Here is a 72,089-nt window from a genome sequence, read left to right on the forward strand (position 1 = left end):
ACTTTAGACCAACACCATAGAAATAGAAAGTATCATAAGAGATTGTTATGAACAACTATATGACCATAAAATTGGCAATGTAAAAGAAATGGACAAAATCCTAGAAGTGTACAGTCTCCCAAGACTGAACTAGGAAGAAACAGAAAATACAAAAAGAACAATTACCATTAATGAAGTTGAATCAGTAATAATAATATGAAAAACTACCAATAAACAAGAGCCCAGGATCAGATTGCTTTACAGGTGAATTCTGCCAAATCTTTAGAGAAAAGTTAACATCTATCCTCCTCAAGCTATTTCAAAAAGTTGCAGAAGAAGAAATGTGTCTGAACTTGTTCAATGATGCCAATATCACCCTGATAACAAAATCAAAGATGTCATAAGAAAATAAAATTATAGGCCAATATTGCTGATGAATATAAGTGCAAAAATTGACAAAACATTAGCAAACCAAATGCAACAGTATAGTAAAAGGATCATTCACCATGATCAAATGGGATTTATCCCAGAGATGGTTCAATATTTGCAAATCAATCAATGTGATACACCATATTAATATAATGAAGAGTGAAAACTGTATAATCATCTCCATATATGCAGAAAAAGCTTTTGACAAAATTCAACATCCATTTATGATAAAAACTCTCCACAAAGTGGGAATAAAAGAAATGTAACTCAACATAATAAAGGTCACATATGATAAACCCACAACTAACACCATACTCAATGGTGAAAAGGAAAAATATTTCCTCTAAGATCAGGAACAAGACAAATATGCCACAGTGACCACTTTTATTCAACATAGTATTGGAATCCTAGCTACAGCAATTAGACAAAAAAAAAAAGAAAATAAATCCAAATTGGAAAGAAAGAAGTAAAACTGTAACTGCAGATTACATGATATTATATGTAGAAAATCCTAAAAATGTCACTAAAAATTTCTAGAGTGCATCATTAAATTTAGTAATGTTGCAGGATACATTTTTTCATTTTATTTTATTTTATTATTCTTAACTGGAATCTTTCTGAGTTAAAACATGTTTATTTTAGAAACATTTCTAAATTTTCTAACATGTTTCCCCATAATGCAGAATACAAAATTAACATACAGAAATCTATTGCATGCCTATGTGCTAACAATAAACTACAAAAAGGAGAAATTAAGAAAACAATCCCATTTACAATCATATCAAAAAATAAAATAAAATAACAATGAATAATGCTATCTAAGGGTGGTAAGGACTAGTACTCAGAAAACTAGTAGACACTGTTCAAAGTAATTGAAGACAATACAAATAGATATAAAGATACATTGTGTTCATGGATTGGAAGATTTAATATTGTTAAAATGACCCTGGTGCACAAGTCAATCTACAGATTCAATGCAATCACTATCAAAATACCAATGGCATTTTTTTTTGCAGAACTAGAACAAAGAACTTAAAATTTGTATAGGAATGCAAAATACTCTGATATGAGCCAAAACAATCTTGAGAAAGAACAGAGCTGGATGTATCAGGCTTTCTGACTTCAGACTACAGTATAAAGCTACAGTAATCAAAACAGTATTATACTGGCACAAAAACAGGCACATAGATCAATTGAACAGAATAGACAGCCTAGAAATAAACTCAAACACTTATGAACAGTTAATCTACTACAAAGAAGGCAAGAATATACAATGGAAGAAAGATAAGCTCTTCAATAATTGCTGCTGGGAAACAGAACTGCTACATGTAGAATAATAAATTAAAACATTTTCTCATACCATATACAAAAATCAATTCAAAATGGATTAAAAACTTAAATGTAAGACCTGAAACCATAAAAATCCTCAAAAATATAGAGAAATTATTTGATATAAATAGTAGCAATACTTTTCTTGGATCTGTTTCCTAAGACAAGGGAATCAAAAGCAAAAATTAGCAAATTGGACCTAATTAAACTTAAAAGCTCTCACACAGCTAAAGAAAAAAACATTGGCAAAATGAAAATTCAACATACTGAACAGTAGAAAATATTTGCAAATCATATGACCAATATAGGGTAAATATCCAAGATATATGAATGGCTTATACAACTCAATATCAAAAAAATAACATGATTAAAAATTAGGCAGAGAACATGAGAAGACATTTTTCCAAAGAAAACATACAGATGGCCTACAGGCATATGAAAAGATGCTCAACATATTTAATCATCAGAGAACTGCAAATTAAAACCACAATGCACCTCACACCTGTCAAAATAGCTGTTACCAGAAAGACAACAAGTGACAAATGTTGGTAAGAAAGTGAAAAAAATAGTGAACACTCATACAGTATTGGTGGGAATGCAAATTGGTGCAACTCCTGAGGGAAATAGTATGGCATTTTTCTCTAAAACCAAGAATAGAGCTACCATATAATCCAGGGTTTCACTCTTGGGTATATATCCAAAGAAAATGAAAACACTAATTTGAAAAGATACATGCACCCCAGTGCTCATAGGAACATTATTTACAATTTCCAAGCTATGTAAGCAAACTGGGTGTCCATCAACAGATGAATGGATAAAGAAGATGTTATAGATATATACTCACACAAAATGGAATACTACACAGCCATAAGAAAGAATGAAATTTTGTCTTTTGCAACAACATGGATAGACCTGAGGGGTGAAGAAGTCAGACAGAGAAATAAATATACTGTATGTTATCACTTATATGTGGGATATAAAAAATAAAATGAACTTGTGAATATAACAACAGCAAAAAAAAGACTCACAGATACAGAGAACAAACTAGCAGTTACCAGTGGGGAGAGGGAAAAGGAAAGGCAAGTTAGGGGTAGGGATTTAAGAGATATAATCTCTATGCATAAAAATAAATAAGCTACAAAGATATATTGTACAGCACAGAGAACACAGTCAATATTTTATAATAGCTATGAATGGAGTATAATATATAAAAATTTGGATCACTGTTGTACATGTGAAATATAATATTTTAAACCAACTATACTTCAATTAAAAAGTAAAATAATAAAACATTCTTAACTTAGAACAAAACAGTAGAGGAAATAAAAGACCAAAATTTGCTTCTTTGAACATATCATCAATACTGGCAAACTTTTATCTAGACTGACCAAGGAAAAAAAAAAAAGAGAGAGAGAGAGATGAATCAGAGTACTAAAATCAGAAATAAAAAAGGATATATTTGTATCGTCTTGCATCAAGTTAAAAAAATTATGAGGGAATATTCTGAACAATGATATGCCAACAAATTAGATAACTTAGATAAAGTAGGCAATTTCCTAGAAAGACACAGACTACTAACATTAACTCAAGAAGAACTAGAACATCTAAATAGAATTGTAACAAGTAAGAGATTAAATTATTAATTTTAAAACTTCTCAAAAAGAAAATTGCTGATCAATATTGCTTCATGGGTTTATTTTATCAAACATTTAAGGGAGAACTAATAAAAATTCTTCACAAAGTCTTCCACACCATAAAAGAGAAGAGAGAACTTCCTAACTCATTCGATGAGGCTAGTGTTCTCATTTGGGTGGCCTTAATTTATTTTCACACTCGTCTCTTATGTCAGTGTCATTTCCATGTCACCATATGAGACATTCAATATCCCTCAGAGATCCCCTAACATACAAACCCCCTAAACCTACTTCTCCCTTTACTGAATACATTGTTACCTAACTATTCTTATACCTGTGAATTCATTGTCATCTAAATCTTTTACCTGTATGTGAAAAAGATTTCTTTATTTTCCTTTTTTTAAATAGACTTTATTTTTTCAGAGCAGTTTCAGGTTCAGAGCAGAACTGAGTAGAAAATGCAGAGTTCCCACATAGCCCTCCCCACCCACACTTATATACTCCCCTACCCTCAACATCCCTCATCAGCGTGGCATATATCAATGGTACAATCAATGAACCAATATGGACACATTATTATCAACCAAAGTCCATAGTTTGCATTAGGGTTCACTCTTGATATTGTACATTTTATGGGCTTTGACAAATGCATAATAACATGCAGCCACCACTATAGTATCATACTGAATAATTTCATCACTATAAAAATCCCCTGTGCTCCATCTATTCATCCCTCTCTCACTTCCTCTCCCCAGGCACCTGGAAATCATGATCTTTTTACTGTTTCTGTAGCTGTTCCTTTTCCAGAATGTCATTTGGTTGGAATCATACAGTTTGTAGCCTTTTCAGACTTGCTTCTTTCATTTAGTAATGTGTCTTTTAAGTTTCTTCCATGTCTTTCATGGCTTGATACCTCATTTTTTTACACTGCACATATATTTTTTAAATTTACATAGATGTACTGTTCATAATTTCTAAGAATGTTTAGAGCCTCAGCTTTTTAAATTTACATAGTTATAAAAGGAATAAAGCCAACCACAAAATAAGAATTAATTTAAAATATACATACACCTGACTCTTAACAACAATATTATTTATAATTGCCAATATATGGAAGCATCCTAAGTGCACATCAATAGTCGAATATATAATGAAGATGCAGCACACGTGTATGTAATGGAATGCAGCTCACCCATAAGAAAGAATATTTTGTCATTTGTAGCCCTTCATTCATTATTTTTTCATTTCAAAAACCAGAATTTTATAAACAGCATAAACATTTCCATTTTATCAAAAACAACAAAATACCTAGAAATAAACTTAATCAAGGGGTTTACCTATACACTGAAAGCTGAAATGACACAAAGAAATGGAAAGATTTCTTGTGCTCTTGGATTGGAAGAATCAACACTATCAGAATGGCCACACTACCTAAAGCAATCCACAGATCCAATGCAACGCCCATCAAAATACTCACAACATTCCTCACAGAACTAGAACAAACAATTCCAGAATTTATAAGGAACCACAAAAGACCCCGAACAGCCAAAGTGATCTTTTGTGGTCATTTTTTTTTAATTTTCTCTTTCTTCTTTTCATTCTCTTTTCTTATGGTTTGATGACAAGAGAAGGTCCTTTAACATTTGTTGTAAAGCTGGCTTGGTGGTGCTGAAATCTTTTAGCTTTTGTTTATCTGTGAAGCTTTTTATTTCTCCATCAAGTCTAAACAAGAGCCTTGCTGGATACAGTATTCTTGGTTGTAAGTTTCCCACTTGCATCACTTTAAATATATTGTGCCACTCCCTTCTGGCCTGTAGAGTGTCTGCTGAAAAATCAGCTGATAATCTTATGTGAGTTCCCTTGTGTGTTATTTGTTGCTTTTCTCTTGCTAATTGTAATATTTTCTTTTTATCCTTAATTTTTGTTAATTTGATGACTATGTGCCTTTGTGTGTTCTTCTCTGGGTTGATCCTGTGTGGTACTCTCTGCATTTCCTGGACATGGGTGAGTACTTCCTTTCCCAAGTTGAGGAAGTTTTTGGTTATTATCTCTCCAAAAATTTTCTCAGATCCTTTCTTTCTCTCTTTTCTTTCTGGGACCCCTATAATGCAAATATTAGAGCACTTCATGTTGTCCCAGTGTTCTTTTAAATTATCCTCATTTCTTTTTATTTTTTTTTTCTGTTTTCTGTTTTGAAGTAGTGATTTCCACTAATCTGTCTGCTAGCTCACTGATCTATTCTGCCTCATTTAGTCTACTAGTTCCTTCTAGTGTATTGTTCATTTCAGTGATTTTATTCTTCAACTCTATTTAGGTATTCTTTATATTTTCCAACTCTTAAGTAAAAACTTCACTCTGTGCATCTGTACTCATCTTGAGTTCTCTGAACATCTTGACCGTCATTACTTTAAATTCTTTCTCATATAAATTGCCTATCTCCTCATCACTTATTTCTTCTTCTGGGAATTTATCTTGTGCCTTGGTCTGGGAGAATATCCTTTGCCATCTCATATTGTCCATCTTTCTATGTGTTTGTGTATTCCTTCCACAGGCTTTGGGATTTTTGTTTTCTTATTTCTAGTATCTGCTCCTGGTAGATGAGGCTGGACTACAGGCTTATGCAGGATTCTTGGCAGGAGGAGTCAGTGCCTGTCCAGTGCTGGGTGAAACTTGGTCCTGGAACTCTGGTGGGTAGGGCCATGTCTAGAAGCATTTGTAGCTTAGGAAGTCTGCCTATTGTTGTGTCTGTGTTCAAACCCTGTATGATATTTGGCTTGAGGCTTCCCTACAGGCTGCTGGATGGGGCTAGATCTTGGTTCCAATGATCCAATCAAGATGTCAGCCTCCAGGAAAGCTCATGTAGATGAACACTCCCAGATTGTCTGCCACCAACTTTTATGTCCCCTGGGTGAGCCACAGCTGTCTCCTACATCCCCAGAAGACCCTCCAAATCTGGCAGACAGTCCTGGGCCAGGTTCCCATAAAATCAGTGCCTCGGCCCTTGGATCTGGTTCACACGAGATTCTATGTACACTTCCCAAGCAAATGGAGTCTCCATTTCCCCCAGTCCAGTGGGGCTTCCAGCACCAATCCCCACTGGCCTTTAAAACCAGATGTCCTGTGGTCTCCTTCTCTTCCCAATGCTGGAACCCAGGCTAGGGAGCCTGACATAGGGCTTAGAGCTCTCACTTCTGTGGAAGGGCCTTTGCAACTTAACTATTTTTCAACTTGTGGGTCACCCACCCAGAGGTTGTGGGGCCAAATTATATCATGAACACACCCCTCCAACCATCCTGCTGTGGTTCCCTCTTTATGTTTCCAGTTTCAGAAGATCTTTTTTTCTAGGTTCATCTTTTTGCTCATGGTTGTTTAGCATTCAGTTGTGGACTTGCTGTAGTCATGAGAAGTGAGCTTGTGGTCCTACCATTCCACCATCTTAACCGGAAAATCCAGATTTCTTAATGGATCTGTCTGCCTCTAGGTACTCCTCTCTCTTTTAAATTCTTCACACCGATATTAGACCTGTGATCACACCCTCCACCCACCCAAATGTCTCTGATCACATTACTATTGCACCCAGAATATTACTATGGATCCCCATTCTGGATGGGATAAAAGCCATACTCTTTGTAGTAGTGTGCAAGATATTGAGTTGCTCATCCTTGCCTACTTTTCTAATCAAGCCCGACCACATCTCTTTCTAGCAAATAAACAGTAGTTTCTGGAACATAACAAGTGTTTCTCATTCATTCATGCTTTTCCTCATGGTGTCCCCATTTACCTCGAATATCCTCCAGCCCCAACATCCATTCCAGTTAATATGTCAGGATTAACTTTGAGCCTCACTTCTTTCAGGAATCATCTCCCAAATTGCCTTCTCCAATTGATGCATTTGGTGCCCTTCATCTGCACTCTTACTTTACTTCATGTATTTCTATAGCCTTTCAAACTGTATTGCAGTTTAATTGGTTTCTTTATTTTCCCCACTAGACTGTGAGCTTCTTGATAATAGAATCTCTATTATCTATTTCTCCTTCTTCTATTACCTAGCACAGTGTCTGTCACAAAGTAAAGCTTCAATAAAATATTTATTGAATAAATTGAGCAAGTGATTAGATGAATGAATGTCACCCACACCCTGATAGTAATGAAACTCATGGATTAGTGCTCCCATACCAGAATAAAAAACATTTTTTGAAGAGTAATAATGTGTAGCCAGTTACAATTCCAGGCATCAATCATGTCTCCACAAGGCAGTAAACAATTACCTGTCAGAGATTCCAGACCACAAAGAAATGCTTCATCCACCTAATCCACACACAAATTCCAGGCTATATTAATGTTCCCATGAAGAATTAGATTTTTTCTCTCAAGTAATATTTCAAAATGTAAAAATATAATGAGTGACCTACATGCATTCTCATTTTATAAATTTGGAGACTGAGGTTATTAGACATTGAAAAAGTTTTCTCTAAAGTCATGCTGTAGCTCATTAGTAGCAGAGCCAACAACAAAGCAAGCCTCTAGTTTCATACTCCTGTGTGGTTTTCATGACATCATGACCTTACAGCCGGCTCTAATGATGTCCTCAACCACACAGTCCCCAGACTAAAGATGTCTCTACAGACAAAAGTGTTACAAGGTAAGAATATTTTTATGACAAACCTCACAGGCCGCAGTAACCACACTGACATATCTATTCTTAAAGGGACAGTGATTTTATCCTGAAAGAGCACCCAGATACCCCCAATTTTTTCAGATCACAGGAGTATTTACAGTGAGCCAGTTATAAAAGTGACTAAAGATCCTTTAAATCCTTCATTTGCAGATAGAGAAAATGAGGCCCTAATCATCAGGGAAATTCAATAAGACATCATCACATTCCCATTAAAATGGTTATTATCAAAAAAGCAAGAAGTAATGAATGTTGGAGAAAATGCAGAGAAAAGGAAATCCTTGTGCACTGTTGGTGGTAATATAAATTGGTGCAGACACTGTGGAAAACAGTATGGAGATTCCTGAAAAAATAAAAAAAGAAGACCATATGATCCAGTAATTTCACTTCTAGATATTTATCAGAATAAAATAAAAACATTAACTCAAAAAGATATATGCATCCCCATATTTATTGCAGTCTTAGTTACAATAGGCAAGACATGGAAACAACTTAAGTGCCCATCAATTGATGAATAGATAAAGAAAATAAGGTATACACATACACGCACAAATATACACACACACAATAGAATACTCTTCAGCCATAAGGAGGAGGACATTTCTGGCCTTTCTGACAGTATGGATGGACTTTGTGGGTATCATTATGCTAAATGAAATTAGTCAGAAAGGGAAAAACAAATGTTGTATGATCTCACTTATATTTGGAACCTAAAAATAATTAACTAAGAGAAACAGAGAACATATTTTTGTTTACCAGAGTCAGGGTTTGAGGGGAGGGAAATAGGTGAAGGAGATCAAAAGTTACAATCTTCCTGTTATAAGAAAAATAATTTCTAGGGGTGCAATGTACAGCATGGTAACTGTAGTTAACAATATTATATTGTATATTTGAAAATTGCTAACAGATCTTAAAAGCTCTCATCACAGGAAAAAATGTGTAACTATGTGAGGTGATGGACGTTAACTAAATTTATTGTGGTAATCACTTTGGTATATATACTTATACCAAATTGTTATGTTATACATCTTAAACTAACATAATGCTATATATAAATTATATCTCAATTAAACTGAAAAGCATATATAACAAAGCTACAGTAATCAAAACAGTATCTCACTGGCATAAAGACAGTCATCTAGACCCATGGAAAGAAATAGAGAGCCCAGAAATAAACTCAATGGGGAAAAGACAGTCTCTTCAAAAAATGCTACTGGGAAAACTGGATATACAAATGCAAAAGAAGGAAATTGGACCCTTAAGTTACACCATACACAAAAAAGAAACTTAAAATAGATTAAAAACTAAAATTTAAGACTTGGAATTCTAAAATTCCTACAAGAAAATATTGGGGTAAATCTTCATGACATTGATCTTGGCAATGATCTCTTGGATGTTGCACCAACAAAAACATGAGTACCAAAAACAAAAATAGACAAATGATTAGGACTGTATCAAACTAAAGTGCTTCTGTACAGAAAAGGAAAAATAAAGTGAAAAGCTAACCTCGGGAATGGGAGAAAGCACCACAAACCTTATATCTGATAAGGGGTTAGTATCCAAAATATATAAGGAACTTATACAATTAAATAGCATAAAAGCCAAAGAGCCCAATTTAAAAATAGGCAAAGGATTTGAATGGACATTTATCCAAAGAATATATGCAAATAGCTAAGAAGCATATGAAAAAATGCTCAACATCACTAATGACCAAGAAAATAGAAATAAAAACCACAGTAAGTTATCACCTACACCTGTTAGGATAGCTGTTATCAAAACAAAACAAAATAAAACAGAAGATAAGGGTTGTCAAGTATATGGATAATTTGAACACTTGCAACTTCTTTATGCAAATGCAAGTGATAAAGTAACTATGGAAAACAGTATGGAGATTTCTCAAAAACTGAAAAATAGAACTACCATATTATCCAGTAATCTCACTTCTGGGTATATATCCAAAAGTATTGAAATCTGGATCTCAAAGAGATATTTGCATTCCCATGTTCACTGCTACATTAGTCACAAGAGGCAAGATATGGAATCAATCTGTGTTCATTGACAGATGAACAAATTAAAAATATTGTTATCAGTTTTGAATTATAATCAGTCTTTGAAAAGAAAGAAATTCTATTTACAACACAGATGAACCTGGAAAATGTTATGCTAAGTGAAAGAAGTCCATCACAGAAGGACAAATAATGCATGATGCCACTTACATAAAGTATACATAATAGTCAAACACATAGAAGCAGAGCGTAGAAATGCAGTTGCCAGGAACTGAGGAAAAGGGAAAGGAGGAGTTGCTACTCAGCAAGTATAAATTTTTAAGTTATGCAAGATGATTAAGTTCTACAGATCTGATATAAAACATTGTGCCTATAGTTAACAATATTGTATTGTGTACTTAAAATTTTATGAACAGAATATACTTTGTGTTAACTGTTTTTATCACAATAAAGAAAAAAGTTATGTAAGAGAAAAGGCAGCAATTTTAAATTATGTAATTAAGCGGAGGTGTCTAAAAACACACTTGAGCAGAAACAATGAAATAAAGTAGCTAAATATGCATCTATAGGAGTAATGTTGCAGGTAGAGGGTAAATAAATATAAAGTCTCTGAACCAGGAGCATTCTTAGAGTGTTCTAGAAATATCATGAGCCAGTGTGGCTGGAACAGAGTGAGAATAGGTTGAGAAGTGGATATAGATGGGGTTGAAGAGAGATTGAATCATGTAGGGTCTTGTAAGTCATGAAAAGAAGTTTGGATTTGACATCTTTTTTTATTGAAGTTTAATATACATTAGAAAAATGCACATATTATAAATTTGTAGCTGATAGATTTTCACAAATAATGTAACTGGCAACAAAATCAAGAAACATAATATTTCCAGTACTCCAAGAGACCCCTTTGTGTCCCCTTTCAATCAATAACTTTTCTGAAGGTAACCACTGTATTTCTATCACTATAGATTATTGTTACCTATTTTTGTACTTTATGTAAAGAAAAGTATATATTTGACATCTTTTTCTCTGGGGTCTTTCACTTACTATTATATTTCAGAGATTCATTTTTGTTGTTGAAGTAGTTGTAATACATTGCCATTGCTATAAAATATGTCGCTGTATGATTATGTCACAATTTAATTATCTACTGTTGCTGACAGATATTTGATGAGTTTCCAGTTTGGAACTATTACAATAGTCCTGATAAAAATGCTCTAGTACATTTCTTTTGAATGAACACATATATACATTTCTATTTGGTATGCATCTAGGAGTGGAATCTCTGAACCATAGGTGTACATATATTTTGTTTTAGTAGGCTGTAGACTTTTTTTAAAATGATTGTATCAGTTTATAATTTCAACAGCAATATTTAAGTTCTACATATCCCATACCCTTGCCAACTTTTGATATGTTATGTCTTCTTCATTTTATCTATTTTATTGCTTCCATAATGTTATCTCAGTAGATTACTTTGCCTGTCCTTTCTGAATAGACGTTTATCCAGATGTCTATATTGGCATATAAATGGCTACTAGAAACATGAAAAGATGTTCAACATCACTGATTATTAAGGAAATGCACATCAAAACCACAATGAGATACCAACTCACACCCAATAGAATGGTTATTATTAAAAAGGCAAGAAATAACAAGTGTTGGAGAGGCTGTGGAGAAAAGGGAACCCTCATGCACTCTTGGAGGGAATGTAAATTGGTGCAGCCACTGTGGAGAACAGGATAGAGTTTCCTTTAAAAACTAAAAATAGAATGACCATATGACCCAGCAATCCCATTCCTGGGCATATAACTGAAGAATGCAAAAACACTAATTCAAAAAGATATATGCACCCCCTATGTTTATCACAATACTATTTACAAGAGCCAAGATATGGAAACAACTTAAGTGTCCATTGACAGGTGAATGGATAAAAGAGATGTGGTTTATGTGTGCAATGGAATACTACTTAGCCATAAAAAGATGAAAGCATGCCATTGTGACAACATGGATGGACCTTGAGGATATTATGCTAAGTGAAATAAGTCAGAGAAAGACAAAAACTGTATAATTTCACTAATATGTGGAATATAGTAGATAAATAAACAGTCCAAACCAAGCAAGTGAACCAAAACAAACAAAAACACTGATATAGAGAACAGATTAGTAATTACTAGGAGGAGCTTAAAAGAGTAAAGAGGGTCAACCATATGGTGAAGGATGGAAACTAAACTTTTGGTGGTTAGCATGCTATAGTGTATACAGAAGTCAAAATATAATGTTGTATACATGAAACATATACAACGTTACAAACCAATGCTACCTAAATTTTTAAGAATTACATTTCTTTGATGACTAATGAAGTTGAGAATCTTTTCATTGTTTATTGGCAATTTGGGTATCTTTTTTCAAATTGTTATAAAAAGTTTGTTTAAAACTTTTGTTGATTTATTTCTGTTGTGTGGTATACCTATTATTGATTTATACAAGTTTTTAATATATTTAGATACCCTAAATATGAATCATTTGCTTTGGATTTTATTTCATTTGACTTTAAATACAATAAGTGATCATGGGAGGGATTGAGCAGGTATGTGACAAGATCTGATTTATGTTTTATCAAAGTATCTCTATAAAGAATGTAGCTTTAAGAATGTAGTTTTAACACAGAATGGTAGTCTGAATATTATCCCCCAAAGATAACTAGGTCCTAATCTGGAATCTGTGATTGCTGCCTTATATAGCAAAAAAAAAAAAAAGGTTTTGTAGATGTAATTAGTTAAGGATTTTGAGTGCACAGATTATCCTGGATTATCTGGTGGTCCCTAAATGAAATCATAAGTGTATAAAAGAGAGGCAAAAATGAAAGACATGTGACCATTGAAGAAAGATGCTTGGGTTTGAAAATGAAATATAAGGCCACAAGTCAAGGGATGCAAGGGACACAGCTCTAGATTCTGTGAAAGGTGAGGAAAGAGACTTTCCTCTAGAGCATCTATAGGAAGTGTTACATTATCAAAACTTTGATTTCAGCTCATCAGAACTAATTTTGTACTTTTGACCTCTAGAACTGTAAGAGAATAAATATGTATTTTTTCAAGCCTCCAAGTCTGTGGTAATTTGTTACAGCAGTCATAGGAATCTAATACATGAGGTAAAGGTAGAAAGAAAATGGCCATTTGTGAGCCTGATACAGTAATCCAAGCAAGAGATTACAGAATCTTGATGACAAATTGAAAGCAGTAGAGTTGGTAAGAAGTGATCCAATTATGGGTATCTTTTAAAGGTGAAGGTGATAATTTGCTGATGGATTAGGTGCAAGGCATGAGAGGAAAAGAGAGTCACTCCAAGTTTTTGGACTTGAGCATCTGGGGAAATGACAGTAATATTTTTCTGAGCTGGGAAACACTAAGGGAAGGAAACTTTGGGGATAGATAGAATCTAGAGTTAGGTTTTGAGCATATTATGTCAAAATGCCTGTCAGACTTCAAGTGATGTATAGTGGTACTGTAGAATTGAACCTGGAGTTCAAGACAGTGGTTGGGGTTGGAGATTAAAATTTGGGAGTTATTAGCACATAGATTTTTTATATATATAACTATATATAATTATATATATATAACTATATATATATAGTATATAAATATAAAGCATGTGTATAACTACATCCTTGTACATAATATTCGTTAAGTGAATGGCACCTCCATCCCCTAGTCATCAAAGCTAAGAAAACAGTCATTGCCCTAGACTCCTCCTTTTCTCCCAATTATGTTCATTTTAACTTCAAAATATTTCTTTTTTTTATGTGGGGGGAGGTAATCAATTCTATTTATTTATATTTGGAGGAGGTACTGGGGATTGAACCTGGCACCTCATGCATGCTAAACATGTGCTCTACCACTTGAGCTATACCCTCCACACAACTTCAAAATATTTCTTGAATTCACCCCTTTAGCTAGTAGATCAGGCCCTTATCATATCTCACCAGGACCATTGAAATAGCCTCCTAAGTGTCTTCACTGCCTCTCACCCTTCCTTTTCCAAATGCATCGTCTTCATTGCTGCCAAATAGATTTTGCTATAAAGCATGTACAATTATGTAATTTGTCTCCTTCAAATTCTTCAGTGATTCTACATTGCTCTTTCATTTCTTTTTCCTGTTGTTCAAAATATATTTTCTGGTCATACATTATGAGCCAGATACCATATGAGCACAAAAGACTCAAAGGTGAACAAAACCAGACAGTTTGTTTTCATGGAGTGCACAGTGAATAAAGTCTGAATTCCTTAAAGGAAGATGCAAAGTCTTCCACAATCAGATGTATCATATTCTGCTATGTTGTACAAGGCATCCAAAGAGAGATAAGTTTGCTACTCTCAGAAAGTATATTTTTTAGCTAAAGAGAAAAGACAAATACACATAAAAAGTCATTCTGTGTGCCAAATAAGTGATACATGCAATGACTGGTTCATGCACATCTTCCCTATTCTCTAGGAGTAATTTTCCACCATCATTTCAATCAGGAATACTCACTGTTCATAGTCATAGTCCTCTCCACAGATTCTTAGGCAGCTACTTTGGGAAACAGAAAAGGGAGCATTAATAAAACCAAGAGATACTAAAGCTTAAACAAGATTGTTTTAAAAGTTTATATCTACTATCTAAGGAACTAGAACACTTTGTTTATAATTCTCCAAACTCCATCTGAGAAACCTGACACATAGCAAGCCATCGTTGCCAGTCTCTCACATGTAACTGTCAGTTGGAGAGCCACAGGATGGCAACATTTGGACATATCTGAAGAAAGAAATTAATATCTGCTTTTTATTGTTTGATATAGGAAAATAAATAACAATTCTAGTCTACTACATGGACACCTAAGAATTTAAGAAACAAAATTTAAAATCAAGTCAAAGAAAAGTTCATCAATAAGAGAAAGATCTCTAAGGGTGGGGAGCAGGTATAGTGGACTACAAGCAGAATATGTGACAGCAACACACTGTGGTTATTAAAAGAACAAAAAGATGCTGGGATTTGGAAAATAACTGAGCAGGCAGCAAACAGAAATAAAAGCATAAAATGACACAGCTGGAAGGAACCATTTACAGATTTGAAAAACTTAAGGCTAGAGATCTGAAGGGAATTGTCTAAGGACTAAAAGTAACCTAGCAATGGAATCAGGCCAAGAAGCTGGTTTTCTAACTCCCTAACCTTTGTTTATTTCATTATACCAGGTAATTCCTTTAGTGTGTTTGTGTATATATATATTTATATATATTTTAAATCAAAGTTTTGTAAAAATGTTGTATGTATTTTTGATATCCAAGTTGTGCAAAATATATGTGAACATAGTCCAAACAAAAAATAAAGATGTGATCAAAGGAGTAGAAAATAATTTCTCTGAGAACGTAAAGGAATTTAGGTTATTCTATTTGGTGATGGAAAGAATAAGGAGGAATGACAATTTTTTTAATTAAAATATGGTTGATTTGCAATGTGTTTGTTTCAGGTGCAGAGCAAAAAAATCTATGTATATCATATATATATATATTATTTTTCATATTCATTTCCATTATAGGTTATTACAAGATATTGAATATAGTTCCCTGTGCTGCACAGTAAGATCTTTTTATTTATCTATTTTATATCTAGTAATGTGTATCTGTTGATCCCAAACTCCTAATTTATTCCTTCCCCACTTTCCCCTTTGGTAACAATGTTTGTTTTCTATGTCTGTAAGTCTTTGTTTTGTAAATAAGTACATTTGTATCTTCTTTTTTTAGTTTCCACATGTAAGTGATAGTATATGATATTTGTCTTTATCTGACATACTTTACTTAGCAAGATAATCTCTAGGTCCATCCATGTTGCTTCAAATGGGATGATTTTATTCTTTTTTTTATAGCTGAGTAATAGTCTATTGTATATAAAAACCACATATTCATTCATTTATCAGTGGACATTAAGGTTGCTTCCATGTCTTGGCTATTGTAAACAGTGCTGATCTGAACATTGACATGCATGTATGTTTCTGAATTAGATCTTTTATCTTTTCTGGATATGTGCCTAGGAACGGGATAGCTAGATCATATGGTAACTTTATCTTTAGTTTTTTTGTTTTTTTAAGGAACTTCCATAGTGTTATCCATAATGCCCACACCAATTTACATTCACACCAACATTGTAGGAGGGTTCCCATTTCTCCACACCCTCTCCAGCATTTATCATTTGTAAACTTTTTGATGATGGACACTCTGACATGTGTGAGGTGATACCTCATTGTAGTTTTGATTTGCATTTCTCTAATAACTAGTGATGCTGAGCATCTTTTCATGTGACTGTTGGCCATCTGTATGTCTTCTTTAGAGAAATGTCTATCGAGGTCTTCTACTCATTTTTTTATTGTGTTTGATAATTTTTTTAATATGCTTAAGGGCTTCAAGGAAGGTACATCCTGCAATAGGAGTCACAAATGAAATAGAGTGAGATGCGGCTATACTGGATTTGGCCCACAAATTGCAAGGGGATGAGTGGGATAGGGTGTTGGGTTTATAGATGACCCAAATGTGAGGAACTAGGGAAGACTGAGGTAAGAAGTATAGGTTGAAACTGATATTCTCTCTCTTTTTTATCTATGTTTCTTAACTCTGTCTAATTAATAGCCAATTTTTTCAGCTTCTTATAAGATAGGTCATTTGTTTCCAATTCTGAGGCAAACAGTGATACCAGACTGTATATCAGCAAGACACAGACTTTGATCAGAGCCAACTAGGGGTTGTCAACTTCTAAATTCCCCCAGGTTCTTGGCACATTTTTGCAAATGCCATCTTCTGCTTCCTGTCGCTGATAGCTCTGTCATAATTATTGCTCATATCTCTGTCCTCAATTTTCTTAGAATAACTCTCTTATCTTTGTTGAGATAATATCACTAGATAAATTGGATTCTATTGCTTAGCTTATTTAAACTAAGTTCTAATGAGTCTATTGAGTAGAACAGCATGTGATTGAGGCCTTCAAAAATAAGAGTTTTTATCTTGTTCTAAGGATCTACTGCATAGCTTTAGACACTGGGAAAGTTTTATGATGTAGTGATGCCACTGCCTGATTCTGGTCTGGGATGAGATTTGGTTTAAATACTAGCTTAATATTCACTGTCCTAATGTGGAATCTTAAATATGGGGTTTTATAAACCCTTAAATCTGGGAGACAACATAATAATTGTTGTGTCCCTGAGGCTAAACCTAGAGCCTGTATTGTTTAATATTTTCATCAACAGCAGAACTTATGTTAGATAGTGTCAGATGCATCAGTGGAAACCAACTAGAATATGATCAACTAAAATCAATTTGAACCTCTAATTTATTCTTCACATCGTGTCCATACTAATCTTTTTAAAATGCCACTTGTATCACATCACTACTCTGATGAAAAACCTACAATGAACTCCTAAATGCTTGTATCTTCAAAACTAAATGCTTACACTGTATGTAGGTCTTTCATAGTCTATCTACATTCTACCCATGCATTTTTATATCTCAAAAATTCTCATTATCAAGACAATTCTGGTTGGAATAATATAGCATAAACCCATTTATCTCAAGAGGAATGGCTCACTCCTACTATGTACAATTAAACCTTGGAAATATTTCAAAAGGTAACCAAAAGAAAGCTCTGAGAGGTGATTTAAAAAAATGTGAACTGGCTTGGGATACTCCAGGACTTATGAAAGAGCAGGACATCAAACACCACACCCTCTACCCAGCATTCCCTAACCACCAATGCAGCAACAGCAAGCAGCCCAAGTAGATTCATTTCTCTGCCAGATCAAACTGAAGCTGTTCCAGAAATATGAGGCAAGCCTGGGATCACTGTAAAAGAGGATAAATGAAAAGAAATCAAGAATTTTATGTCCAACAAATCTGTTTCAAAAATGAAGGCAAAGAAAACACATTCACACATAAACAAACCTGAAAGAATTTGTTTCTATGTGGCTCATCTTGTAAGAAATGCTAAAGAGTGTTCTTCAGGCTAAAAGCAACTAACCCCAAACAGTAATTTGAATCCATATGAGAAAACAAATAGCGCTGGAAAAGGAAATTACATTAATTATAAAACTGTAAATGCATATTTCTTCCTCTTCTCAACTAATTTAAAAAGCAATTTTATAAACAAGTATGTATAAAATGTATTTCTGGGCCTTTAACATATAGAAATATATTTGTCAACAATAGCACAAAATATTTTGTGTTGGAGAAAAGTTGCATTGAGGTTAGAAAATGATTCCAGATGGCAACTTGAATCCACAGGAACAAATGACGACAACACAAAATGACAAATAAGATTAATATAACATATACTTTATGCATATACTTGCTCCGCTTTCATCCCTCAGCTTATTTAAAAGACATAAAATTATATAATTAATAATTATGACAGTTAATTGTTGGGTTTTTAATATATATAGATATAATATGTATAACAATAACAACACAAAAAAGGAAGAAAGGAGATATATCCCCATTTAGGTGTAGCATTTCTATTTCTCACTGGAAATAAGTTCATGTAAATCTGGTGCCAATTCTGATAACATGTACATGGTAAGCACTAGAGCAACCATGAAGGAAATAACTAAAAATTATACTAAAAAAATTAAAATGCTACATTTCAAAATATTTACATAATGCAAAATAAAACAAGAGGAATAGAGAAAAAAGATACAAGAAAATAAAAAAAAACAAAAAGTAAAATAGCAGGTGTAAACCAACTGTATCAATAATAGTGAGAATCATCATAATTCCAGTCCCAATGAAAAGACTATCAAACTGGATTAAAAAATGAGATCCAAGTATATGCTGTCTGCAGTAGAGATACTTTAGATTCAAAGATACATCTAGGTTAAAAGTAAAAGAATGGAAAAAGATATATCTATCAAACAAAATAGACATTAGAATCAAAATAATGTTACTAAACACAAAGAGAGATATTTTATAATGATAAAATAAGCAATTCATCAGGAAAATATAACTATTATAAACCTATGCACTTAATAACAGAGAACCAAACTAAAAGAAGCAAAAGGTGATAGAAACAAAGGAAGAAATAGAAAATTCAACAAAAGGAGTTGGAGGAGGAGGCCAAGATGGCGGAGTAGTAGGACACACATAGCTCACTCTCTCCCACAGATAAACCAAGACACATCTACGGACCCACTCAGCCAACCAGAGCACCTGCAGAACTCAGACAGAACATCGTCCTCTTCAAAAGAAAAAGATGCCAAAAATCTGGTAGGGAAAAGGAAAAAAATAAAGGAAGACAAAAAGGCAAAACAGTGCAGGACCGGTCCTGCGGGGAGGGAGAGGCAAAGGAGGACTGGCGCTCGTTCACTGGGTCTCCCACCTCCAATGGAGAGGCCAGCGGGATGGAGGGGGAGCCTCTGAGGCTCAGATCTGTACAGAGCAGCCCTTGACCAACAGAACTAAGTTAAATGGGCACAGAGGGTCCCTGTGACACCCAGCCTGAGACCCTACACAGGAGCTGGGGCCCGGGACAGGCTGCCCAAGCTGGGTGGAGGACAGGGACCACTGTGCTGAGGCAGCCCTGGGGGACTGCAGGGTGCTGCACAACGTGGATGAGTGGGTACACAGGGCAGAACAACCTGGGCCTTCCATGAAACAGCATGGCTGATGTGCCCTAGTGGGAAGGGTGCATACCCCCATCTCTGAAAACCCAGGGAAGGTTTTTGGTGAGGAGAGGCGGGGCTCAAGCACAGCCGCCAAATCCTCCGGTGCTTGGCACCCAGGTTGGGGCAGGGGCAAAACCTAAGTCCACGCCTGGGGCCTTGGCAGCCTCGGAGGCCAGACAGTGACTTGTTTGCAGCAGGAGTCAGATAAGATAATTCTGCCCTGGTGCCTCGCAAATTTCGCAAAGTTCGCACCGCCAGAACAAACAAGGAGCTGAGTTTGGACACAGAGCAGGGGCGGGGCTGTTTCTGTAGTCATCCCGGGCCCGCCTGCGGTGCAACGACCTAGGGCAGAGCGCAGCACACACAAGGGCGCCAACAGAGGGCCTCAGGAAACAACAAGCCAAGCTCACGAAACAGGGCAAAGACAAAAAGACTTCTCATTAAGAGCACACAGTCTCCAGGAGAACGTTTCCTCCCTTTTTCAGTTTTTTTGATCTGTTTTTGCCTGTTGTATTTTCTGTTACCTTTTTGAATTTTGTTTTTTAAACAGTTGTATATTCTCTCAGTTTTGGTCCCTTTTGAATTTTTCTTTTAAAATGATATGGTTGTTACTTTGAAAGATCCATGTCGTGTCATTTTTCTCTCTCTTGGTTTTGATCGCCGTTTGTTGTTTATTGTACACAGGTTTCAAATGTGTTTTTTTCCTCTTTTGTCCTATTTTGGAGTTTTTTGGGAGACGTCTCAACCCAATTGCTGTTCTGCTTCAACTTACTCTTCAGTTGTTCATTGTACGCTGTTTTCAGGCCTTTTTCTTTTCCTCCCCTTTTTTGCAATTCTCTATCATACCTTTTTTTTGTCTGTTCAATTTTTCATTAACTTTTTGATTTCTAATTTCTGAAAGGTTGTGTATGCTTCTAGTTTCGATTCCTTTTGTGTTTTTCTCTTATATTAGTTATATTGTTGTCTTTTAAAGAAAATCCACTTGATCCCATTTTCACTTCTTTTGGGTTTGATCTCCTTTTGTTGATTGCAAATGGATTTCTGGTGTCATTTTTTGATCTTTTTTCCTTTTACTTTTCTGAGGGTTTCTAAAAAGATCTAAACTCGAATGCTAGTCTAATTCAAATTGCTCTTCCATAATCGACTATACACTATTTTCAGGCCTTTTTTCCCTCCCTTCTCTTAAAATATCTCTATTTTATCTTTTTTTAATCTGTTCTAATTTCTATTACCTTTTTAATTTCTACTTTCTAAACAGTTGTATATGCTTCTAGCTTTAATTCCTTCTTAAATTTTTCTGTTAAAGTAATTATGTTTTTATTTAAAAAAATTCCACCTGATTTCATTTTCATTTCTTTTGGTTTTGATCTCTTATTATAGATTATAAATAGGTTCCAAATATCGTTTTTAGATCTTTTTACTTTTTTTAAGGGTTTTTAGAAAAAAAAAAAAGACGTGTCAACACAAAAGCTAGCCCGATTCAAATTGCGCTTTGATAATTGATTGTACACTGTTGTCAAACCTTTTTTCTCCCTTCTTTTAAAATTCTCTTTCACTCTCTCTCCTTTTTTTTTTTTACTTTTTAAGTTTTATTCCTACACAGACATTAGATAGATAAATAAATAAACTCCTTTAAGGACCACAATAGATAACTGATACTCCATAAGCCACAGTACCACAGACATATGAGCAAGATGAAGAAGCAGAAAAACCACTCCCAATTAAAAGAACAAGAGAAATCCCCTGAAAAAATAATCAACGTAATAGACAACGATAGCCTACTAGATCAAGATTTCAAAAAAGGAGAGGTTAAAGTATTGAAGGAAATAAAAGAGATAGTGTTTAGAGATATAAAATATATCAGAAATAAAATCATAGCTAGGAAGAAGAACCGAGTAGAATTGGAAAACTCATTGGCAGAGATGAGAACAGATCTAAATGTTGTGCAAAGCACTGTAGATAATGCAGAGAAACGAATTAGTGACCTAGAAGACAGGACAATAGAAAGCACACAATCAGAACAACTGCAAGATAAGCAAATAAAAACAAATGAAAGCAAAATAAGGGACCTATGGGGTAACGTAAAGCATGCCAATCTTCGCATAATAGGGGTCCCAAAAGGGGGAAGAAAGATCAAAGGGGATTGAAAAGGTTTTTGAAGAAATCATGACTGAAAGCTTTCCAAACTTAAAAAAGGTATCAGATATCCAAATACATGAAGCTCAAAGGGTCACAGATCGGAAGAACCCAAATAGACCCACACGAAGACATATCATAATCAAGATGGCCAGAGTCAAGGATAAAGAAAAGATCCTAAGACAGCAAGAGAAAAGCAAAGAGTGAGTTATAAGGGAAACCCCATAAGGCTCTCAGCTGATTTCTCTACACAAACACTACAGGCCAGAAGGGAATGGCAAGATATATTCAAAGACCTGAATGAAAAAAAGATGCAGCCTAGGGTACTTTATCCAGCAAGGTTATCCTATAGGATAGAAGGAGAGAAAAAGAATTTCAAAGACAAGCAAAAAATGAAAGAATTTAGCAACACTAAGCCCATGCTGAAAGAAATATTGACAGGTCTACTCTAAACAGAAAAGCACCAGGATGGTAGAGAAATGAGAAACTCACAATTGGAAAGGTGATAAATCATGAATTACATATAAAATAAACATGAAATTATAAAAGAAGACATACAAATCACTGAGAGTGGGAGAGGGAGGCAGGGAAATATACAATTTTTTTAAAATTTTTTGTTCTCGGTAGGATGGGTTTGAGATCATGTTACTATCAGTTTAATAAATACAGTTATAATGAAAGGCTAATAAGTTTACAAAAAAGGGTAATCACAAGCCAAAATCTTACAAGGAAGTCACAAAAAACAAATAAAATCCATGATAACACAAAGGAAATTTACCAAACCACAAAAGGAAGAGGAAAGGAACAAAGAGGAAATACCAATTCAACTGCAAAGATAAGTTCAAATGGCAATAAACACACATCTATCATTAATGACTGTAAATGTTAATGGACTAAATGCTCCAGTCAAAAGATATACGGTGGCAGACTGGATAATAAAGTAAGAACCTTCAATATGCTGCATACAAAAGGCCCACTTTAGGGAGAAGGACACATATAGATTGAGAGTGAAAGGATGGAAAAGGATATTCCATGCAAATGGAAAAGCCAGAAAAGTAGGTGTTGCAGTACTGATTGCAGACAAAATAGACTTTAAAACAAAGGCCATAAAGATAAAGAAGGACACTTTATAATGATTAAAGGAGTGATACAAGATGAGGATATTACACTCATTAATATATATACACCCAATATAGGAGCACCTAAGTACATAAAACAATTACTAACAGAGATAAAGGGGGACATTGATGGGAATACAATCAGTTGTAAATTTTAACGTCACATTAACATCACTCGACAGATCTTCCAGACAGAAAATAAATGAGGCCACAGAGAAATTAAATAATACAATAGAAAATTAGATTTGGTGGATATTTTCAGAGCATTACAGCCCCCAAAAATAGGATAAACATTCTTTTCAAGTGTACAAGGAACATTTTCTAGGATTGATCATGTACTTGGGCAGAAAAGAAACCTCAGCAATTTTAAGAAGATACAAATTATCTCAAGCATCATTCCTGATCACAATGCCATGAAACTAGAAATCAAAAGCAGAGAAACAAAGGAGAACAAAAGGAAGGCATGGAGATTAAACAATATATTACTAAAAACCGAATGGGTCAATGAGGAAATCAAAGCTGAAATTAAAACATACCTTGAGACAAATGGCAATGATAGCACAACCACACAAAATTTATGGGACACAGCAAAGGCAGTGCTAAGAGGGAACTTTATAGTGATACAGGCCTTCCTTACAAAAGAAGAACAAACTCAAATAAACAATTTAACCCACCACCTGAATCAATTAGAAAAAGAACAAAAATCCCCAAAAGGCAGTGGAAGGAAGGAAATTAAAAAGGGAGGAAATAAATAAAATACAGATTGAAAAGACCATAGAAAAGGTCAACCAAAACAAAAGCTGTTTTTTTGGAAAAGTAAATAAAATCGAAAAACCTATGGCCAATCTCACAAAGAAGAAAAAAGAGAGCACAACTCAGCAAAACAAGAAGGGAGAATGGAGAAATTACAACAAATAAAACAGGAATACAGAATACCATATGAGAATATTATGAAAAAATATATGGAACCAAACTGGATAACCTAGAGGAGATGGACAAGTTTCTGGAAACATACTGTCCACCAAGATTGAATCAAGAAGAAACTGACCACTTGAACAAACCGATCAATAGACATGAAATCAAATTAGCAATAAAAAGACCTCCCTACAAATAAAAGTCCAGGACTGTACGGCTTCACGTGGGAATTCTACCAAAGATACAAGGAAGAACTCATACTTGTCCTTCTCAAAATCCTCCAGAGGATAGAAAAGCAGTCAATACTCCTAAACTCATTCTATGAAGCCATCATCACCCCGATATCAAAACCAGGCAAAGACACTACCAAAAAAGAGAATTATAGGCCAATATCACTGATGAACATAGATGCTAAAATCCTCACCAAAATATTAGCAAATAGAATCCAACAACACATAAAAAAGATTATACATTATGACCAAGTGGGGTTCATCCCAGGGACACAAGGGTGGTTCAACAAAAGCCAATTAATCAATGTAATACATCACATCAAAAAGAGAAAGGACAAAAATCACATGATCACCTCAATAGATGCAGAAAAAGCATTTGATAAAATTCAACATCCATTTATGATAAAAAATCTCACCAAAGTAGGTATAGAGGTAACATATCTCAACATAAGAAAAGCTATATATGACAAACCTACATTCAGCATAGTACTCAACAGTGAAAAACTCAAAAGCTTCCCACTAAAACCTGGGACAAGACAAGGATGCCCACTATCACCCCTCCTATTAAACATAGTCTTGGAAATTCTAGCCACAGCAATCAGATAAGAAAGAGAAATAAAAGGGATCCAAATTGAAAAAGAAGAGGTAAAAGTATCACTATATGCTGATGACATGTTTCTATATATAGAAAACTCTAAAAGGTCCACACAAAAACTACTAGAACGAATCGAAGAATTCATCAAGGTAGCAGATTACAAGATTAACATTCAAGAATCAGTGGCATTTCTATACACTAGTGATGAATCAACAGAAAAAGAAAGTAAAGAAACAATCCCCTTTAAAATAGCACCCAATGTAATAAATACCTAGGAATAAATCTAACCAAGAAGGTGAAAGAATTATACCTAGAAAATTATAAACCATTGATGAAGGAAATTAAAGAAGACTTTTAAAAATGGAAAGATATCCCATGCTCTTGGATTGGAAGAATCAATATTGTTAAAATGGTCACACTGCCCAAGGCAATCTACAGATTTAATGTAATCCCCATCAAATTACCCAGGACATGTTTCACAGATCTAGAACAAATCATAATAAAATTTATGTGGAACCATCAAAGACCTAGAATTACCAAAGCATTATTGGAAAGAAAAAAAGAGGCTGGAGGAATAACTCTCTCAGCCTTCAGACAATACTATAGAGCTACAGTCTTCAAGACAGCATGGTATTGGTACAAAAACAGACATATAGACCAATGTAGCAGAATAGAGAGCCCAGAAATGAACCCACAAACTTTTGGTCAACTCATCTTCGACAAAGGAGGCAAGAATATACAATGGAAAAAAGACCGTCTCTTCAGCAAATGATGTTGGGAAAACTGGAAAGCAGCATGTAAAACAATCAAGCTACAACACTCCCTTACACCACACATAAAAAGAAACTCAAGATGGATCATATACTTAAACATAACACAAGATACAATAAACCTACTAGAGGAAAATATAGGCAAAAGATTATGTGACATATATCTCAAAAATTTTCTCCTAGAAGAAATAAAAGCAAGAATAAACAAATGGGACCTAATGAAACTTACATGCTTCTGCACAGCAAAGGAAACCATAAGTAAATCAAAAAGACATCCTACGGAGTGGGAAAAAAAAATTTGCAAATAAAACCAACAAAGGCTTGATCTCCAGAATATATAAGCAGCTCATATGACTCAATAAGAAAAAAATAAACAACCCAATTGAAAAATGGGCAGAAGACCTAAACAAGGAATTCTCCAAGGAAGAAATACAAATGATCAATAGACACAAGAAAAAATGCTCAATATCACTAATTATTAGAGAAATGCAAATCAAAACTACAATGAGGTATCACCTCACACCAGTCAGAATGGCCATCATTCAAAAATCCACAAATGACAAATGCTGGAGAGGCTGTGGAGAAAGGGGAACCCTCCTACAATGCTGATGGGAATTCAGCTTTTGTGCAGTTACTGTGGAAAACAGTATGGACATTCCTCAATAGACTAGGAATAGACTTACCATATGACCCAGGAATCCTGGTCCATCAATAGATGATTGGATAAAGGAGAAGTGGTATATTTATACAATGGAATACTATTTAGCCATTAAAAGTGACAACATAATGCCATTTGCAGCAACATGGGTGCTGTTGGAGAATGTCATTCTAAGTGAATTAAGCCAGAAAGAGAAAGAAAAACACCATATGAGATCGCTCATATGTGGAATCTAAAAAAAAAAGAAAAAAGAAAAAGGAAGAAAGTAAAAAACAAAGCATAAATACAAAACAGATATAGACTCACAGTCATAGAATACAAACTTGTGGTTGCCAAGGGGGTGGTTGGTAGGAAGGGATAGCCTGGGATTTCAAAATTGTAGAATAGATAAACAAGATTATACTGTATAGCACAGAGAAATGCATACAAGATCTGTCACTCATCAATGTGGCAGGAGAGTAACATGTTTCTGAGAATAATAAGGTTAATGTTTGAGGCCCTCTGAATTCTTCCTATGTCTTTCTCCTTTTGGCTGATTCTGATTTGTATATTTTTGCCATAATAATATTGTAGTAATAAGCAGATCATTTCCCCAAGTTCTGTGAGTATTTCTAGTGTATTATCAAACCTGAGGATGTAGTAGGAACTCTTATATTTGAAGCCAGATGGTCAGAAGTGAGGAAGGCTTGGAAATCCCAAAGCTTGAGGCTGATAATTTAACTGAGGGCAGTCTTATGGGCACTGTGCTCTTAACTTTAAGTTTGGTTAACTACAGATAGATTCTTATCTGGATTCTTTGTAGAAATTGACAAGCAGATTCTAAAATTCATATGGAATTGCATGGGACACAGAATAGCCAAATAATTCTTGACAAAGAAGGAGAACATTGGAGAACTTGCACCTCCCTATTTAAAAGTTTACTACAAAGCATCAATAATCAAGATAGTGTGATTCTGACATAAGAATAAATATGTAGATCAATAGAGTAGAATTGAGTATTCAGAAATAAACCCTTATCTTTACAGTAAAGTTACTGTCAACAAATGTAATAATGTAATTCAACAAGATGATACTTCTCTTTTCAACAAATAGTGGTAGAAAAACTGAATAGATATTTGCAAACGAATACTTAGACCCCAAACTTATACCATTTACAAAAATAAAAAAGTCCAAATTGACCTACATGTAAAAGCTAAAACTATAAAGCTATCAAAAGAAAACATAGGTGTATGTATTCCTGATCTCAGATTAGACAATGGATTCTTAAATATGACACCAGAAGTACAAGCAACAGAATAAAAGGAAGAGATAAGTTGAACACTTTCAAAAAAAAATTAAATTGTGTTTCAAAGGAAATGATCAATAAAGTGTAAAGACAAACCAGAGAATGGGGTTAAATACTTGCACATCATATGTCTGATATGGGGCTTATATCTTAAATATATAAAGAACCCTTACAAGTAAACAACAGAGTATCAACCCAGTTTAAGAGGAGAAAATAGTCCCCTTTGCTCCTTTTAAATAAAATGAATGAATATACATTTCACAAAAATACACACACACATAAACATATGGCCAGAAAACACATGAAAACTGTTCAACATAATTAGTCATCAGGGAAGTGCAAATCAAAATCATAATGAGATAGCCCTTCACACCAATTAGGATGACTAGAATCAAAAATGAGATAATATTAGGTGTTGGTGAGGATGTGGAGATATGGAAATCCTCATATACTATCTGTGAGAGTATACAATGATGCAATCACTCGGAAAAACAGTGTGACAAATCCTCATATGATTAACATAAAAGTATAATATGATCCAGGAATTCCATTCCCAGGTATATGAAAATTTCAAGTATATGTCCACACAAACATTTGTACACAAATGTTCATAATAACATTATTAAAATATTCAAAAGTGGAAAAAAACCCTAATATCCACTGATTTATGAATGAGTAACTAAAATGTGGTATAACCATACAATGGAATATTATTCAGGAATATATAAGAATGAAGCAGTGATATATGCTAGAAAAAAAAAAACCTTGAAAACATTAGGTTAAGTGAAATGAGTCAAAACAGACCAGATATTACATAATTCACTTATATGGAATGTCCAGAATAGGCAAATCTATACAGACAGAAGGTAGATTGCACAGGCTAAGGGGACTGGGGGTACTAGAGGTGAAATCTTAAGAGTGAAAGGCTTCTTTCTTAGAGGATAAAAATATTCTAAAATTGTGATGATGGTTGCACATACTTGTGAATGTTCTAAAAACCATTGAATTGTACATTTTAAGTTCATTTAATTCCTCAAAATACTAGGAATAGTCTTACCATATGTCCCATTCATCTTGCTCCTGGTTGTATATCCAGAAGGAACCCTATTTCAAAAGGACACTTGCACCCCAATGTTCATAGCAGCACTATTTACAATAGTCAATATATGGAAACAGCCTAAATGTCCACCAGCATGTGACTGGATAAAGAAGAAGTGGTATGTTTATACAATGGAATACTATTCAGCCATAAAAACTGACAACATAATGCCATTTGCAGCAACATGTGTATCCCTGGAGAATGTCATTCTAAGTGAAGTAAGCCAGAAAGAGAAAGAAAAATACCATATGAAAATACCATATGAGATCACTTATATGTGGAACCTAAAGAAATACATACATACATACATACATACATACATACATACATACATACATACATAAATACAAAACAGAAACAGACTCATGGACATAGAATGCAAGCTTGTGGTTGCCAAGGGAGAGGGAAGTGGGAAGGTACAGCCTGGGAGTTAAAAATTTGTAGATACTGACAGGCATATGTAGAATAGATAAACAAGATTATACTGTATAGCACAGGGAAATGTATACAAGATCTTGTGGCAGCTTACAGTGAAAAAGAATGTGAAAATGAATATATGTATGTTTATGTGTAACTGAAAAATTGTGCTGTACACTGGAAATCGACACAACATTGTAAACTGAATATAACTCAATAAAAAAAGTTAAAAAAAAGTGCCAAGAGATTTGACTTCTAGTAGACCTTAAACTTCATTATATACTCATTATAATATATTAGCATGATAAATAACATGCCCACAGACACTATGACAGTTCCAAGGCTAACCATAAAAGGTTAAAGAGTGGGCAGTGGACAAATTCCTGGGAATCAAAGCTCTCTCCCCAGGGTAGTTGGAACAGTCCTCTCACTTGTTAGCATATGAAACTACTGACCCCATAACAACTGGCAACACTGTCCCTCATGGCCTCTCTTACCCCTTCACCTTTGGAGATAGCCCACACTCTGTCTGTGGAGTATGTTTCTACTTTAACTTTAAACTGAGCACCCAACCCCCACACCTCGTGGCCTTTCTCTTGCCTTCTGAAACAGCCTACACTGTATGCAGTATGTATCTCTCTAAATAAATTTACCTTTACTCAACTGTGGCTCGCTCTTGAATTCCTTCCTGTGCAAAGCCAAAGACCCACACTTGGTGAGGCATGTCCTAAGTGTTTAAACAAGACCTGAGATATGAACGTCTTCATGCCCCACATTTATTTTTCCTCTATCAATGCCACAGAATTGTACATTTAAAAATGGTCAAAGGGGTAACTTTTATGTTAGGTATATTTCACCACAATTTACAAACCATAACAGGTACAATCATTCTGAAGAAAATTAAACAATTACATATAAGATTTTAAAAAGTCACTTAAAATCTATATGCTGAAAATTATAAAATGTTAATAAAAGAAACCAAAGAAACCAAATAAATGGAAATACATATTATAGTCATGAAGGAGAATTAATAAAATTGCCACACTTAGGCTAACAGAATGCTTATTCTTACGCTTGTCCTTAAAATAGTCAACTAACCTGACTGACGGGTTGCTACTCACAGCTCCAGGCCCATTGTTAAAACTAAAGCTATTGATTTTAGTGTTTCTACTTATTCCAATAATCAAAAGTTGTAATCATGCTTGAACTTTGAGTTGTTCTACAGGAAGAAGTTCATGGAACTCTAACCTGAGAGAATAGCTAAATTATATATAAAAACCAAAACAAAACAAAACAAAAAACCCCCAAAAAACAAACAAAAATGAACAACAACAACAACAATAAAACCGCACACCACAGGAATTTGCAAGATGAAGAGACTGAGAAACTGAAAATCGTCAACCTCAATGGAATTGGTCCACTGGAGACACCATGATGCCACTCTGAATCTTATTTGTTAATAAAATTTGTTAATAATAATTTTGTTAATTAAAATGATAACAGAAACTGTAGAATTTCCATAAGGATGAAATTGAGACCATGGAGTATCCATGAAAAGAAGGCAGAAAGCCAGGTATTACCTTGAGATGTAACTTTTTGCACATATGCATCTGAATCCCCTACATTGTATATTTGTTGCTTTATGTCCTTCAGGGTAGTTGTGATATTCCTAGATTTATGTGGTATGAAAGTATGATAGACAGTATAAATCCAGAAACTCAATAACTACAAAAGGAGAACTTAAACCCATATGGTTGCAGCTACGAGTTGCCAGCAGACACTGCTTTGAGAATGGCTGGTGGCATCCTGAGTATGATGCCACTCAGAAAACTCAAGTTCTCAAAAATACAGAAAATTGTCTGAAATCACATCTACAGTGGTTACCTAGTTTTGTCTTGGATGTCTGAACTACAGTTATTCCATTTTTGATTTTCAAACGCGTTTTTCTTTTTAATGGCCAAAACAGATGTTACTATGAATGATATTAGGGCTTTTCTAGATATGAAGAGATGCAAGAATTTAGGCTCATAAAATTTTCTCCTGAAAATTTATACTATCTAAAGACCTGTTCAGCCAGTTTTCCCAGAGCACACAGTGCCTCATTACTGATCTCCATCCTGGACTCCTTTCAGGGTGTGTTGGAGGTCAGCGGCTGCAGTGGCTCATGATTTATCCAAGCAGAGTTAGATGGCAAATGTCAATGTTATCCAATCCTTGTAGAGGCAGATGGCAAGTGTCCTCATGACCATAAATTTGACCATGGCTTGGCATGACTATTTTGTCCCACGGTGCTATGAATGCTTATTCCTAGGTCAGGTGAGGATTTTGTTGATAGGCCACTCAATGTGCTATTATGAAGCTAGGCCTTATTAATAGTAGCAAAATTCTCTGGGCCACTTGTCTTACTAGTCTGTTATGGTCCAGGAAAATAGTCCCTCTTGTTGCTTCTTCCTGTACCTAGAGCTACACTATTACAATCACTTGTCTTATACAAAAGTATATATCTGATCTACTGCTCCAAATCGCCTAGTCATTATTTTATCAGAGATTCAGTCACATGTTTGGTAATGCAAGAAACAACAATTTTGTAAAACAGGCAAAACACTAATAATATAGTTAGTAGTATTATTAAGGTCCTAAGTAAGAATTTAAGCCAAGAACTTCCATTAGGTGCAGCCCAGTGTATCCCCAGGCTATCCAATTTTAGTCTGTTCTCTACCAATCCTTAACTTTAAGGAATGTGTTATACAGGCATCATTCATAAGGTGCCCATCCAAACTTCCTAGTGTTATTAGATTGGCTACCTTAAGTATAGTTTAACTTTCCCAATGTAAAGGAACCTTTTAAACTTCAGTGTCTATACCCTCGTGTTAATCATATAAGCCCTTTTCATATTGAGGGAGGTTATATTCTTTGACTGAAATTTATATTGTTGCCTTTATTGAGCTTGAGTGATCTTATAAGAAAATTCATATGTATAGCCAAGCTCAGAGTAGGTATTATTAATTGGCCAGCTGAGGGCTCCCACCTCGTAATATCAATAGTGGCCTAAATAGAACTATAATTTCTTTTTTCTTGAATAGACTTTCTAAGGGCTATCTAGTTAGAGCCTTGGAGTAGGGAAAACCACCAAGGTAACACAAAAGTACTGGATGAAGTATTTGATCATAAACCTAACCATTGGATTACTTCATAAGTAAAGATGTGAGCACTTATCAAAATAATTGGTATACAGGCCTGGTTCAGTGTCTTGGGTCAGCTGTCTACCTCACGTGTCATCTTCTTCTCATCCTGGCCTGGTAGCTTCCTCTTCATTTGAGAATTGTTTTAAGGTGAGCAGTCCTCTATAGGCCAGTCCATTGCTGGGGCTCTTTCTGACTGGTAATTAATCCAAAAGTCAATTTACTTCAGTTTTTGCTGTGTATGGTCTAGTTAAGAGTACCTGATAAAGGGTCCTTCCATCCAGGTTGGAGATAGTTCTTTAAGTCATGTCTGTTCCAGTATGTATAATCCTTTGGGTGCAAGTCATAGGGCATCTGATCTTTATCCAAGGACAGATTACTGAGCTTCAGAAACAAGCTAGAATGCCCTTTTATTAATTTAATTAAACTTTGCAACAATATAACAGCAAAGAATGATCTGGGAAGTGAGTCAGTGAATATAGACCTCAATTAACAAAACTAGAATTTAATATCCACTGAAAAATAATCTTTTTCTCTCTAAGGTTACTCTCATTTTTATCAAATATAGCCAAATCAAGATTAAATTGTCCACAATTTTGAGTCTGATTATTTTATTTTATAGGCCCTTTTAAATTGGCTGACCCATAACTTTTCATAAGGAGTCTCAGGTTGAAATTTTAATAAGGTGTCCTAGGGCCAGAAAAGCCACTTCAAGGGCTTGTCGCAGATTTTGCCTTACAGATTTAGGTGAATTCTTTTCTTTCTCAGGTTCTCAAAAATACCTTGTAATTCCTATATCTGTTAGGAAGTAACCTTCCTAATGTATATGATAAAGTCACTGGGAACTTTAGAGTTTCCTGTCTCTGGAGGGATCAGATAGAGAGAAAAGATAACTGTTCCATGTCTGCTTACATAGGTGTAATTTACAAAATTGCTTTGAGTCATAATTCGCTTAAGAAGGGTTTCTTTATATCCAGAAAACACAGGTTAAAAGCCAGTAATATTTCAGACAAACCCAAAACATAACCATATTCAACAGTTTACTCAATCCCAAGTAAATGATAAATTTTGTTAACAGTTTTATGAAATCATAGTTTCCATCAGACTTTGAAAATTCTTACCCAGTTCAGTTCAGTGCTGTAATCTGAAATTTATCAGAAACAATTAAATTTCCTTGAAGAGAAAATATTTTTCAAAAGCATCAATATAAAACAATAACTGTCTATAAATGACAAAAAAGCTTAAAAGCATGAATAACACTTAGTTACACTGTAATCAATAAAGAAACCTGGTTGCCATAAGTAGAATTATGACTGGTAACATTTCAGACATACCAGATTTTTAGGGATTCCATATAATTTCTAGAATGTCTATATTAACATTTTCATACACAATATAATCTAAGAAGATTTATTATTCATTTGACAATACTCATGTAATTTAACATACCAAATGAAATTTACTAGTTTAAACTCTCTCTTTAGGATGTTTCAGAAGCCCTCTTAATCATCACAAGGTTAGCTGGAGGTCAAAAGAAAGCTGATTAATATTTGATATTTGGGAATCTTGTTAAAAAGTTTCAAAACACTTGGTCAGATGAAAGCATAGATCACTGTGAAACAATACTTATTCATTAACAATAAAAATATTTCAAAGTTAAATATAGAACAGATCACTTAAGGTATAAAAGAAACTACAATCTGTTACTAAAGGCAAATTAACATTTTAAGAAAACTTTTTCCTGTTAACAAAGAGAGAGAAAACCAAATCTAGTCTTGTACAAGCTTATTTCTAAGATTCATTTACTTGATTTATTTTCTTTTAAATTTAGCCAGTCTCAATCATGTACAAAATTATTTTCCTCTTCCACAAAACTTCCACAAATTTCTATATCCATATTATTTTGTCCCTTGTTTTCTTTTTCATTCAAAAGCAACCAGCTTTAAGACAAAGTCACTATTTTTCCATTAATAAAACGTAATTTCATCCCTCACACCTTCTTTTGCACACACATTTTGCTTTCCTTCCATACTGAGATGTTTCCCTTAATAGTAGAGAATATTTCAGATAGCACCAAACATTTATTAATGTTTCTAAATACCTTTAGTTTCTCTGTAAAAGGAAATCAACGCTCAGCAATTAATGTTTCAATATCTTATTTTATCTGTAAATTAACTAGCTATTTAATAAACTTCTATCACTTAATTTAGCACAACTCTGAAGTTGCAAGTTATCAAATATCTGGGGAGATCATTCAAATAGACATTTCTGACATAATCATTCCTAAAGAGATTACCCAAAAATTCTTACTCATTTGCATTCATTTACAAGAATATTATACCAAGTTATTTTTTATACTTACAAATTGGTAACAGATATAACAGGGTCTTACTGGGCATCTATTAAACCTAGGTGCAATAAAAGATCTATGCTAAACATTAATGAATCTAAAGACATGTCTATATTAATCAAACCAATAAGCTTAAGCTAGCTGCAAGTACCAGGTATTGATTTAATACTGAATATTTTCTAGATTACATGAACCTGATTTTCATTCTGGCCAGTTACATTTATATTTCTGAGTATTTACATAAGAAGTTAATTTTCTTTAAACCAATTAAATAGAACTCCTTAAAAATTAATTTTGGCTATAACATACATCTATGATACACAAAAATACAAAGAGATCTCATAGTTCCCATTCCGAAATTCTAGCCATGAATCATTTACAACAATGTAAGACTCATCAGTTGTAAGAGGTTGGATTTAAATTGGATTTCTGGCAGATAGAACAAATCAAAATTGCCTGTCTAGATAGTTAAACACTTTTACTAACATCTATGGAAGACATTAAGATTTCTATTTGTCCTTGACAAGCCAAGTTCTAAATTTCTTTCCTCCTTTCTCAAGATTTGCATTCTAGAGGTAACATAACAGTGGTTCAGTCATTAATACCCCTATAATTGCCATTGCTGTGTCAGCAATTTCTGATAGTGTTTCCAATTACAGTTCAGAACTGAGTATGCCACTCCAGTATCGACTAGAAAGTACACTAGGGGGTGGAGCCAAGATGGCAGAGTAGGGAGATTCACAGTTCACCCTCTTCCACAAATATATCATGAAATATATCTACGAGTCAATTGAATAGCCCAGAACATCTACTTAACTCAGGCAGAGTGTCTCTCATTTCAAAATACAGGGGGATTCTCACAAAATCCAGTAAGGAAAAAAAGAAAAATAAAAAACTCAGTGCAGGACCAGTCCTCCAGGGAGGGAGTGACATAGAAAGAAAGGTACCCTCATGCTGGCACATCCCCTCTCCAGCTGGGAGGTCAGTGGGGACAGAAGCTAAGCTTCTGAAGCTCAGAAGAGAAAGTGACAACAGCTTGGCAGAAAAAACTAAGGAAAACTGCCAAGTAGGGTTCCTGTGATCCCCAGCCCTAGATGCAAGCCAGCAGGGATGAACCAGGAGGGGTTGCTAGAGATTGTGAGGAGATTAGAGAGGGTTGGGGCTCACTGCACAGAGGCAGCCTCATGGGGCTGGAAGATAATGCGAGCTCTGGCTGGGGGTGTGTGTGGAACACAACAGTCTGGGATCCCATAAAAAAAAAACACCAATATTGGCTTGTGGGGAGCCATAAGACAGCAATGTCATAGCCGCGTTTTGGATTGGCTCGGTTGTTGGTGTGTTCTTGTGAGAAGAGAAGTGGGACCTGGTTATAGTCATCACTGCTGTGCAGAGGCTGAATCCATACCCTAAGGTGCTGCAACTTCATGGGTGAGACAGATCTGTTTACAGCTCCAGGCATAGAGGACTGATTTGCTCTCTCTGGACCTTTTCTGGACCCATGCCTCTGGGACATACGGAAGTGAGCAGGATTCTGACTCACAGTGAGGGTGAGTGCTGGTATTTAAAACAAGGTATTTAAAACTGTACTGCATGCTTAGGTATGGCTTGGGTCTGAACCTACACTGTGAAACACCACAGATTAAGGTGTGTGATGACACACTTGCTATGGCAGGTCCTAGCACCTGACATTGGTGGATTTGCACTGGTGGTTCCTGGGGCTCAGAACCTAGGGGACACCCAAGCAGGTAGCTGAATATTCCCACAGCTAAGGTGGGGACAAAGGCAACATCAACAAAGAGTACCAACAAGTGACACATAATACCACAGAAGTCATTTCTCAGTGGACATCTCCTGCCTAATCTTCTTCCCAATTAAAGCACTCTAACTCTGCCTACTAAACACCAAATCTCAGAAATGGGTCTAGAAGCCTCGATTCCAGCAACAGGGGAGCATACCAGGCCCCTGTCATGGTTGACAACTACAGAACAAAAGAGGAGGCCTAGCTCAACAACAACATTCAAGACAGGCTCTGAACAACACAATGCCAGTCACATCCCAAATCAAAGGGATTACAGTCAACTCTCACTGAAGAAAGATGTGGCAACCATCCACACTAAGAACAGCTGTGGCAACAAAACAATTAGATGCAAAAAGTCTACACAGAAACATTTCCACTTTAAATAAAAATAAACAAACAAAAAATAAAACAGCCCTTCAAGACCTCAGTGGATGAATGATATTCTTTTTTTTAACATTTTTTATTGATTTATAATTATTTTACAATGTGTCAAATTCCAGTATTCAGCACAATTTTTCAGTCATTCATGGACATATACACACTCATTGTCACTTTTTTTTCTCTCTGAGTTATCACGATATTCTCTTTCTTTAAGATTTTATTTTATTGAGTTATAGTTAGTTTACAATATTGTGTCAATTTCCAGTGTAGAGCACAATTTTTCAGTTATACATGAACATACATATATTCATTGTCACATTCTTTTTCACCATGAGCTACCACAAGATCTTGCATATATTTCCCTGTGCTATACAGTATAATCTTGTTTATCTATTCTATATGTATGTCAGTATTTACAAATTTCAAACTCCCAGTCTGTCCCTTCCCACCTCCCTCCACCCCGGCAACCAAAAGTTTGTATTCTATGTCTATGAGTCTGTTTCTCTTTTGTATTTATGTTCACTTGTCTTTTTCTTTTCTTTTCTTATTTTAGATTCCACATATGAGCAATCTCATATAGTATTTTTCTTTCTCTTTCTGGCTTACTTCACTTAGTATGACATTCTCCAGGGACATCCAGGTTGCTGCAAATGGTGTTATGTTGTCAGTTTTTATGACTGAATAGTACTCCATTGTACAAATATACCACTTCTCTATCCAGTCATCTGTAGATGGACATTTAAGCAGTTTCCATTGCCTTGGTTATTGTAAATATTGCTGCTATGAACATTGGAGTGCAGGTGTCTTTTTGAAGTAAGGTTCCTTATGGATATATGCTCAGTAGTGGGGTTACTGTGTCATATGGTAAAGCTATTGCTATTCTTTTGAGGAATCTCCATACTGTTTTCCACAGTGGCTGCACCAAACTGCATTCCCACCAACAGTGTAGGAGGATTCCCTTTTCTCCACAGCCTCTCCAGCATTTGTTGTTTGTGGACGTTTGAATGATGGCTCTTCTGACTGGTGTGAGGTAATACTTTATCCACAGAGCCAGAGTAATATAAGCAAAATGAAGAAGCAAAAAAAAAAAAAAAGAAAAAAAGAAAAACTACTTCTAATGAAAAGAATAAGAGAAATCCTCTGAAAGAACAATCAATGAAATAGACCTCAATAATCTACTATGTCATGATTTCAAAAAGGGAATATTCAATGCAATAAAGGAACTAAAAGAAACTATGAATAGAGACAGATAATACTTTGGAAAGGAAACTGAAACTATAAAGAAGAGCCAATTAAAAACAAAAAATTAAGTTGCTCAGATAAAACCTGAGCTAAGTGAAATCAAAAGCAGAATAGATAATGCAGAGGAATGAATAAGTGGCTTAGAAAACAGGATAACAGAAGTCACCCAATCGGAAGAGCAGACAGAGGAGCAAATTTTTATTAACAATGAAAGCAATATAAGGGACCTATAGGATAATATAAAGCATGCCAACCTATGTATAATAGGGGTCCCAGACAGAGAAGAAATAGAAAAGGGAATTGAAAAGGTTTTTTAAGAAATTATGACAGAAAAATTTCCAAACCTAAAGAAGGAAACAGATGTCCTAGTACAGGAAACGCAGAGGAATCCAAACAGACCTACACCAAGATGTATCATAATTAAAATGGCCAAAATTAAAGATAAAGAAAGGATTCTAGAGGCAGTAAGAGTAAAACAAAGGATAAATTACAAGTGAACCCTCATAAGGATTTCACTGATTTCTCTTCAAAAACACTGCTAGAGAGAAGGGAGTGGCAAGACTTATTCAAAGTCCTGAATGAGAAAAAGCTGCAATCTAAGATTCTCTATCTGGACGATTATAGATTAGAAGGAGAGATAAAAATTTTACAGACAAACAAAAACTAAAAGAATTCCAAAATACTAAACCTATGCTAAAAGAAATATTGAAAGGACTACTCTAAGTAGAAAAGAAACAGGAAGATATGGAAATGAGAAAGACATAATTGGAAATGCAATAACTATAGTGAATTGTAAGAGAATAAACATGAAGTTGTAAAAAAAATTTAAAAAACAACAAAATCATAGAAGATGGGAGAGGGGAGCAAGGAAAAATATATATTTATCTTTCCCTTCTTTTTTCTTTATTCCTTTTAGAATGTGTTCAAACCTACATGACTATCAGTCTAAAACAGAAAGATATAGTAAGATATAGCATATGAAACTAAAGGGTAACCACAAATCAGAAGCATACAGTAAAGTCATGAAAACCAAAAAAGAAACCAAGATAATACAAAAGAAAATTGTCAAACCACAAAAGGAAAAACAAAAAGGAAGAGAAAGGAACAAAGAAGAAATACTAAATCAACTGGTAAGAAAAAAATCAAAATAATTACAATAAATGTCAATGGATTAAATCTTCCAATCAAAAGGCATAGAGTGACAGATTGGATTATACAATGAAACCCTACAATATGCTGCCTACAAGAGATTTACTTTAGAGTGAGAGACACACATAGATTGAAGGGGAGAAAATGGAAAAATATATTTCATATGAATGAAATAACAAGAAAGTGGGTGTAGCAATACACATATCAGACAAAATAGACTTTAAAATAAAATCTATAAAGAGAGATAAAGAAATACATTATATAATGATCAAAGGAGCAATAAAACGTGAAGATATTATAGTCATTAACATAAATACATCCAATATATGAGCACCTAAATATATTAAACAAATACTAACAGATATAAAGGGAGAAATTTATGGGAATCAAATAAAAGTAGAAGATATGACACCCCAATAATATCATTGGACCGGTCTTCCAGATAGAAAATCAATAATGCCACAGAGATAAATGACACAATAGAACAGTTGGACTTGGTTGATATTTTTAGGATATTACATCCCCCCAAAACAGAATATACATTCTTTATAAGTGCTCATGGAATATTCCCTAGGATAAGCAACATACTCAGGCACAAAAGAAAGAAATTATTTCAAGAATCTTCTCTGACCAAAGTGGCGTGAAATTAGAAATCAAATACAGAAAAAAAAAACCAGCATGGAGACTAAACATTACGCTACTATAAAATCCAATGGGTCAATGATAAAGTCAAAGAAGAAATTAAAAATTACCTTGAGGCAAATGACAAATAAAACACAACCACAGAAAATCTATGGGATGCAGCAAAAGCAGTCCTAAGAGGGAATTTCACAGCATTACAGGCCTTCCTCATAAAGGAAGAACAATCTCACATAAACTACCTAACCTACCACATAAAAGAATTAGAAATAGGAGAACAAACAAAACCAAAGTCAGCAGAAGGAAAGGAATAATAAATATCAGGGAGGAAATAAATGAAATAGAGATTCAAAAATGAATAGAAAAAATCAATTAAACTAAGAGCTGGATTTTTGAAAGATTAAAAAAAATCAATAAACCTCTTATCAGGCTCATTAAGAAGAAATGTAGATATTACAACCAACATCACAGAAATACAAAACATCATGAGAATACTATGAACAACTATATGGCAATAAATTAAACAACTTAGAAGAAATGGACATGTTTCTAGAAAGACACAGTCCACCAAAATTAAATCAAGAATAAATAGACCAATCACTAGAAGTGAAATAGAGACAACAATAAATAACCTCCTTAAAAATTAAAGTCCAGGACCAGATAGCTTCACTGGGGAATTCTATCAGACATACAATGAAGAGCACATATCAATTCTTCTTAAACTTTTCCAAAAGTTTGAAGAGGAGGGAATACTCCCAAACTCATTCTATGAAGCCTCCATAATCTGATACCAAAGCCAGACAATCACATTATCAAAAAACAAAGCTATAGGCCAATGTCACTGATGAACATAGAAGCAAACATCCTCAATAAAATATAAGCAAACAGAATCCAATAACATATAAAAAAGATCATACACTGGATTCATCCCAGGGACACAAGGGTGGATCAATATATGCAAATCAATCAATGTGATATACCACATCAGCAAGAGAAAGAATAAAAATCACATTATTGTCTCAATAGATGCAGAAAAAAATTTGATAAAATTCAACACCCATTTATAGTAAAAATTCTTACCAAAGTGGGTATACAGGGAAAATATCTCAACATAATAAAAGCTATTTATGACAAACCTACAGCCTGCATAATATTCAATGGTTAATAGCTGAAAGCCTTTCCACTAAAATCTGGACCAAGACAAGGATGCCCACTCTCACCACTTCTATTCAATATAGTATTGGAAGTCCTAGCCATATCAATTAGACAAGAAAAAGAAATAAAAAATATCCAAATTGGAAGAGAAGAGGTAAAATTGTCATTTTATGCAGATGACATGATACTATATATAGAAAACACTAAAGACTCCACACAAAAACTTCTAAAGCAAATAGGATTATTTAGCAAGTTAGTAGGATACAAGATTAACATACAAAAATCAGTGGTATTTATTTACATTAACAAGGAAATATCAGGAAAGGAATGTAAAAAATAATCACTTTTAAAATTGCATCCAAAAAAATAAAATATTTAGGGATAAATCTGACCAAGGGAGTGAAAGACTTATATGTGGAGAACTATAAAACATTGACTAAGGAAATTAAAGATGACTTAAATAAATGGAAAGATATCCCATGTTCTTGGATTGGAAGAATCAATATTGTTAAAATGGCCACAGTACCCAAAGCATTCTACAGGTTTAATGTGATCCCTAACAAATTACCAAGGACATATTTCACAGAATTAGAACTAATAATCTTAAAATTTACATGGAATCACAAAAGACCGAGAATTGCCAAATCATTGCTGAAAGAAAAGAATGAAGCTGGAGGAATAACCTTCCTAGGCTTCAGAAAATAGTATAGAGATACAGTAATCAAAACAGCATGGTATTTGTACAAAAACAGACATATGGATCAATGGAACAGAATAGAAGTCTCAGAAATAAATCCACAAAATTTTGGTCAATTAATCTTTGAAAAAGGGGGCAATAATATACAATGGAGAAAAGAAAGTCTCTTTAGTAAACTGTGTTGGGAAAACTGGACAGCAGTGTATAAATCAATGAAGTTAATATACTCCCTCACACCATCCACAAAAATACATTCTAAATGGCTTATAAACTTAAACATAAGACAAGATACTATAAAACTCTTAGAAGAAACAATAGACAAAGTATTATCCAACATATATCTCAGCAATGTTCTCATAGGGCAATCTACCCAAGCAATAGAAATAAAAGCAAAAATAAACAAATGGGACCTAATTAAAATTATAAGATTTTGCACAGCAAAGGAAACCATAAGCAAAACAAAATAACAGCCTACAGAATGGGAACAAAATACTTGCAGAAGTTGAAAATGACAAAGATGTAATCTCCAGAATATATAAATAGCTCATACAACTTAATAAGAAAAAAAAAGAACTCAATACAAAAATGGGCAGAATATCAAAACAAGCAATTCTCCATTGAAAGCATTTGAATGGCCAATAAGCACACGAAGAAATACTCAATATCACTATCAGAGAAATGCAAATCAAAACTACAATGAGGTATCACTGCACACCAGGCAGAATGGCCATTAATCAAAAGTTCACAAATGATAAATTCTGGAGAGAGGGTGTGGAGAAAATGGAACCCTCCTACACTGCTTGTGGGAAAGTATTTTGGTGCAGCTGTTATGAAAACAGTATGTAGATTCCTCACAAAACTAAAGATAGACTTACCATATCATATAGCAATCCCACTCTGGAGATATATCCAGAAAAAACACGATTTGGAAAAGATACATATACCCCAATGTTCATAGCAGCACTATTTACAAGATCCAAGACATGGAAACAATCTAAATGTCCATTGACAGATGACTAGGTAAAGAAGTTTTGGTATATTTATACAATGGAATACTACTCAGTCAAAAAAAGACTAAAATAATGATATTTTCAGCAACATGGATGAACATGGAGACTGTAATTCAAAGTGAAGTAAGCCAGAAAGAGAAATAAAAATACCATATGATATCACTCATATGAGGAATCTAAAAAACAAAAAACTTATTTACAAAACAGAAACAGACTCACAGGCATAGAAAACAAACTTATGGTTACCAGGGGGGATGGGGATGGGAAGGGATTATTTGGGAGTTCGAGGTATGCAGATAATAAATAATATATATTAAATGGGTAAAAAACAAGTTTTTATTGTATCACATGGAACTATATTCAATATCTTGTAGAAACCTATAATTAAAATAAATGTATGTATGTACATGTATGACTGAACTAGTATGCTATATACCAGAAATTGACATAACCTTGTAAACTGACTGTACTTCAATAAAAAATTATATTAAAATTGTTTTTTAATTTTAAAATGATCAAAGACCTGAATAGACATTTTTCCAGAGAAGACATAAAATGACAAATAGGTACATGAAAAGAGACTAAACATCACTAATGGTCAAGAAAATGCAAATGAAAACCCATGATGAGATCATCTCACACATTTTAGAATGACTATTACTAAGAAGACAAGAAAATATGTGTTGAAGAAATGTAGAGGAAAGGGAATCTTTGTGCACTGTTGATGAGGATATAAATTAGTGTAGCCACAGTGGAAAATGGTGTGGAGTTCCCTCAGAAAATTGAAACTAGAACTATCAGATGACCCAGCAATTCTATTTCTAGGTATATATCTGTAGGGAATGAAATCACGCTCTCAAAGAGATATCTGCAACTCTATATTCATTACAGCATTATTTACAACAGCCAAAACACAGAAACAACCTAAGTGTTTCTTGATATTAAAATAGATAAATAAAATGTGTTTTATATATTTAAAAATTATTATTTAGCCATAAAAATAATATTCTGCCATTTGCAGCAACATGGTTGAAACTTGAGGACATCATGCTAAATGAAATAAGTAAATTTTTTAAGGAAAAACTTCTGTCCTGGTCCCTTCAGCTGGGGCCACACTTGTCCACACTTTACTCTACATCACTTATTGCATGTGACATGGTTATAGCAGGGTCTATCCCTTTAATACAGATCTTTTTCCACTTCTTATAAACCTACATGGCTCACACACCAGGATTATCCACAATTTGCAACTAATTATTTACCTGATTTAAAGTTGTCCTCCAAGGCTTAATATCAAGACAGTGGTAGTGAGAGAGTAAAAGTCACTGGTAAATTGGTGTTCAGGTTAATGATACCACTAAACATATCAATATAGAGACATGGTCACCATACATTTGGCTATATACCAATTCTACGAAGTCATCTTGCTTCATTGGCTGAAGAAATTCTGACTCTTAAACATCTTCACTCCTTCAGTTATTCTGGCTGTATGACCCCCCAAAACATCAATATTATTCTTATCTTCATAAAGTCAATCATTTCATAGCCAAAATGAGTTCTATTATAGTTTTATCATTAATTATTTGTGTGACTGTAAGGAAAGGTCCTTCACACTATGAAATTTTACATGTAGCTTTAAGTCTACATTCTAATATGTCACTCCCTGCAAAACCAAACTATTTTAGCATACAGTGTGCTTTATTTTCTCTAAGCCTTCAATACATTTGAAATTGGTCCAAAGTGCTTCAACACACTAACTTTTGTTCTGGATATGTGGTGTATGTGATGAAAATGGAGCAGCTGTCTTATATCTTTTCACCTTTTTCAGTATGATATAGAAATTAAGAACTTAGTTTTAGAGTCAGATTGTCAGGGTTCATCATCCCATCTTGATGACTTACAGTGTTCCTTAGGCAAATTATTTAACCTCCTTGTGTCTCAGTGTTCTCACTTGTAAAGTGGGATTAATGCTTGTTTCTATCTCCTCAGGTTGTTGTGAGGAATGGGTAATGTGTTTAAATCAGTGTTTGACACTTCATCAGTATTCAACAGTTGCTACATAGTAGTAGTAGTAGTAGTAGTAGTAGTAGTAGTAGTAGTAATAGTAGCAGTAGTAGTAGTAGTAGTAATAGTAGTAGTTATTTATCTCCAAAAGTACCTAGCACAAAGAGGAAACAGATAATAAATGTTTGGTATCTTTTATTGTGCTTCTACTAATGGCCAATCATTGCCTATATTTTGTTTTAATATTTATAACATCCTTGAATGATAACAGTTTTCAACCTCTCATTTTACAGTTGAGAAACAGAGACAAAAAGAAGTTAAATAAATTTCCCAGAGTTGAACAACCATTAAATAATGGAATCAAAGTATGTGGTCTTCAATCTTTAATTGTTTATCAGGAGATAAACTGACAAATACTCAGATGTTTTGTCTCTACAATGCCACATTCAAAGTTATTGTAGTATGCTGGATGATAATTGGCTTTACTAGTTCTTGTTATCATAAACTACCAATGTGGGGTGCTGGATTCAGAGAAAAAGAATGATTCAAATGATTTCAGCAAACAAACAATGATGCAGGCATCAAGAAATCAGCCACTGCTGCAGCCTCCACCTACAACAGCATGCCCTGAGGGGAATTCAGGATGGAGGAAAACAGGATACTGGAACTAGATAATTAAGATGCATATCAAAGGAATAATTTTAATGAGATCAGACGCTTGAATTTCCCATATACAGAAAAGTAATCAAATCATAAACTTGAGATATGTTTTTTTGTGATTAACAGTAATCATTTTTAAATATTTTTATTGCATTATAGTCATTTTATTTTTATTATTTTTAACATTTTTATTGATTTATAATCATTTTACAATGCTGTGTCAAATTCGAGTGTGCAGCACAATTTAGCAATTAGACATGAACATATATATATTCATTGTCGCATTCTTTTCTCTATGAGCTACCATAAGAACTTGTATATATTTCCCTGTGCTATACAGTATAATCTTGTTTATCTATTCTACAATTTTGAAATTCCAGTCTATATCTTCCCACCCCTCACCCCTAGGCAACCACAAATCTGTATTCTATGTCTATGAATCTATTTCTGTTTTGCATTTATGCTTTTTTTTATTTTATAGATTCCACATATGAGTGATCTCATATGATTTTTCTCTTTCTCTTTCTGGCTTACTTCACCTAGAATGACATTCTCCAGGAGCATCCATGTTGCAGCAAATGGCGTTATGTTGTCATTTTTTATGGATGAGTAGAATTCCATTGTATAAATATACAACAACTACTTTATCCAGTCATCTGTTGTTGGACATTTAGGCTGTCTCCATAACTTGGCTATTGTAAATAGTGCTGCTATGAACATCGGGGTGCAAGTGTAATCCTGAAGAAGGGTTCTTTCTGGATGTAAGCCCAGGAGCAGGATTCCTGGGTCATATGATAAGTCTATTCCTAGTCTTTAGAGGAATCTCCATACTGTTTTCCACAGTGGCTGTACTAAACTGCATTCCCACCAGCAGTGTAGAAGGGTTCCCTTTCCTCCACAGCCTCTGCAGGATTTGTCATTTGTGGACTTTTGAATGATGGCCATTCTGACTGGTGTGAGGTGATACCCCATTGTAGTTTTGATTTGCATTTCTCTGATAAGTAGTGATATTGCGCATTTTTTCATTTGTCTATTGATCATTTGTACGTCTTCCTTGGACAATTGCTTGTTTAGGTCTTCTGCTCATTTTTGGATTGGGTTGCTTATTTTCTTATCAATGAGTCCTATGAGCTGCTTATATATTGTGGAGATCAAGCCTTTGTCGGTTTCATTTGCAAAAATATTTTCCCATTCCGTAGGTTGTCATTTTGTTTTACTTCTGATTTCCATTGCTGTGCAGAAGCTTGTAAGTTTCATTAGGTCCCATTTGTTTATTCTTGATTCTATTCCTTCTAGGAGAAAATTTTTGAGATGTATATCACATAATATTTTGCCTATATTTTACTCTAGGAGGTTCATTGCATCTTGTCTTATGTTTAAGTCTTTGATACATTTTCAGTTCATTTTTGTGTATGGTATAAGGGAGTGTTGTAGCTTCATTGTTTTACATGCTGCTGTCCAGTTTTCCCAACACCATTTGCTGGAGAGACTGCCATTTTTCCATTGTATATTCTCGCCACCTTTGTCAAAGATGAGTTGACCAAAAGTTTGTGGGTTCATTTCTGGGCTCTCTATTCTGTTCCATTGGTCTATATGTCTGTTTTTGCACCAATACCATGCTGTCTTGATGACTGTAGTTTTACAGGATTGTCTGAAGACTGGGAGAGTTATTTCTCTAGCCTCGATCTTTATTTTCAGAAATGTTTTGGCATTTATTGGTCTTTGATGGTTCCATACAAACTTTATTATGATTTGTTCTAGGTCTGTGAAATATGTCCTGGGTAATTTGATAGAGATTGCATTAAATGTGTAGATTGCCTTGGGCAGTGTGACCATTTTTACAATATTGATTCTTCCAATCCAAGAGTATGGAATATCTTTCCATTTTTTAAAGTCTTCTTTAATTTCCTTCATCAATGGTTTATAGTTTTCTGTGTATAATTCTTTCACCTCCTAGGTTTGATTTATTCCCAATATGTTATTACTTTGCATGCTATTTTAAAGGTGATTATTTCTTTACTTTCTTTTCTGTAGATTCATCATTACTGCAAAAAAATGCAACTGATTTTTGAACGTTAATCTTGTAACATGCTACCGTGCTGAATGCTTTGATCAGCTCTAGTAGTTTTTGTGTGGACATTTTAACATTATCTATAAATTGTAACATGTCGACATATAGTGACACTTTTACCTCTTCTTTTCGAATTTGGATCCGTTTTATTTCTCTCTCTTGCCTGATAGCTGTGTTTAGGACTTCTAGGATTCTGTTGATTAGGAGTGCTGATAGTGGGCATCCTTGACATGTCCCAGCTTTTAGTGGGAAGCTTTTGGGTTTTTCACCATTGAATACTATGCTGGCTGTAGGTTTGTCATATATAGCTTTTATGATGTTGGGATATGTTCCCTCTATATACACTTTGGCAAGAGTTTTTATCATAAATGGGTGTTGAATTTTATGAAATGCTTTTTCTGCGTCTATTGAGATGATCGTGTGTTTTTTGTCCTTTCTCTGTTAGATGTGATATATTACATTGATTGATTTACATATGTTGAACCCCCCTTGTTTCCCTGGGATGAAACCCACTTTGTCATGATGTATAATCTTTTTTATGTGTTGTTGGATTGTATTTGCTAATATTTTGGTGAGGATTTCGGCATCTATGTTCATCAGTGATATTGGCCTATAATTCTCATTCTTGGTAGTGTCTTTGCCTTGTTTTGGTATCAGGGTGACGGTGGCTTCATAGAATGAGTTTGGGAGTATTCCCTCCTTTTCAATGTTCTGTAAGAGTTTGAAAAGTACTGGTATAAGATCTTTTTTGTATGCTTGTTAGAATTCCCCAGGGAAGAAGTCTGGTCCTGGACTTTTATTTATAGGGAGGTTTTTCGTTGCTTTTTCTATTTTATTTTTAGTGATCAGTTTGTTAAAGTGGTCAGTTTCTTCTTGATTCAGTCTTGGTGGACAGTATGTTTCCTGAAACTTGTCCATCTCCTCTAGGTCATCCATTTTGGTTCCATAAAATTTTTCATAATATTTTCGTATGATAGTCTGTATTTCTATTTTATTTGTTGTAATTTCTCTATTTTCCTTTCTCATTTTGCTAATTTGTGCTCTCTCTTTTTTCTTCTTTGTGAGTTTGGCCAGAGGTTTGTCGAATATATTTAATTTAAAAAAAAAACATCTTTTGGTTTGGTTGATTTTTTTTCTATGGTCTTGTTAATCTCTATTATATTTATTCCCTCCCTAACCTTCATAATTTCCTTCCTTCTGCTGCCTTTTGGGGTTTTTTGCTCTTTTTTCAATTTCATTCAGCTGGTGGGTTAAATTGTTTATTTGACATTGTTCTTTTTTGAGGAAGCCTGTATCGCTATAAAGTTCCTTTGTAGCATCGCCTTTCCTCTGTTCCATACATTTTGAGTGGTTCTACTTTCATTGTCATTTGTCTCAAGGTATTTTTTAATTTCAGCTTTGATTTCCTCATTGACCCATTTGTGTTTTAAATAAAATATTGTTTAATCTCCATGCTTTCCTTTTTTTCACCTTTGTTTCTCTGTTGTTGATTTCTAGTTTCATGGCATTGTGGTCAGTAAAAATGCTTGAGAAAATTTCTATCTTAAAATTGCTGAGGTTTCTTTTCTGCCCAAGTACATGATCAATCCTGGAAAATGTTTCATGTGCACTTGAAAAGAATGTATATCCTATTTTGGGGGGTGTAATTCTCTGAAAATATCCACCAAATCTAATTTTTCTATTGTATTACTTAATTTCTCTGTTGCCTTATTTATTTTGTGTTTGGAAGATGTGTCTAGTGATGTTAATGCGGTGTTAAAATCTACAACTATGATTGCATTCCCCTCAGTATCCCCCTTTATCTCTGTTAGTAATTGTTGTATGTACTTAGTTGCTCCTATATTGGGTGCATATATATTAACAAGTTTAATATCCTCATCTTGTATCACTCCTTTAATCATTATAAAATGCCCTTCTTTATCTTTCTTTATGGCCTTTGTTTTAAAGTCTATTTTGTGTGAAATCAGTACTGCAACACCTGCTTGTCTGGCTTTTCCATTTGCGTGGAATATCCTTTTCCGTCCTTTCACTCTCAGACTATCTGTCTCATTCTCCCTAAATTGGGTCTCTTGTATGCAGCCTATTGAAGGTTCTTGCTTTATTATCCAGTCTGCCACACTATGTCTTTTGACTGGAGCATTTAGTCCATTAACATTTACTGTCATTAATGATGTGTGTTTATTGCCATTTTGAACTTATCTTTGCAGTTGAATTGGTATTTCCTCTTTGTTCCTTTCTTCTTCCTTCTGTGGTTTGGTAATTTTCCTTTGTGTTATCATGGATTTTATTTAGTTTTTGTGACTCCCTTGTAAGTTTTTGGCTTGTGGTTACCCTTTTTCGTAAATCTATTAGCCCAATACTATAACTGTTTTTATGAAACAGATTGTAATGTAATCTCAAACCCATCCTACCGAGAACAAAAAATTTAAAAAAGAAAAATAAATTATATATTTCCCTGGCTCCCTCTCCCACTCTCAATAATTTGTATGTCATCTTTTGTAATTTCGTGTTTATTTTATTTGCAATTCATGAGTTATCACCTTTCCAATTGTGAGTTTCTCATTTCTGTAGCATCCTGCTGCTTTTCTACTTAGAATAGACCTTTCAATATTTCTTTTAGCATGGGTTTAGTGTTGCTAAACTCTTGCAGCTTTTTCTTGTCTGTGAAATTCTTTATCTCTCTTTCTATCCTAAAGGATAGCCTTTCTGGATAAAGTATCCTAGGATGCAACTTTTGTTTTCATTCAGGACTTTGAGTATATCTTGCCACTCCCTTCTGGCCTATAGTGTTTGTGTAGAGAAATCAGCTGAGAGCCTTATGGGGGTTTCCTTGGAACTTACTCTTTGCTTTTCTCTTGCTGCCTTTAGAATCATTTCTTTATCCCTGTCTCTGGCCATCTTGATTATGATATGTCTCGGTGTGGGTCTCTTTGGGTTCTTCCTGTTTGGGACCCTCTGAGCTTCCTGTATTTGGATATCTGATTTCTTCTTTAAGTTTGGGAAGTTTTTAGTCATGCTTTCTTCAAAAACCTTTTCAATCCCCTTTGATCTTTCTTCCCCTTTTGGGACACCTATTATTCGCACATTGGCACACTTTCTATTATCCCATTGGTCCCTTATGCTATTTTCATTTGTTTTTATTTGTTTATCTTGTAGCTCTAATGACTGAGTATTTTCTATTGTCCTGTCTTCTAGGTCGCCAATTCGTTCATCTGCATTATCTAGTTGGCTTTGCACAGCTTTTAGATCATTCCTTGTCTCAGTCAATGAGTTTACCCTTTCTGCTTGGCTCTTCTTTATAGCTTCAATTTCATTTTTGACATATTTTATATCTCTAAACACTATCTCTCTTAGTTCCTTCAGCACTCTGATCACTCCTTTTTTGAAATCTTGATCTAGTTGGCTATCGATGTCTATTTCGTTGATTGTTCTTTCAGGGGATTTCTCTTGTTCTTTTAATTGGGGTTGGTTTCTCTGCTTCTTCATCTTGCTCATACCTCTCTGGCACTGTGGTTTATGGAGTATCAGTTATCTATTGTGGTCCTTAAGGAGTTTATGTATCTAATGCCTTTGTAGGAATAAGACTTAGAAAAAGAAAAAAAAGAGGGAGAAAGAATTTTAAAAGAAGGGAGAAAAAAGGTTTGAAAACAGTGTATAACGAATAATACAAGAGCAAGTTGAAGCAGAATAGTAATCAGGTTGAGACGTGTTTTTAGAACCTTTAAAAAAAGGAGAAAAGATGAAAAGATATATTTGAAAACTGTGTTAATCCATAACAGGACATCAAAACCCAAAGGAAATAGAAATGAATTAAGAAGTAAAAATTAAGTGGGTAGTAGAAAATAGAACAGGCAAAAACAGATTTAAAAAAAGGATTGCCTCAGTGTTCTCCTGGAGACTGTGTGCTTTTAATGTGAAATCTTTCTGTCTTTGTCCTGTTTTGGAAGCTCAGCCTTCTTTTTCCAGAGTCCCTCCGTTGGCGCCCTCGTCTGTGCTGCTCCCAGTGCCTGTTGGCAAGCAGCTCTCACCTCCTCCCAAACCTGGGTCAGGTGCAGCTCTCCTTTGCTGTGGGCGGGCGGGTCACTGCCCCTCCCAATGCCACAGTCAGATGTTGCAGACCGGCCAAGTTGGAGGGCGGGTCACATCCCCTCCCAGCACTGTGGTCAGGGGTTGCGTTCTTGCCCGAAAGGCAGTGGTCGCCCGCCCTCTCCTGATGCCAGTCGGTCCGCTGCTCTGTGCCGCAGCATGGTCCACCTGGGGTTGGCGCTCTGTAGGTGAGCTTGGGGAAAACCGAGGAACAGCCTTGTCCCTGCTCTGGTCCAGAACCCAGCTCCTTGTTTTTCTTGGGGGAGCAAGTTCTCTGAGGGACCAGGATGGAAGGATCCTACCTGCCTCAGGCTGTAGACAAGTCTCTGTCTGGCCTTTGAGGCTGCTAAGCCCTTTGGCGTGGATGCAGGTTCCTTCCCCACCCCCGCCTGAATGCTAAACTTTGGAGGATATGGCGGCTGTAACTGAGTCCCGCCTCTCTTACCCCAGAAACTTTCTGTGGGTTTTCAGAGATGGGGATATCCACCCTTCCCCCCAGGGCACATCAACCATGTTGTTTTATGGAGGGCCCAGATTTTTCTGCCCTGTGCACCCACAGCCATGGCATGCAGCCCCTTGCAGTCCCTTGGAGCTTTCTCTGTGCAACCGCTCCTGTCCTCCACCTGGCTTGGGCAGCCTGGCCCTGCCCCCAGCTGCTGTCCTGCATCTCGGACTGGGTTTCTCGGGTACTCTCTGTGCCCTTTTAACTTAGTTCTGTCAGTCAACGGCTGGTCTGTACAGATCCGAACCTCAGAAACTCCCCCTTTTACCCGCTGGCCTCTCAGTTGGAGTGGGGAGACCCAGAGAGTGAGCACCAGTCCTCCTTTGCCGCTCCTTCCCCATGGTACTCGTCCCGCTGTTCTTTGCCTTTTCTTCTTTCTTTTTTCCTTTTCTCCTACCAGATTTCTGGCATCTCTATCTTTTTAAGAGAGTGATGTTCTTTCGGAGTTCTGCAGGTGCTCTGGTTGGCTGAGTGGGCCTATTGATGTGAGTGTTGATGCATTTGTAGGAGAGGGTGAGCTATGAACATCCTTCTACTCCACCATCTTCTCTCTTCTCCACATTATAGTCATTTTAAAGTGTTGTCTCAAACCCTATTGCTGAGCAGAATTTTTCAATTATACATAAACATACATATATTCACTGTCACTTTGTTTTGCTGTGAGCTATCACAAAATCTTGTAAACTTTTCTGTGTGATATACAATATAAACTTGTTTATGCATTCTGCATGTGGCTGTCAGTATCTACAAGTTTTGAAATCCCAGTCTTTCCCTTCCCATCCCCCAGCTCTTTGAGAACCACAGCTTTGTATTCTATGTCCATGAGTCTGTTTCTGTTTTGCTTTTATGTTATTTTTTTAATATTCCACATATGAATGATCTCATATGAAATTTTTATTCTCTTTCTGGCTTACTTCACTTAGAATGACATTCTCCAGCAGAATCCATGTTGCTGCAAATGGTATTATGTTGTCGGTTTTTATGGTTGAATGGTATTCCATTGTATAAATATACCAATACTTCTTTATCCAGTCATCTGTTGATGGACACTTAGGCTGTTTCCATGTTTTGGATATTGTAAATGGTGCTGATATGAACATTGGGTTTCAGGTGTCATTTTGAAGTAGGGCTCCTTCTGGATATATGCCCAGGAGCGGGTATCCCGTGTCATTAGGTAAGTCTAATCCTTTTCTTTTGAGGAATATCCATACTGTTTTCCACAGTGGCTTCACCAAACTGCACTCCTACCAGCAGTTTAGGATGGTTCCCTTTCCTCCACAGCCTCTTCAGCATTTGTCATTTGTGGACAATTGAATGATGGCCATTCTGACTGGTGTGAGGTAATATTTCATGGTAGTTTTGATATGCATTTCTCGGATAATTACTAATATTGAGCATTTTTCATGTGTCTATTGATCATTTGTATTTCTTCTTTGGAGATTTGCTTGTTTAGGTCTTCTGCCCTTTTTTGGATTAGGGTATTTGTCTTTTTTCTTATTAAGTCGTATGAACAAGTTATATATTCTGGATCAAGCCCTTGTAGGTCTCATTGTTTGCAAAATTTTTTTTCCTATTCTGTAGGTTGTCGTTTTGTTTTACTTGTGGTTTCCTTTACTGTGCAGAAGCTTGTAAGTTTCATGGGTCCATTTTTGTTTATTCTTGCTTTTATTTCTATTACTTGGGTAGACTGCCCTAGGAGAACATTTTTGAGATGTCTATCAGATAAGGTTTTACCTATTTCCAGGATGTTTACTTTATCTTGTCTTATGTTAAGTCTTTGATCTATTTTGAGTTGATTTTTGTGTATGTTGTAAGGGAGTGTTCAAGCTTCATTGATTTATATGTTGCTGTCCAGTATTTCCAACACCATTTGTTGAAGAGACTGCCTCTATTCCATTGTATATTCTTGCCTCCTTTGTCGAAGATTAATTGACCAAAAGTTTGTGGGTTCATTTCTAGGCTCTCTATTCTGCTCCATTGGTCTATATGTCTGTTTTTGTACCAGTACCATGCTGTCTTGATGACTGTAGCTCTATAGGATTGTCTGAAGTGTGAGAAAGTTTTTCCTCCAGCCTCTTTCTTTCTCTTCAATAATGCTTTGGCAATTCTAGGTCTTTGATGGTTCCATATAAATTTTATTATGATTTGTTCTAGTGCTGTGAAACATGTCCTGGTTAATTTGATAGGGATTGCATTTAATTTGTAGATTGCCTTGGGCAGTATGATCATTTTAACAGTATTGAGCCTTTGAATCCAGGAGCATGGGAAATCTTTCCAGTTTTTAAAGTCTTTTTAAATTTTTTTCTGCAATGGTTTATAGTTTTCCATGTATAAGACTTTCACTTCCTTGGTTAGATATATTTCTAGGTATTTTATTACTTTGGTTGTTAATTTGAAGGCGATTGGTTCTTTACTTTCGTTTTCTGTTGATTCATGATTAGTGTAAAGAAATGCAACTGATTTTTGAACTTTAATCTTGTAACATGTTACATTGTTGAATTCTTCAACTACTTCTAGCAGTTTTTGGATTTTCTATATATAGTGTCATGTCATCTGCATAGAGTGACACTTTAACCTGTTGTTTTCCAATTTGGATCCCTTTTATTTCTCTCTTTTGCCTGATTGCTGTGTCTAGGACTTCCAGTTCTATATTGAATAGGAGTGGTGATACTGGGCAGCCTTGTCTTGTCCCAGAGTTTAGTGGGAAGCTTTTGAGTTTTTTACCAATCAGTACTATGCTGGCTGTAGGTTTGTCATAAATAGCTTTTAGTATGTTGAGATATGTTCCCTCTATACCCACTTTGGTGAGAATTTTTAACCATAAATGGGTGTTGAGTTTTATTAAATGCTTTATCTGCATCTATTGACATGATCATGTGTTTTTTGTCCTTTCTCTTGTCAATGTGATATATTACATTGATTGATTTGCATATGTTGAATGACCCTTGTGTCCCTGGGATGAACCCCACTTGATCATGATATACAATCTTTTTTATGTGATGTCGAAGTCTATTTGCTAATATTTTGGATTAAGTATTTTTGCATCTATGTTCCTCAGTGACATTGGTCTGTAATTCTCTTTTTTGGTGTTGTCTTGTCCTGGGTTTGGTATCAGGGTGATGGTGGCTTCATAGAATGTGGTAGAGAGTATTCTCTCCTTTTCAGTCTTCTGGAAGAGTTTTAGAAAGACTGGTATGAGTTCTTCTTTGTAAGTTTGGTAAAATTCCACTGTGGAGCCAACTGGTCCTGGACTTTGATTTGTAAAGAGGTTTTTATTCCTAATTTGATTTCATTTTTAGTGATTGGCTTGTTCAAGTGGACAGTTTCTTATTGGTTCACTCTTGGTGAACGGTATGTTTCCAGAAACTTGTCCATCCCCTCCAGGTTATTCATTTTATTTCCATATACTTTTTCATAATATTCTTATACGATATTCTGTATTTCTATGTTATTTGTTTTAATTTCTCCATTTTTCTTTCTTATTTTGCTTTTTGTGCTCTCTCTTTTTTCTTCTTTGTGAGTTTGGCCAGAAGTTTGTCGATTTTATTTACTCTTTCTATAAACCAGGTTTTGTTTTGATGGATGCTTTCTATTGTTTTTTAATCTCCATTTTATTTATTTCCTCCCTGGTCTTCATTATTTCTGTCCTTCTGCTGACTTTTGGCGTTTTTTTCCCTTCTTTTTCTAATTCTTTTAGCTGATGGGTTAAATCGCTTATTTAAGATTGTTCTTCTTTTTTAAGGAAGGCCTGTTTCACTCTAAACTTCCCTCTAAGCACTGCCTTTGCTGTGTTCCATAAATTTGTGGGGTTGTGTTGTCATTTTCATTGGCCTCGAGGTATTTTTTTAATTTCAACTTTGATTTCATCATTGACCCATTGGGTTTTTTTAATGCCATGGTGTTTTAATTTCCATGCTTTCCTTTTTTTCTCCCTTATTTCTCTGAAGTTGAATTCTAGTTTCATGGCATTGTGGTCAGTAAAGATGCTTGAGATAACTTTTATCTTCTTAAAATTGTTGAGGCTTCTTATGTGCCCAAGTATATGATCAATCCTACAAAATGTTCCATGTGCACTTGAAAAGAATGTATATCCTATTTTTCGGGTGTGTATTATCTGAAAATATCCACCAAATCTAATTTTTCTATTGTATCATTTAATTTCTTTATTGCCTTATTTTTTTTGATTTCTTTTTTTAACATTTTTTATTGATTTATAACCATTTTACAATGTTGTGTCAAATTCCAGTGCTCAGCACAATTTTTCAGTCAGGAACATGTCATTCTAAGTGAAGCAAGCCAGAAAGAGAAAGAAAAATACCATATGAGATCGCTCATATGTGGAATCTAAAAAACAAAAACAAAAACAAACAAACAAAAACAAAGTGTAAATACAGGACAGAAATAGATTTTGTTGCCTTATTTATTTTCTGTTTGGAAGATCTGTCAAGTGATGTTAATGTGGTATTATATTCTCCGACCAAGATTGTAGTCCCATCAATACCCCACTTTCTGTCTGTTAGTAATTGTTTTATGTACTTAGGTGCTCCTATATTGGGTGCATATTTATTAACGAGTGTAGTACACTCATCTTGTATTTGTCCTTTAATCATTATAAAATGTTCTTTTTTTATCTTTCTTCATGGTCTTTCTTTTAAAGTTTATATTTGTCTGAAATCATTACTGCTACACCTGCTTTTTTGACTTCTCCATTTGCATGGAATATTTGTATTCATCCTTTCACTCTCAGTCTATCTGTCTCATTCTCCCTAAATTGGGTCTCTTGTATGCAGCATATTGAAGGTTCTTGTTTATTATCCAGTCTGCCACTGTATGTTTGTTGATTGGAGAATTTAGTCCATTAACATTTACAGTAATTAATGATAGATGTGCGTTTATTGCCATTTTGAACTTATTTTTGCAGTTGATTTTGTATTTGCTCTCTGTTCCTTTCTTCTTCCTTTTGTGGTTTGGTAATTTTCCTTTGTATTATCTCAAATTGTACTTAGTTTTTGTGACTCACTTGTAAATTTTTGGCTTGTGGTTACCCTTTTTTTAAGTCTATTAGTCCATTACTATAACTGTTTTTATGAAACAGATTGTAATATAATCTCAAACCCATCCTATGTAATATAATCTCAAACCCATCCTACTGAGAAGAAAAATTTTAAAAAGAAAGAAAAAAAAAACTTCATATTTTCTTGCATCCCCCTCCCACTCTTTATATTTTACATGTCTTCTCTTACAATTTTGTGGTTATACTATTTGTAGTTCATGGCAGTTACCACCTTTCCAGTTTTAAGTTTTTCATCTCTGTATCATCCTGCTTCTTTTCTGTTTGGAGTAGATCTTTCAATATTTCTTTTAGCATGGTTTTAGTGTTGCTAAACTCTTCTGGTTTTTGCTTGTCTGTGAAATTATTTATCTCTTCTTCTATTCTAAAGGATAACCTTGCTGGATAATGTATCCTAGTCTTCATCTTATTTTAATGCAGGGCTTTGATTATATCTTGCCACTCTCTTCTGGCCTGTAGTGTTTGTGTAGAGAAATCAGTTGAGTTTTATGGGGGTTCCCTTTTAACTCACTCTTTGTTTTCCTCTTTCTGCTTTTAGGAACATTTCTTTATCATTGACTCTGGTCATCTTGATTATAATCTGTCTTGGTGTGGGTCTGTTTGGGTTCTCCTTGTTTGGGACCTTCCGAGCCTCCTGTACTTGGATATCTAATTCCTTCTTTAGGTTTGGGAAGTTGTCATTCATGATGCCTTCAAATATCTTTTCAATCCCCTTTGTTCTTTCTTCTTCTAGAACCCCAATTTTGCTTAGATTTGCATGCTTTATATTATCCCTTATGTCCCTTATATTGTTTTCATTGGTTTTTATTTGTTTTTCTCTCAGATGTTCTGATTAAGTGCCTTCTGTTGTCTTGTCTTCTAGGTCACTATTTCATTCCTCTACATAATCTAGTCTGCTTTGTACAGCCTTTAGTGCAGCTCTCATCTCAGCAAATGAGTTTACCAATTCTACTTGGCTGTTTTTTATAGCTTCAAATTAATTTTTGACATATTTTATATCTCTAAACACTTTCTCTTTTAGTTCCTTCAGTACTTTGATTGCTCCTTTTTTGAAATCTTGATCTAATAGACCATCAATATCTATTTCATTGATTGTCCTTTAAGGGGATTTCTCTTGCTATTTTAATTGGGAATGGTTCTTCTGCTTCTTAATCTTGCTCATATCTCTCTGGCACTTTGGCTTAAGGAGTATCAGTTATCTATTGTGTTCCTTAAGAAGTTTATTTATTTATCTAATGCCTATGCAGGAATAAAACAAGAAAAAAGAGATAGAGTATTTTAAAAGAAGGGAGAAAAGGTTTGAAAGTTGTTTATAATTAATAATAGAATAGCATGTTGAAGCAGAATAGCAATCAGATTGAGATGTCTTTTAAAAACTTTAAAAAAAGGAGAAAAGAGCAAAAGAAAAAAAGGAAACCTGTGTATACTCAAATGCGGGAGACTAAAGCCAAGAGAAATAAAATGAAATCAGGTGGATTTTGAAAAAATAATAAAAATAAATTATTTTTTTGAACAATTTAAAAGGGATTGAAACTGGAAGCATATGCAATTGTTTAAAAATTAAAAATGTATATCAACAAGAGAAAGGACAATAAACACATGATCATCTCAACAGATGCATTCAAAGCATTTGATAAAATTCGACACCATTTATGATAAAACTCTTATCAAAGTAGATACAGAGGGAACATTTATCATCATAATAAAAGCTGCATATGACAAGCCTACAGCCAGCATAGTACCCCACAGTAAAAACTCAAAAGCTTCCCACTAAATTCTGGGACAAGGCAAAGCTGCCCACTATCACCAGTCCTATTCAACATTGTCCTGGATGTCCTAGCCACAGCAATGAAGAAGAGAGAGAGAAAAAAGGATCCAAATTGGAAAGAAGAGGCAAAATTATCACTCTATGTAGATGAAATGATATGATACTATATGTAGAAAACCCTAAAATGTCCACACAAAAACTACTAGAGCTGATCAAAGAATTCAGCAATGTAACAGGTTACAAGATTAATGTACAATAATCAGTTAAATTTCTTTACACTATTCATGAATCAACAGAAAAAGTAAAGAAACAATCCCCTTTCAAATAGCAACCAAAGTATTAAAATACCTAGGAATATATCTAACCAAGGAAGTGAAAAAATTATACAAAGAAAACTATAAACCATTGATGAAGGAAATTAAAGAAGACTTTAAAATTGGAAAGATATCCCATGCTCTTGGATTGGAAGAATCAATATTATTAAAATGGTCATACTGTCCAAGGTAATCTACACATTTAATGCAATCCCTATCAAATTACCCAGGACATATTTCACAGCACTAGAACAAATCATAATAAAATTTATATGGAACCATCAAAGAACTAGAATTGCCAAAGCATTATTGAAGAGAAAGAATGAGGCTGGAGGAATAACTCTCCCATTCTTCAGACAATACTATAGAGCTACAGTCATCAAGACAGCATGGTGTTGGTTCAAAAACAGACATATGGACCAATGGAACAGAATAGAGAGCCCAGAAATGAACCCACAAACTTTTGGCCAACTAATCTTGGACAAAGGAGGCAAGAATATACAATGGAATAAAGACAGTCTCTTCAACAAATGGTGTTGGGATAACTGGACAGCAGCATATAAATCAATGAAGGTAGAACACTCCCTTACACCATACACAAAAATAAACTCAAAATGGATCAAAGACTTAATGATAATACAAGATACAATAAACATCTTAGAAGAAAATATAGGCAAAACCTTATCTGACATACTTCTCAAAAATATTCTCCTAGGGTATTCTACCCAAGCAATAGAAATAAAAGCAAGAATAAACCAATGGGACCATATTAAACTTATAAACTTCTGTATAGTAAAGGAAACCATAAGTAAAACAAAACAACAACCTATGGAATTGGAGAAAATTTTTGCAAATGAAACTGACAAAGGCTTGATCTCCAGAATATATAAGTAGCTCATATGACTTAATAAGAAAAAACAAACAACCCAATCTAAAAATGGGTAGAAGACCTAAAAAAGCAATTCTCCAAGGAAGAAATACAAATAATCTGTAGGTACATGAAAAAATGTACAATATCAGTAATTATCAGGGAAATGCAAATCAAACCTACAATGTGATATCACCTCACACCAGTCAGAATTGCCATCTTTCTAAAATACACAGATGGCTAATGCTGGAGAGGCCATGGCGAAAAGGGAACCCTCCTACACTGCTGTTGGGAGTGCAGTCTGGTGCAGGCACTGTGGAAAACACTATGTAGATTCACTGTGGAAAACAGTATTGTAATTCCTCAAAAGACTAAGAAAAGACTTACCATATTACCTAGGAATCCTGCTCCTCATCATATATCCAGAAAGAACCATACTTCACAATGACACCTGCACCCCAATGTTCATAGCAACACTATTTACAAAAGCCAAAACATGGAAACAGCCTAAGTGTCCATCAACAGATGACTAGATAAACAAGATGTTTTATATTTATACAATGGAATACTCTTCAGCCATAAACACCGACAACATAACGCCATTTGCAGCAACATGGATGTTCCTGGAGAATATTATTCTAAGTGAAGTAAACCAGAAAGGGAAAGAATCTCATACCATATGAGATCACTCATATCTGGAATCTAAAAAAAAAACAAACAAACAAAACATAAATACAAAACAGAAACAGAGTGATGGACAAACTTCTGGTTGCCAAGGGGGCAGTGGTTGGGAAGGGACAGTTTGGGATTTCAAAATGTAGAATAGGTAAACAAGATTATACTGTATCACACAGGGTAATATATGCAAGATCTTATGGTAGCTCACAGAGAAGGTTGTGTTCTCCTTGAGACTGTGTTCTCTTAATGATTTTATCGAGAGTTCTTTCTGTCTTTGCCTTGTTTCGCAAACTGAGCTTGCTGCTTCCAGAGGCCCTCCGTTGGCGCCCCTCATCTGTGCTGCTCCCAGTGTCTTTGGGCATGCAGATTGCACCCCCTCCCAACACTGTGGTCAGGTGCTGTGATCTTACCTGATGGGTGGGTGGGTCACCCCTACTCCTGATGCTGCAGTCAGATGCAGTGCTCGGGTGATGTAGACGGCCTTATCACATCCCTTCCCAGCACCGCAGGCAGGTGTGCTTCTGCCAGGAAGGCAGGTGGCTACCTGCCCAACCTGGGTCCACATTCCGTAGGCAGACTCAGGGAAGATGGAAGAACTGCCCCACCCCTGTTCCATGCCAAAACTCAGCTTCTTGTTTGTCTTGGTGGCGTGAGTTCTCTGAGGTACCAGGGCAGAAAGTTCCTATCTGCCTTGGGTTGTAAACAAGTCTCTGGACTTTGAGGCTGCTAAGCCCTTAGGTATGGGTTCAGATTTTGAACCCGTCCCCGCCTGGGTGCTAAGCAGCTGTGCCTGAGCCCCGCCTCTCTTCTCACAAAAATCTTCTTCAGGTTTTCAGAGATGGGGTATGTCACCCTTACCCCCAGGGCACGTCAGCAGTGTTGTTTTATGGAGGTCCCAGGTTGTTTTGCCCTGTGTAGCCACTCATCCATGGTACATAGTGCCCTGCAATCCCCTGGGGGTGCCTCACTGCAACTGGCCCAGTCCTCCACCTGGCTTGTGCAGCCTGTCCCATTCCCCACCTGTCACTTTGCCTCTAGGGCTCGGAGTTGCAGAGACCCTCCGTGCCTGTTTAACTTAGTTCTGTTGGTCAAGGGGTGCTCCATATAGATCTGAGACTCATAAGTCCCCTCTCCATCCTGCTGATCTCTCCATTGGAGAGAGGGAGATTCAGTGAATGAGTGCTGTGCCTCCTTTGCCACGCCCTCTCTGCCGGACTGGTCCCACTCTGATTTGCCTTTTCTTCTTTCTTTTTTCCTTTTCTCCTACCAGATTCTTGGCATCTTTGTCCTTTGAAGAGGGAGATGTTCTGTCGGAGTTCAGCAGGTGCTCTGATTGGCTGGGTGGGTCTGTGGATGTGAGTTTTGGTTAATTTGTTGGAGAGGGTGAGCTATGAGCATCCTTCTACTCCACCATCTTGGCCCCTCCCCAACAGTAATCTTTTGATGTTCAACTACATGTTTTGTGTTTTTTTTCGGCAAAAAATCCCACATATCTTGGCTTCTCCCTTACATTTTTGGAACAGTCTCTCAGAGATATCAGAGAAGCTTTCTCTTGGGCTATATTTCTTAGTAAGGTTACCAAATAAAACATAACTTGCAGCTTTTCAATGTGTGTTTCTCTTTGGTCAACATGGATGAAGACCTGGCAGGTAAAAGCAAGATGAAAAGCCAGTTATAGTGCTATGTTATAAACCAGTTCTTTTATCTATACAGTGTCTGTCAAGTAGCTGTAAAACTTATTTTCTATGACTTTAACTCACATGGCTGGACTGAAGGGTAGAGAGGCAGACAGAAGGAAGTATCCAAGGGGAACAGCAGAGCTTTGGAAAGCAGCAAACATGAAAGGAAGAAGGGTATTCTTGATCTCTCTCCTCCAATATCTGGACAGATTTTTTTGAACCCACCTTAATTCTTGTATTTGTATAGTTCTTAAACTCCACCCTTCACCCACTCCATTCCACCCCCAGATCTTTTTACTTATTACAGGCTCTCCTAGCACTAAGTTACAAGGGTGCTAGGTCCAGCATTCAAAAGTTCTATCACTCCATGTTAAATTGTTGCCGGTAGATGCAACTGGTGTTCCATGTTCTTGTCCTGTCCAAGAAACAAGATATAGTGGTTAAAAAGGTAAAATGAGGATTTATTAAAGGATGGATAGCACACTCTCAAATGGAGAGTGGGCAAACTTAGGTGAGTGGCTGCCCTGTGTTTCTTTGACAAGTTAGTTACAGAGGGTGTAAAAATGAATGGGCAGAATAATCATTGGGGAGGGAAGGGTTTGGGGTCATTTTTCCTGATTATCATTCCAACTCCACCTTCCTAAATGGAAGAGGGATTTTTGTCCTTATTTAGTCTACATTGGAAGTGTCATGGCATCAGTGCATGATGGGTACTTCTGATCTGCAAGGCTAATTTTATTGAAATGAGGGCATAATGAGCAAAAGGTTACATTCAGACACTGGAAATTCCTGCCTTTTCTCTTTGCTCATCTCCAGGCCACTCATCACCCCAAAAGGTGTGATCCCTTGTCAGCCCAGAGGTTCCTGCTTCCCTTTCTCTGCCCAGAGACCCCCGGTGCTTACATGATGTTTAGTTTCCTGCATTTGGCTTGTGCCCCTTCTTTCTGCCTAATTTCTACTATTTGGTCTGTGTTCCCTTTTCTCTGCTCGTATATAGCTATCTGCCTTCTCTAACATTTCCTCATAACCCCCTCAAAGAGTCTGGACTCTTAAAATCTTTTAAGGGAAAAGGGACGATAGTCAGTCTTCTGTAATTACTTCAAGCTGAACATGGACATAGTCCCTACCTGTGGGCCCAGATCTCCTTGCTATCTGTCAGAGATAGGTGTCTCAGGATTGTTAGTAGTGGAATGAATGGAGAATGGGGAGTAGAAGGAGGCAGAGGCCTTGTCCAGTGGATGTTGGTGGTCTTCATCTTCAGGTGGGATGAGTTGGAATCCTTGCCACATAATCATTTGAAGTTGAAGTTGTTGTATTCTAGAGGATAGAAATTTTACTATGTAGATAAAAATACAAGGACCAAAGAGAAAGATGAAATCTATGGTGGCTACCTGGCCTAGAAATGGAAGAAGACATGTACATCCTGGAAACCATCCCTTAAGGGTCTCAGTCCATTCCTGTTTTTACTTGGTTATACCTGTGGAGCCAGGAAGCTTGTTCATAAATTTCTTTAACATTAACTTTTACTTCTCCTGAGACATTAATTTATGTGAAGCATGTTTTGTTTATGACTTCACAAGCTCCTCCTTCACTTGCTAGTAGATAGTCTAGGGCTCTGCAATTGTCAAAGACTACCCCTGCCAGAGAATCTAGGGATTTTTGTAAGAGTGTGAGAATGTCTCCGGTTTTCCTTAGTTCATTATCCAGGGAGGATATTAGGTCCCCCCGGGTTGTCTCATGGTAGGCAAATCCTCCCGAAGGGGAAACTGCAGCTACTGTCCCTATAATTCCCGCTAGTACCAGAACAAAGGCCCTTTTTTGTCTTTAGCTTTACACATTCAAATTAAACTGAAGAGCTAGCATTACCTTATAGTTACCCAGTAATTGTCCAGTTCAATGAACATGACATGAGCTAATAGTTATCCAACCAAATCCTTCCTTTTGGTGGTTGTCTAATAAACAGTCAGCTTGTCAGTTTGACTCAGTAAGTTAGTCAGCCCATACCCCTACTGTTTGGTCTAGGAGAAAAAAGATACTTTGTAATTAATCATTTCTTCTAGATTTAGAAATTTTCTCAGCTGATAGCTATATTCTTTAAAATTCCTTTCAGATATCTGCTGTTGATTGGGAAGTGGACCACCACCAATTTTTATCAGATAGGCTATCTAGACTGGAATGAAATCTGTTTAATTTATCAGCTTGGTCAAAATCAAATGGAGAAAGAAAAATACTATATGATTTTACCCATATGTGGAATATATAAAACAAACAAAAACAAAATAAATGAATAGATGAAACAAAAACAAATATGTAGATACAGAGAATGGAGTAGTAGTTACCAGACGGGAAGTAAGAATAAGGGCAAAATGTGTAAAGGGAGTCAACTATATGGTGACAGATAGAAACTAACTTTTGATGGTGAGCACTCTGTAGTGTATACAGATGTTAAAATATAATGTTGTACACGTAAAATTTATATAATGTTATAAGCCAGTGGTACCTCAAGAGAAAAAGAAATCAAGTGACGACTTTCTTATTAGGCATCATTCAGTGCAGCTGTTAGAGCAGCCAGATAGCAAGATATGAGTAGAGAAATGGGGCTACAGGTCAAATGGCAGGAATTGGGCAAAAAAGGAGGGGCATGGGTCAAATACAGGAAAGTAACATCATGTAGATAACAGGGGCTCTTGGGCAGACAGAGAAAAGCAGGAACCTTGGGACTGATAAGAAATCACATATTTTGGGCTGACAAGTGGCCTGGAGGCTGACAAGGAAAGGTGGAAAAAGGCAGGAATCTCCAGTGTCCAAATATAACCTTTTGCTCATAATGCCCTCATTTCAAGAAAATTAGACTTGCAGATTAGAAACACCCATCATGTGTTGATGACATGACCCTTTTGATCCAGATGAAATAAGGACAAAAATTCCTCCCCCTTTGGGAAGGTGGAGCTGGATTGAAAATCAGAAAATATGACCCCAAACCCTTCACTCCATAATGAATATTCTGTCCATTCAATTTTACACCCTATGTAACCAACTTGCCAAACAAATCAGGGCGTCTGTGCACCTTAGCCTGTCCACTCTCCCCTTGAGAGCATACTATCACTTAAGGAATCCTCACTTTACTTTCTTAAACTCTATGTCTCTTATCTGAATTCTTTCTTGGATGAGACAAGAACCCAAGTGCCAGCAACACAGCCTTTACTCTGAATTTTCCCTGTGGGCTGAGGAGACTCTAACAAGACAATCTCTGCTCTTGGGATGGTCTCTTTCTCATCTTTCCTACTTTTCTCAGCTGAAGCTTAAATCCTCAAGCTTGGCCAAGGCCTTGGAAATGGTTTAAGTTCAAACAGAGGAACTGTGACAGAATAAGGAACAAGACTTGTTTAAGATCACATGTGAGGTAAAGTAGACACTTAACTTTCTCTTCTCTATGAACCCTTCTGGTAGTGTGACTAAGCCTATGGATCACTTTTATAAATAATGTTTTTAAATGCAAAAATTGAAAAAAAGATTGTGTATTGAAACAGTTATCAAAATATTTTTAAACTAAATATGTGGCATATGCATTTATTTATTAATGCATACATAACAAACTTTATTATCAAGTCCTATAACTACCTTCATTTTGGCATAATGATGAGCTGAAGTGTTATTTAGAGATATCTGGAATAACTAATGTGATGTGAAATTACATGTGATTTCAATTGGTAACAAAGTCTCAGTTATTGTAAATACTACTATGGTTTGTTGCTTATTGTTATCTTTGAAGAAGATGTTAAATTTTAGCAAGAGTTTAGTAAAAATTAAGATTTAATTTTTCCCATTCACGTTTATGAACTCTCTGACTTCTAGGAATCTTGTGGACAGCAGGTTAGGAACTCCTCAGTTAGAGGCAAAGCCTCAGTTTCCTTATCTACAAATAGGGATAACATCTTCATAGAGCTATTATGATCATTAGGTTAGGTAGTGTACAGAAATACAAATGTCCAAAATCCAGAATCCAGAGTCCAGAATCTGTCTTCTATTACAATTCTGTTGAGGACTGTTATTACTCATCAGTAGAAATCATATACCATGCTCTTAATACTGTATTCTTCAAGCACATTACTCTGATATCCCTTCTACTACCTTATTTCTGTCCTTTGTTTCATTTTTCTCCTTTCACTCTACTTACCTATCTCAATGATTTTCATATTTTCTCTTTCTTCCTCAAATGCTCTCTCCTTAACTACCCCCTACCCTTCTCTCCTTCTTGTCTCCCTCCCTTTTCCCACAACTCCTTTTAGACAGTCTACCGTTATATCTCCTCTGAGAGACAGGCTTCTGTGTTTGGGGTTTTGCAAAAGGGTTTTAATACCAGATTTCTAATTTTGTGTTTCTTTTAATTTCCCTCCCTCATCCACAATCAAAAGAGGCCATGAACATATAGAAACACATACAAAAACAGCCTCAATCCCAGACCTCTTTGCTATCCCCTGCATATGATAGATTGTCCAGCATACTCAGTTCTCTGCCTCCCACATGGATATTAATTCTCATGCTACCCCCTAATGCATCTATACTACATAAGACTTTAGATAAACAGCATCACTCATGACTTAAATTTTTAGGGTAATATTGGAAGGGATTGCTAGGACAATGCCAAAGTTAAGAAAGGGCATTAGGGGCTTTGCAAGCTCTCTCTAGAGGACAAGTTTGCAAATAGTCTAAAGCTAATTTAAAGTGTTAGAAAGGTATAGCTTGTGAGAAAAGGCCACTGACCCAGACAGCTTGAACTTCCTTCCACACAGGTTGAAAGAAACCAGTGACCACATCTCCCTTCTGCCTCTCTCTAGTACTCTCTGTCTGTTGGCACAAGTGTTGTTAACTCCCTCAGTAGAAATGGTACAGACACTTAGGTAAAATATTTCAATATCTATTTAATCTGAACACATGACTTAAAAATTATACTCTTACATATATACACAAAAAACTTTTTATGTTAATCCAAATACATGTAAATTAATACTCATAGAAATAGTATTTTTAGTAGCTTCAAGCTATAAACTATCCAAATGTTGATAGTAGAAAGAAAAAATAAATTATAGTATATTCACACTATGGAATAACATGAAGCAATGAAGATTAATGAATTATTGCTACAAACTACAACAAGAGTGAATAAATCTCACAAGCATAATGTTGAGTAAAAGAAGTCAGAAAAAGAACACAGATTAAAAAATTAAATTTATATAAAGTTAAACAATCGGAAAACTCTCCTATGATATTCGAAGTCAGAATAGTTGAGTTGTTTCTGGTAGTGACTGGGAGAAGACATGAGGGGGCTTTTGGGTTGCTGGTAATGTTTACTTTTTTGATTAGACTGGTGATTACAAGGTATTTCAGATAATGAAAATTTATTGAGCTATAAACTTACTTGTAAATTTCTTTGTATGTACATTATAACTCAATGAAAAATTTACATTAAAAGAAAGTCACTCAGTAGAACTTCCAATAGAAAAGCAGGAGGAAAGGTAAAAGGTTTAGATCAGAGAATGTAGGGAAAAGAAGCCTTTTAATAATTGTGTTAGTGGTTTACTGTGGGCAGTTTTCTCATGCATTGCACTCAAATCTCTTACCGGATACTGCCTCTTCTGTTAGCTAATCCAGACGCTGGAGAAAATGAGGGTAACCATGTTTGCTTTCTCTGGGAATAAGAATAGGTGGGGAAATTGTTTCTAAATAGAAATGGATCTGATTAATAGCAGAATTGGAAAAGATAGGGATAAGAACAGCTTCTCTCTCCTACCCAATTTTTATCCCCTCATTCCTGCTCCCCACTCCCAAAGATAGGAAAGTTTGGAAATTTTTAATCTGTATGCAATTTAGAATACATAGTAGTGGAAAGAAGTTCTCATCCAAAAAAAATCCTCTCAGCTGGTGACAGCTCATTAGCAAATGAATGTATGATGAGCTAAAACAAAACTATTAATATTTAGCTTTCTGGAATATTTAAAGGTCTTGATGAAAATCTCCTACATTCTCCTACCATATGTTAATATATGACAAGCAAAGAGGCATTTCACTACAAGAAAGATGTTGGGGAGGAAAGTGACAAAAATTTGCATTCCCTAGTTAGAGATAAATGTTGGTTGAGGACAACAGAATAAAAATAAAGCTTTAAAATATGTTTTGCTCAGAGAACCAAGTGACAGAAACTTATTTAAACTGAACATTAAATAACTGATGGCCTAGCTTTCCTGAAGAGAAGCTTGAAAAACACCAGAAGAAATGAGTTGATACTGTCCTAAAGAGGGAAAGAAACTTGGAGGAAGAAAAGCTTGTTTCCTTTAGCAATATGCCTTTCTGACTACAGGTAAAGGCTGCTCTTAAGCCAACAAGTTTCTTTTTTATTCCACAAGCTGAAATAGCTTAGCTAAGTGTATTTTTATATATAGGTGGTGGAGACAATGAGGAGGAGAATGGGGAGAAAATAGCAATCTGGGGCGATAGATGAGAGATTTGAATATAGAAGACTGAGGACAGAGGTGACAGAGATGATAATGAAGAAAAATAGCTCTTGGTTAGAACTTCTGGAAATTTGTGGATAGATAACTAACTGAGACCATTTTATTTCACTTAAAAAAATTATTTCTGGGGGGAGAAGCAAGATGGCAAAGTAGAAGGATGCTTGTAGCTCACCCTCTCCCACAAATGCACCAAGACTCATATCCATAGACCCACTCAGCCAACCAGAGCACCTGCCGAACTCCAACAGAATATCACCCTCTTCGAAAGACAAAGACCTTAAAAATCTGGTAGAAGAAAAGGAAAAGAGAAAGAAGAAAAAGCAAAAGAGTATGGGACCAATCCCATGGGGAGGGAGCAGCAAAGGAGGACTGGTACTTGTTTGCTGGGTCTCTCCTCTCCAATGGAGAGGCCAGAGGGATGGAGGGGAGCCTCCAAGGCTCAGATCTTCCCCAAAAACCACTTGACTGACAGAAATGAGTTAAATTGTCACAAAGGGTCCCCGTGACACCCAGCCTGAGATGTGAGCTGGCAGCTGGGACTGGGACAGGATGCCTGAGCCAGGTGGAGGACTGGGGCGGCTGCACTGAGGCAGCCCTGGGGGACTGCAGGGTGCTGTCTGCCGTGGCTGGGAGGGGATATGGAGCAGAACAACTTTGGCCCCCCATAAATTGTGGAAAAAGCAGAGCAACACAGCTGGTGTGCCCTGGAGGGAGAGGTGCCATAGCCTTTGTCTCCTCAGACCTGTGCCACCATTAGTGGCACTTCTCATGAGAAAAGAGGTGGGACACAGCCACAGCCACCATCTCCTCCTGTGCACAGTGCCCGGATGGGGTGGGGGTGGGGCCAAGCCCTGAATCCACACCCAGGGGCTCTGCAACCCTCTAGATAGGACTGAGACTTGTTTACAGCCAGAGACATATGGGATCTTTCTGCCCTGGCACCTCAGAGAACTCGTGGTGCCAAGACAAACAAGGAGCTGAGATTTGGCATGGAGCAGGGGTGGGGCCATTCCGCAGTCTTCCCCAAGCCCACCTTTGGAGCACCAACCCGAGGAGGGGCAGGCAGCTGCACACAGCAGTGGAGCGGCCGGTGCCAGGAAAGGGTGGGCGGCAACCCATTTTCCTGGCAGGAACGCAGCACCTGACCACGGTGCTGGGAGTGATCCGCCCACCCACCAGGTAAGAGCTCAGCACCTGACCCAGTGTTAGGAGGGGGCACGATCTGCTAGCCGACAGCCACTGGGAGCAGCACAGATGAGGATGCCAACAGAGGGCCTCTGGAAACAGCAAGCTAAGTTCATGAAACAGGGCGAAGACACAAAGATCTCTCAATAAAATCATTAAGAGCTCACCATCTCCAGAAGAATTAGATAACTAATACTCCTTAAGCCAAAGAGAGAGATAGGAGCAATATGAAGAAGCAGAGGAACCACCCCCAATTAAAAGATCAAGAGAAATCCCCTGAAAGGAAATAGACATTGAAGGCTTACTAGATCAAAATTTCAAAAAAGGAGTGATCAAAGTACTGAATGAACTAAAAGAAACAGTATTTAGAGAAATAAAATATGTCAAAAATGAAATTGAAGCTATAAAGAAGAACCAAGTAGAAAGGGTAAACTCATTTGCTGAGATGAGAGTTGACCTAAAGGCTGTACAAAACTGTCTAGATAATGCAGAGAAACAACTAAGTGACCTAGAAGACAGGACAAGAGAAAGCACCCAATCAGAACAGCTGAGAGAAAGACAAATAAAAAACAATGAAAACAATATAAGTGACCAATGGGATAATATATAGCATGCCAATCTATGCATAATAGTGGTTCCAGAAGGGGAAGAAAGATCAAAGGGGATTGAAAAGGTATTGGAAGAAATTATGACTGAAAACTTCCCATACCTAAAGGAATCAGATATTCAAGTACAGGAGGCTCAGAGGGTCCCAAAGAGGAAGAACCCAAACAGACCCACAATAAGACATATCATAATCAAGATGGCCAGAGTTAAGGATAAAAAAATGATCCTAAAGGCAGCAACAGAAAAACAAACAGTGAGTTACAAGGGAATCCCCATATGGCTCTCAGCTGATTTCTCTACATAAACACTACAGGCCAGAAGGGAATGGCAAGATATATTCAAAGTCCTGAATTAAAAAAAGATGCAGCCTAGGATACTCTATCCAGGAAGGCTATCCTTTAGAATAGAAGGAGAGATAAAGAACTTCACAGACAAGCAAAAACTAAGAGTTTAGCAACACTAAGCCCATGCTGAAAGAATTATTGACAGGTCTAATCTAAATAGAAAAGAAGCAGGATGCTACAAAAATGAGAAGCTCATAACTGGAAAGGACATAACTGTCATGAATTAAAAAAGAAAAATAAACAAAATTGTAAAAGAAGACATTTGAATCATTAAGACTGGGATAGGGAAGCAAGGAAAGCCACTGTGGAAAACAGTATGGAGGTTCCCCAAAAGACTAGGATTAGACTTACCATATGGTCCAGGAATCCCACTCCTGGGCATATGTCCAGAAGGAACCCTCCTTCAAAATGACACCTGCACCCCAATGTTCATAGCAGCACTATTACAACAGCCAAGACATAGAAACAGCTTAAATGTCCATCAACAGATGACTGAATAAAGAAGCTGTGGTATATTTATACAATCAAATACTATTCAGCCATAAAAACCGACAACATAACACCTTTTTCATCAACATGGATGTTCCTGGAGAATGTCATTCTAAGTGAAGTAAGCCAGGAAGAGAGATAAAAATACCATATGAGATCACTCATATGAGGAATATAAAAAACAAAACAAAACAAAACAATACAAAACATAAATTCAAAACAGAAGCAGATTCATAGACATAGAATACAAACTTGTGGTTGCCAAGGGGGCAGGGGGTTGGAAGGGACAGACTGGGATTTTAAAATGCAGAATAGATAAACAAGATTATACTGTATAGCACAGGGAAATATATACAAGATCTTGTGGTAGCTCATAGCAAAAAAAAAATGTGATAATGAATATATATATGTTCATGTATAACTGAAAAATTGTGTTCTACACTAGAATTCGACAGAATATTGTAAAGTGACTATTACTCAATAAAAAATGTTAAAAAAATTATTTCTAGGAAAGAATAATGCAATCTTGAGTTCTTTAGATTTCTCCAAGGAGACTGTTTTCCATAATGGATGAAGTGAATGCATTGCTCCTCATTTTCCACACTACATAGGCTGACTCATAAGACAACTAGTCTATAAGACAGACATTTCATAATGGAACTTTTACTATGTTTGAGTTATACTTTGCCTCCTATTA

This window comes from Vicugna pacos, chromosome X, assembly GCF_048564905.1.
Source record: "Vicugna pacos chromosome X, VicPac4, whole genome shotgun sequence".
Taxonomy (NCBI): Eukaryota; Metazoa; Chordata; class Mammalia; order Artiodactyla; family Camelidae; genus Vicugna; species Vicugna pacos.